The sequence below is a fragment of the Engystomops pustulosus genome, chromosome 5, assembly GCF_040894005.1.
Source record: "Engystomops pustulosus chromosome 5, aEngPut4.maternal, whole genome shotgun sequence".
Taxonomy (NCBI): Eukaryota; Metazoa; Chordata; class Amphibia; order Anura; family Leptodactylidae; genus Engystomops; species Engystomops pustulosus.
In genome coordinates, this window is record NC_092415.1 from 145134131 (window position 1) to 145206219 (window position 72089).

Consider the following 72089-nt stretch of genomic DNA (forward strand, 5'->3'; position numbering starts at 1 on the left):
ATTCCCAATCAGAGGTAGCTTCCCTCCCAGTGCACGTAGCCTTAGAGTGTGGTCACAAGTACTGCTAGCGCTGCATATACAAACAGAGCACTACAGTATGGGGGCAGGCTTTGGCACGATCCAGATGCATTTCTATGGAAACGCATGCAATCAGTAACCAGAACATGGTGTCGTTCATTAAAACAATGCATTACATACGCAATCACAGGCCAAAGCCTGCCCCCATGCTCTAGTGCTGCGTTTGTAAATGCGGCTCTGGTGGTATTTGTGACCACACACTTACTAAAGACTGTTGTAGTTCCCTGAAGCACAGTGCTGTGTAAAATTTTACAGTGTTACTTAAACAGGACTGTCTGACATTTATGGTAGGAAGAGGCAGCAGTCCTATCTTCTTACATAGGACTGGTGCTTTTTCCTACACATAAGGAGATAGTCCTGTGTAAGCAAGTATGATAGGGTAGTGTTTTACACAGGACTGTCTGAGCTCGGATTCCAGCAGTCCTATACACACTGAAACGCCACTTTTACACCATTTTACATCACATAAAAGAGTAATAAAAAGTTATCAAAAGGTCACGCAGTCCTCAAAATGGTAGCAATGAAAACAACGGCTCATTAAGCAAAAAAATCACACCTCCCCAGCTCCGTGCACTAAAGTTATTAGCGTCACAAGATGGCAAAACTATTTTCTTTTTCGTAAACTGTTTTAATTATTGAAAAAGTATTAAAACACAATAAAACCTATGAATCTGGTATCACTGTGATCGCATCGGACCAAAGAATAAAGGAGACAAATGATTTGGAGCGCACAGCGAAAATATTAAAATCTAAGCCCACAAGACAGTGATGCAAAAAGTTTTTTCTGCCATTTTCACCATTTTTTTCCAGCTTCCCAGTACACGACATGGAATAATAAATAACTGAGAAGTAAAATATGTTACGCCCTCACACCGCTATATATAAATGCACATATAAATATATAATGTTATATGTATATACATAAATACATACATAGAAATGCATATGTTACTTGCTCTTTGGTTGACCAAGGTGGCGGCTGTGCTGGCGGGCAGAAGTTCAGGTGTCTGTTGTTCCAGGGGGGGTGGGGTCGGTAGGGTAGATGCGCAGAGGGTGGGTGGTCAGAGTTAGGGCTGGGGGGGGGGTGATGCGGCACCTGGAGTTCTGGGCAGTGGGTTTATGAGGCATGAGTTCCAGGGGAGGGGATGATGGGGGGGCAGTGACCGGAGCTCCGGCGGGCGAATTGCAGTAGTAGGCGGAGTTCGGGCGGGTGGGGGTAGCGGGCAGAGTGGGTTGCGGTAGCGGGCGAGGTTTGGGCAGAGGTGGGGTTTGTGGTAGCGGGCAGAATTCCGCCGGGCTGGGGTTCGGGTGGTGGTGGGGCTTATGGTAGCGGGCAGAGTTTGTGCTGTCAGTTTCGGGCCGGTAGCGGGCAGAGTTTTAGGGGAGGGGTGGAAGCGGGCAGGAAATCAGGAAATATGCCCTGAATAAAAAATATAAAAATAAACTCACCTCAGACTTCTTCTATTCTGCACACAGAGTAAGGTGCCCAGCGCTGGCAGCATAATGACGTCATTACGCTGCCAGCGCTGGGACGCTTACCGTCCTGTGCGCTGCAGTGATCAGTGTGACAGAGCAGGCAGTGTCAGCGCCCTGCTTTGTCAAGGCTTTTAGCTGAGGTCATTTCAAAGGACCCGCGCGCCGATCTACGAATGACAGGGGGGCCCGGGCCGCGACAGTGTTCAGTCATCACTGACACATTGCCTGTCCGCACCTGGCAGTGGTTGGGAGGATGGGGCGCGTGCCAGAAGTGAGGGCTCTGCGACCCCTCTCTGGCACTCGTGCCGTAGGTTCGCCACCGCTGCCCTAGGGCATCTGAAAAATAGTAAAAGTAAAAAAACCCTAAAAATTCAAATCACCCCCCTTTCACTAGAACTGCTATAAATATAAATAAACAGTAAAAATCATAACACTTTAAGTATCGCCAAAATCCAAAAATGCCCGATCTATCAAAATATGATAACGGTTTTTCACTACACTAACCCCGTTATGGAAAATAGCACCCAAAGTCAAAAATGGCACTTTTTTGCCATTTTAAAAAATATTAAAAATTCAATAAAAAGTGACCACAAGGTCGTACAATCCTAAAAATGGTAGCATTGAAAACGTCATCAAAAGTTGCACAAAATGACACCACCCACAGCTCCATAAGTTGTGGGTGAAAAGGTTATTAATGCCAGAAGAAAAAAAATGTTTTGTCAGGAGGTTTTAATTTTTGTAAATATATGAAAATATATGAAAACATTATTAAATCTATACAAATTTGGTATCCCCGTGATCGTAACGACCCAAAGAATAGAGTAGATATGTCTTTTGGGCGCACAGTAAAAGCCGTAAAATCCAAGCCCACAAGAAAACTGCGCAAATGCCATTTTGACTGCATTTGAAATTTTTTTCCCACTTCCCAGTACACGGCATGATTATTCAATACCAACACTATGAAGTTCAATTTGTTACGCAAAAAAAAAGCCATCACAAGGCTATTTATGCGTAAAAATAAAAAAGATATTTGAAGGTGGTGAGTGAAAAATGGAAATGAAAAAACAAAAAAGGGCCAAGTTGTTAAGGGGTTAAGGACTGGAGTAACCTGGAGGCACCATTTCAACTGGTCAGCGATGCATCCCGTACTGCAAAGCAACTGGCCGGAGGCCAGGGGGAGATGACTAGAAGGGCAGTGCCCGTCCGTCATGGGATCTGGAACTATTAATTCAGTGCCCTGCCAAATGCCCATACAATAGTTGTGGTACTGCCATACTCAGTAGAAAGTACATAGACTATGGGGTGCATTTTCTCATTTAACCCTTTGCAGATGTGCAAAGTTTAGGACCAAACGAATGTTTTTAATAAATTGCTTTTTTTATGTTTCCCCTCAAATTATTTTTACTCCCTGAAAAATGTAAAGGGTTAACTAACTTCATATAAGATTTAAAGATTTTGAGAGGTTCTTTTTCTAAAATGGGGTCATTTTTTAGGGTTGTAATCATAATAATTTGTTTTTATGGCTTGAGTTGTTAGAGCTATTGTTCTTGTGTGCCTAGGAAATTTCTTGCACCGGCCCTGGGAGCAAAAGATTAATTTCTAGCTGTAGATTTGGACTAATGTTATCAATTGTATACTCTTTGGGGCGTTGTTTAAAATGGTTTCTCTGTGAAAGTCAGAAAGTTGTTAAATCCAAAACATGGATCCAGACTATAAAGTGACTCACTACTATCTTTGACAACATCAGCAGGGTGGAAGAATGCAGTAACATGATTATCTTCATGAGATATTGTTATTACACATGAGTGGTATGAATCCTTGTATAAACAGAATGGAAATATTCTTATCTCTGAATATTTCTAACATTGCTAGTATCTAAGATAACAATCTTTTACCACTTACCTAGGTATGGACATTCCTTATACATACCATAGACTGAAAACTCAGAACAAAATGGTAAACAATGTTTTTGAACACTTTTTTCAGGTTATCTACTAAGTTATGTAGATGAGGGTTATGACCAAGGTCGGGGCAGAGTTATGATGTAGTATTGACCTGACCTGTTGCCTGCAGTCTATTCTGATGAGTCCTACAGAGCTGTATGAGAACAGTCTATTACATTGAGCAGCTATATTCTCAAAGAAACTTTGTGGATCCTTCATTGCAATAATTGGGTCTATCATTTAGTTGCATGATATGAGGATCAAAGGCAGAGAGTTTGTGGGCACAGCCAGCACCAGGTTCAGATAAGGCAGCATAATGGAGAGGACAGGGGGTGTGTAGGCATACGACTACACCGTGGCGGTGCTCAATCCCGAAGACAACAACAGTCCAATGGGTAAAAACAGAAGGCAAGATGGCACTCACCGGTGGTGAAAAGTCTTATTTATTTGTGCAGAAACATATATAGGGAGGCACACAGTGCCGCTAAGCCGACGGGTCGTTTTCGCGTCGCTCGGTGCTTTCTCCAGGCAGTGACAATGCATGCGCGCCTCTCAGTAGAAATAGGGGGAAGACGGAAGCACACACGCGTTGTCATAGTGACAACAAAACAATCTAACGGTGCGGAACGCTCCGCCCACACCTGTAGTGAAAAGGAGAACCAACACATCGCTAAATACAGCGTACGGGTGGCAAAAAGCACTACACCCATATGGGGGGAGAACTACAGGAGGGGGTGGGCGGAACGCACAGGTAAGTGCAAAGTTAAAGACGCAGTAAGCGACACTTACAATATAATATCACACTTAAAGGGGCACATACACATCATGGAAAGCTGAACCATGTACCAGATGTAATAATGGCTATAAGACAACCTTCATATCGTTACAGTCATTAAGACCCAGGGCACCCATAGCTTCGAACTTCATAATGCACCTGCTTTCCCGAAGTAATAAGTTTAAAGAACGATCCCCCCCTTCCGGGGTACACTCAACCCTCTCTATACCCGCAAACCTAAGGACGTCTGCGTCCCCGTTATGTTGCTGTCTAACATGTTCGATAAGGCGTGGGCAGCCGACTCCTGTAGTAATGGACCTTCTATGTTCCCTTAATGTGGTGAACAGGCTTCTAATTGTTTTACCAATATAGTATTTTTGACATGGGCAAAACACTACGTAAACAACAAAAGTCGTCCTGCACGAGATAAACGTATTTACTACTTGGGTGACCCCTCCAAACGTAATGTGTTTAGCCTGGCTATTAAAGTCACAATAACGGCAAGATCCACACTTGTAGTTCCCCTTGGGAGCACCTTTTAAAAGCCAGGTACCCCGGGGGGGGGGGGGGGGGGAAGAATATCTACTGCGGACCAGCCTATCCCGCAGTGTAGTGCACCTCCTGAAGGCTACCGTAGGCCTCTGTGTGGTAAGCTGACTCAGTTGTGGGTCCTGCTTAAGGATGTGCCAATGTTTATTGATGGCCGTCCTAATAGCTGTTTCGCGTGGGCCATAATCAAAGGTGAAAACAAAGCGTCTATCCCCTTCTACTTCTCTATTCCTACGTGTTCCCTTCTTCGCCCTTAACAGCCTCTCTTGTGGTACCTCTTCTGCCTTTCGTAGGGCCCTGTCTATTAGGCGTCTGGGATAACCACGCTCTATGAGTCTAGACCTTAGCTGTTCCGCCTGTATGCGGAAGCCTACATCCTCACTATTCAATCTCCTAAGACGCAGGAACTGGCTATAAGGCAAGCCTTCCTTGGTATGGAGGAGTGAGTTTGTGGCCGTAGTTTTTCTATGGGCCATAGTACACAAATTACCATCTTTTTCAAACACCCTTACGTCCAAGAACTCAAGCTCAGTTCCGCCAAACACTGCAGTAAACTTCATGTTCATCTGATTCGTCTGGTTCAAATAGGCTACAAAATCCAGGAAGGACTGTTCATCACCCTCCCATACAATAAAAATATCGTCCACATATCTGTGGAAGGCCTTTAGCTTTGTGGCATATGGGTTGTCCAGAGAAAAAATGTAGCGGCCCTCAAGGCAAGCCAGAAAAATATTGGCGAGGGTGCAAGCCACCAGGGTGCCCATGGCCGTCCCCGTATTCTGGACGAACCACTTGCCATCGAAGGTGAAGGAATTATGAGATAGTATTAAAAGAAGTCCTTCACACACAAAATCAATATAGGTATTGCTTTGCCCGGCATTAATCAAGACGTCCCTTACACTGTCTACTCCTAAATTTTGTGGAATGCGAGTATACAAACTCTCGACGTCAATTGATGCCAGTTGATAACCATCCTGCCAGTGTATGTCTTGAATTACCTCCAGGAAGGCATTAGTATCTTTTAGGAAAGATGGAATTTCGGGGAGGAGGGGGCGTAACAGCCAATCCAAAAATTGGGACAGGGGCTTGAAAAGTGAGCCGATGCCTGCAACTATTGGACGACCGGAAGGATTACGAAGGGTCTTGTGCACCTTCGGTAGAAAGTACCAGCATGGGTATTAGGAATTAGTAATTTCTCTGCTGTAGATTCTGACAATATATGACTACTAACACTCCCCCTAAGGAAATCACGCAGTCGTGTCTGAAACTTTAAGGTAGGATTATGGTCAAGGGGAGTATAGGTGGACCTGTCCCCCAACTGCTGCATAGCTTACCTCACATAGTAGTGTCTGGTCATGAGGACCACGTTGCCCCCCTTGTCAGCCGGCTTCATTAATATGTCAGTGCGGGTCTTCAGCCAGTTGAGGGCATGCAATTCGCCCTGGGTTAAATTTTTGGGGGCTTCTGGGTATACCAGGGATTTGACGTCCTCAATAACAATCTGGCAAAAGGTCTCAATAAGGGAACCGGCTGGCATGGGGGGACAAAACGTGGAGTTTACACCTCCTCTAAAAGGCGCGACCTCCAAGGAAGGATCTGCCCCCTCAGAATGACTAGGGGAATCCCCCTCGAGGTCGAGGTCCAACAGTAGTTGTATATCCGCACCTCGTACAGGGGCTGCTGCGTTCGGGGGGATGAAACCTAAGGGGCCTACAGTACAGGGGACCTCTCCTTCGTACTGCTTTTGGATGGTCACGGATTTGCCTTGGAAAAACTTGTGCAAAAAAAGCTTGCGAGTAGCTTTAAACATGTCAATTTCAAACTCTACGGGATCAAAGGCATCACCCACAGCAAAACTGAGACCCTTAGACAGGAGAGACAAACAATCTTTTGTTAATACAACGTCCGTTAGGTTAATAACATTAGTAGCCTTATTGGGACAACTGTCGATGGTATTGCTAGTAATGTTGGTATGTGTAATGTCCGGATTAGTAGGATTAGCATCCAGATAAGATAGATGGTGTAGGAGAGGGCGAGGGCGAGGGGGCAGGGGGAAATTGGAAGAACAAAATAGAGTACACGAGGATTCAGGAGACACGCTCGTACCTCTTAACGCCAGGACACCTGCTTCCTCTTGTAACTGGCTGGGCGTCCCCCTCTTCTTCCTCTGCCCACCTCTCCCTCTCCTAATCGGTCTTCTAAAGGGACTGGCTGTGATGATACTGATGGAGCAACCCCCTGGGGTGCTCTAGGTTGATCTCCAGTGGGGTCTGCAGCCTTGCCACCTTGGTCGTCCGATGCACTGGAATTGGACTCCGTAGTCCAAAAGTCCGTTGACTTTGTTTTATTCCTTGCACCTTGGGGTCTCCTTCGGTTTGGCCTCTTGGAGGATGTGGCATTCCAATCAAAGACGGATCCTGAGTCAAAGTCCGCCTTGTCCCATAGAAACCTTTTCACTACAGGTGTGGGCGGAGCGTTCCGCACCGTTAGATTGTTTTGTTGTCACTATGACAACGCGTGCGTGCTTCCTTCCCCCTATTTCCGGTGAGAGGTGCGCATGCGTTGTCACTGCCTGGAGAAAGCGCCGAGCAGCGTGAAACGGCCCGTCGGCTTAGTGGCACTGCGTGCCTCCCTGTATATGTTTCTGCACAAATAAAGAAGACTTTTCACCACCGGTGAGTGCCATCTTGCCTTCTGTTTTTACCCATTTAGTTGCATGTTCCTCTATAGCAGCGCCAACCTCTCTCATATCCAGCATTCTGGCTGCCACTCACATGACGCACCTATGGCTCACATTTATCAAAAACAGTGCAAACTGCACTATTAGAAATACATATGAAAGCAGTTTGCAAGTTCTTTCTAGTGCAAAGTCAGAAAACTGGTGCAAACACTTTAATAAATGCGGGCCTATGTCTTTCCAATCTCTCCTAACTGTAAAGCACTGACTTATTTGGGTAGAAATGTAATTAACATCCAGACATTTGAAGCTCTGCATTATAATTTACTGCAGTACAAGTAACATATCACTTACATGGCTTATTTAACTAAGGGTCCGCAGATTGCATTTCCGTCAACATTTTGGGATTTGCGTCACCAGGACAGGTATTTGGAAGGGGATTGTGTAGCACACGATCGGATTAATGTCGCAGCGGCGTCGCCTTTCATGCGACAGAAATGGGGGGGGGGGCGGTCCGTCGGTTGGTCGAGCGCGGGATTTAACATTAAAATTTTTGCACATACAATGCACTTACATACACCGGGAATAAAAAGGTGAACTCCGGCAGACCTGAACGGGGAAGCAACAGATGCAGGATATAGGGCGCACCTTAGTTGAATAGTGGCACAGTGCATTGTTGTCGGATAATGCACTTTCGGGAACTCCGAGGGATCGGGTAAGTAAACGTGCCCCATTGTGTAGCAGTGTGGATGTTGTAGGGGTGGTTAGGAGGAATCAAATCAGTGACTAGATTATATTGCCTACTTTATGTGTGTCGGGCTTATAGCAGGTCCATTACCTCCTGTCATCTGCCAATGTTAATGTGGTTGCTTGCTATAATCTTTGATCACAGACCATTAATGCTTAACATGCCATGATCTAAGATTGCCACAATAAGATCTTTTCTAAAAATTAAGTATTGTAACAGTTTTCAGATTGTCTATATCTGCTGAAGATGGTAGTATTGTAGTACGTTGTACAAGAAATCTAATGATTGTGCAACATCCCCCACCAGGCCCTAGCCTTTTCTTGGGGGCCTGGAGGCAGCCGGGGCCCAGAATACCGGAGTGGCTGGCTAGTGCGGCCTTGGGAATGCTGTGGTCACGGTGGTATGGGGTCCTATGGGCTGACCTACAGCCTGGCAAGTCTCCAGTAGGTGGTGAGTGCAAGAATTAAGGAGGGAGAGGCTGATGCAATGGTATCTCCCTGGGGCAACCCCTAATGTGTCTGTAGGATGAATCCATGGGTGATGGATGGGGAAGCCCGTGGTGGTAATCAGCCTGGATTCAGGGATTAGATGGAGGCAACATTGTGCAAATCAACTTACAGTTCTTTATTGAACAGTAGGCAATGGCCAAATGATTGACAGCAGATTCTCAAGCTGGAAGAGTAATGGAGAGCTGGTCCACAGGAAGGTTACACGAAACCTGTTAGGTAGGTTCAGGCTGGGCTGGTGCAGATGGTGGAGATCAGTTCTGGGATTAAAGGCGTTTTCCCACGAAGACAAGTTAGGCCCTATTCACAGGATAGGGCCTAACTTGCTGATCAGTGGGGGTCTCAGTGCTGAGACCCCCGCAGATTGCGAAAACGAGGGGTCCGACCGACTCCTCGTCGCTCCGTAAGAGTAACACATAACCGTTCTGTTACATTAATCTCTATGGAGCTGACAGAAATTGCCGAGCGCCGGCCTCCAGCCACCTGTTGTGGCAATAGCCCAAGCACATGGCTCCCGCAGTATATAGATTTAGTTTAGTATTAAATCTAGCCATCCGAGGTGCTGTGAATCAAACACAGGCATACTTCTTTCTATTTATTGGTCACTGGTGAGTCCTTCAGCATAACATGTTTTATGAATTGTAGTATAAAATATGTCATTTATCTCATTCACTAGTGGATTATCATATAGGCAGTTTGCACTATCTGCTTCAAAAGTATAGAATTAAGAACTTGAGAAATGGAGAATCTTTCAAAAATTTTGCCAAATTTTATTTTTTTCATATTTAAAGAGGACATGTCACCAGATTTTGACCATGCTATCTAACAATGCCTGATGATAAAGGGTTACAAATCCTCCCCATATCACCTTAAATTAGCTGCCAGTGAAGCACTGTACCTTAATTACAGATGGTTTTCTGATATGCAAATTAGCTTTTGTGACTCATGTCTGGTGTTTGTGACTCTTCTCTCTCCCAGGCTGGCAGTGAACCATGCAAATGTAAAAAATTTCCACTTTATTCAAAATAACACATACAGTATACACCCAACGGCCACTTTATTAGGTACACCATGCTAGTAACGGGTTGGACCCCCTTTTGCCTTCAGAACTGCCTCAATTCTTTGTGGCATAGATTCAACAAGGTGCTGGAAGCATTCCTCAGAGATTTTGGTCCATATTGACATGATGGCATCACACAGTTGCCGCAGATTTGTCGGCTGCACATCCATGATGCGAATCTCCCGTTCCACCACATCCCAAAGATGCTCTATTGGATTGAGATCTGGTGACTGTGGAGGCCATTTGAGTACAGTGAACTCATTGTCATGTTCAAGAAACCAGTCTGAGATGATTCCAGCTTTATGACATGGCGCATTATCCTGCTGAAAGTAGCCATCAGATGTTGGGTACATTGTTGTCATAAAGGGATGGACATGGTCAGCAACAATACTCAGGTAGGCTGTGGCGTTGCAACGATGCTCAATTGGTACCAAGGGGCCCAAAGAGTGCCAAGAAAATATTCCCCACACCATGACACCACCACCACCAGCCTGAAGTGTTGATACAAGGCAGGATGGATCCATGCTTTCATGCCAAATTCTGACCCTACCAACCGAATGTCGCAGCAGAAATCGAGACTCATCAGACCAGGCAACGTTTTTCCAATCTTCTACTGTCCAATTTCGATGAGCTTGTGCAAATTGTAGCCTCAGTTTCCTGTTCTTAGCTGAAAGGAGTGGCACCCGGTGTGGTCTTCTGCGGCTGTAGCCCATCTGCCTCAAAGTTCGACGTACTGTGCATTCAGAGATGCTCTTCTGCCTACCTTGGTTGTAATGGGTGGCGATTTGAGTCACTGTTGCCTTTCTATCAGCTCGTACCAGTCTGCCCAGTCTCCTCTGACCTCTGGCATCAACAAGGCATTACTGCCCACAGAACTGCCGCTCACTGGATGTTTTTTCTTTTTCGGACCGTTCTCTGTAAACCCTAGAGATGGTTGTGCGTGAAAATCCCAGTAGATCAGCAGTTTCTGAAATACTCAGACCAGCCCTTCTGGCACCAACAACCATGCCACGTTCAAAGCCACTCAAATCACCTTTCTTCCCCATACTGATGCTCCGTTTGAACTGCAGGAGATTGTCTTGACCATGTCTACATGCCTAAATGCACTGAGTTGCCGCCATGTGATTGGCTGATTAGAAATTAAGTGTTAATGAGCAGTTGGACAGGTGTACCTAATAAAGTGGCCGGTTTCAGAAGAGATTCCTGAAAGTCGGAAGTATAGGGGGAACAAAACAATGTCCCAGATGGATATGGGACTGACACAAAGAACCTATGGCCCCCCTACCCTGTTAATGCCTCAGGAATTGTGCCGTAAAAGTGCGAAACGCGTGTCGGGGTGTTCCTGTTGGCCCTCACTCTGACTGCCTCTGTGCCATTTGTACAATGCCTTTAGTAAGTGTGGCCTGCCTTTTGATTTTGTTTTCTGACTTTGTCTATTAATACCGGATGGTACCTCCGGTTGATTGTACTGTCAATTATAGCATATAGGTCCACTGCCTCCCAATACTAGTCCTACTTTTGGACATAATACATTTTCTGATATACCTTTTTCGGCACAATTCCTGAGGCATTAACAGGGTAGGGGGGCCATAGGTTCTTTGTGTCAGTCCCATATCCATCTGGGACATTGTTTTGTTCCCCCTATACTTCCGACTTTCAGGAATCTCTTCTGAAAGTGGTGTACATATACTGTATGTGTTATTTTGAATAAAGTGGAAATTTTTTACATTTTCAAGCTCTTTTGTTTTTTGGTCTTTGTTGGTTTTGGATGTTGGAGGGCGGTTTAGATTGAATATGGGGCCTTTTTGGTGTTTCATGGCAGTGAACCATGCCCCATTATTCTGAATGACAGCTCTGTGTCTCTTCAAACCACTGCTCTGCCTCCTTGTACTGAGGGATATTCAACTACAGACATATAAAGCTCTATGTACAGATGGGAGATATTGTGTACATTTTTTACACTGTGCAGGTCCTTTAGACTTCTAAGAATAGCAAACTGTACACCACGTGTGTGATTACATGAAATCACAGCAGCCTCCATGGAGGAAGGAGAGGAGTAGAAGTCCCTGTAGGCTGCTATGACTTCATGTGGATAAAGGACCTGAGATGATGTCCCCCTGGTCACATGACATGAACTGTGATAAGTAAAGAGGCATAAGGCATGGGGTGGATTAGATTGGAGAGGCCGGCTGAGCAGGACACGCCCCTATGATTTCAGGTAATATAACATAAAAGGTGATTTAGGTCGATGTAAGCAAAATAATTTTTAGCTAAAAGAAGGGGGTCAGTCAGTGAATAGGAACCTGTCTCTGGCTGTATATGTGAAAATGTGGTGACAGGTTCCCTTTAAACACAAAAGATATCATCCAAAATTTTTAAACTAATTTGAAAAATCAATTTCGAAATCCCAGCTTTATGGGAATTTTATCCACAATGCGACAAAAAGCGCTTGTATTATAATTCTCCTTTTTTTGTATTTATTTTCCTAGTTCCAGACCAGCGATTTGGATTTCCTGCACCCATCCTCGCATTTGACTTATTTGATCTGGTACTTCTTCTTCTACGGTGAGGTAATTTTTTTTCTACCTAAGGAGGCGCTAGGTCTTATTTTCAGGGGATGTCTTATTTTTCCATGTTTACTAAATTAACTTTTAGTAACCCCGTTTCACACCACTGTATTGTAATGAATGTGTTAAAATGAGACAGACTTGGGTCTTCTTATCACCCAAGGCTGTCAAAGCAACTGGTCGCAGCCCCCCTGATGACCTCACAGGAGGCAGTGATCAAATCCACATGTCGCCGGGATTTAAATGATGGCTTTGCAGGCATTTGCAGGGTTAACACCCGCGATTGGTGCCAAAATCACGCGCGTGAAAAAACGCACCATACAAGTCTATGGAGACGCATCAAAAACGCATTGCACTCTGAGACACACGCAAGTGCAATGCGTTTTTCACGCATCAATTGCCATAGAAAAGATAGAGCTCAGTCCTGAGTCCATTTCACGCGCATTTTCTGCACGTGAAAAACGCATTGATATTACATTGAAAACACGCGTGAAAAACTGAGACACTGAACAAACTCTGACTGAAAACTGATTGCACTCTGATGCAAAATGCGTGTTTTTCACTGACCAAACTCTGATCGCTCTCTGATCAGACTCTGAAGTGATCTGCAACGCAAGTGTGGAAGGGGCCTTACTTCCTGACCCTAGTCAAAAGCCTCTCACTCAGCCAAACCTGTTGCCTACACTGTACTGAAGAGATGTAAACACATTGAAACAGTGCTGTGTTCAGTTGGGAACCTGTTCCTTCTGGAATAGATATATTTGGTTTTAATGTCATTAGGTTTCCTGAAAGTCATGCTTGATGTACAAGGTGTTGCGGATTGCAGGTACACCCGTGCTCCGCTGTATGCCTGTCCCCGTCCTACTGTCTGATCTTCAGCATTCTAATGGAACTTCCAAGTGCTTCCTCAGCTTCCAAGCTCCACTCAGGTTTTCCAAGAACAACTCCAGCCGGCCGCCACGCTTCAACTGCTTCCACGTTCTCCAGAGTCTCCGGCTTTCCCAGAAGCCTCTCTAGAGTCCCCGGCTTTCCCAGAAGCCACTCCAGCCTCCGGCATTCCAGAGACGCTCCGGCCTCCGGCCGTACTACTTCCCAGTGCTGCTCCGTACAGCTTCCCAGGGTTGCACCGGCTTCCCAAGAGCCACTTCAGCCTCCGGCCGTACTGCTTGCAGAGGAGTCTATGCAAGTTAGCAGAGTACGTCTCTCGGCCAAAGGACACTCCAGACGTCTCGAGGATATCCTCAGCTTGTTCTGTTTCTGCTTTCCTCCTCAGGTGTCCCGTCACCAAGATGAATTGGAGGCAAAAGAAGAGGCTGAAGAAGAAGAGAAGAGGGTCCCTAAATTGGGGTTTACTGTCATGGGTGGTCCCGCGATCCATGTCGCAGATTGTGGGTACACCCGTGCTCCGCTGTATGCCTGTCCCCGTCCCCCTGCCCGGACTTATCTCTCCTCGCTCCTGGCTCTCTGGATTTAAAGGGCCAACGTCCTCCTGATTGGCGCTGGCTAATCCGGCTCAGCCTTTATAATCCGGCACCTCCCTTCTTTCCTGGCCGGATCTTCAGCATTCTAATGGAACTTCCAAGGTTTCCGCATCTCGCTTCCCACAGCGATTCCTGTTGAAGTGAATTCCCACCAGCGTTCCCAGACGCTCCTGTCTTCCAGCGTATCCAGACGCCTCTGTGTTCTTCCAGTGTTTCCAGACGCCTCCGTGTCTCCTGTCTCCAGCATTCCTGTACGCTTCAGGTGTCTCCTGTCACCAGCGTTTCCAGACGCCTCGGTGTCTCCTGTCTCCAGCGTTCCCATACACTTCCTGCTGTGCCTTCCAGGGTTCCAGTCCAGCGGTGTCTTCAGTCCGTGCCAGCGTCACCAGTGTTCCACCATGTTCCTGCTGTCATCCCAGGCTTGGACTGTTTCCTGCATAACCTGTACCTTGGCTGCCACCGCGAGCCTCATACCATCTCCCGCGGTGGTCCAGATGATCCTCTGGTCCACCGACTCCTCTTTCCGGACTCTTCCCATAGAGACTTTCAGTTCTGTTGTCTGTGTGACACATGTACACATGTGAGTGTGGCTATCTGAATCAGGCAGAGCTGTGAGGCTCACAGGGCAGAGCCGGCTCCTCTCTTGGTGCCAGCTCGTTCACGAACGACCTATTACTATTGGTTTTCCTTATCCAATCCTGAAAAATGTATTTGCCTCTTTCCCATTTATCTCATTACGCATTCCTCCTTGCCTCTGGTCACATAGTAACTAAAATATTGGACTTGTTTTGTGGGTCAGTTTATTTGACTGACTGTGACAGTTTGATGTCTGTCTTTGGAGTTCTGCTGCAGTCAGGTAGATGAAAGTGGCTTTGGCCCTTGATAAATCCGCTTATTAATATTAGTTAATTCCTTTATTTATATAGCGCACACAGGGGCTCACAATCTAATCAACCTGCCAGTATGTTTGGAGTGTGGGAGGAAACCGTAGGACGAGGCGGAAACTCCCGTGGAGAGAACATACAAACTCTTTGCAGATGTTCACCCTGGGACTTGAACCCAGCTTATGTGCGTTGTTCACTACTGTCACATGAAAAGTTGCAGAAAAAAAACTTAAAGAGTAGAAACATAGAGCAGGGTGGGAAATAGTCAAAATTTGCGCCGTAACTTGCGTCTGAACAGGAATTCTAAAATATTACAATATTTTACAATATTACTAATATTACAATATTAGTCTATGTAGATTATGAATTTGGCGCAAAGTCAAAGTGACTTTGTACCGTACCGTTCTATGTTCATTTGACGCAATGGAAAATCACCAAATAGCATTTGTACCAGAACTGCACAAAAACAACACCAAACATAGACAGAAAACCCCCAATGATAAATTCCCCTCTAGTTTTCTTTCATCAGTCCTACACCTCACTGGCATTTATGGTTTTACCCGAGTTGGTGAATGACGTGCTTCTGCCGCCCTCTAGTGCTCACTTTCTGCACAGCACACGCCTGCTCTATATACTGCGGCCAATCACACAAGCCGTGAGCGCCAGGAGGAGTACTCTCCCCATCCTCCTCAGCCCGTACAGCGATAGTGGGCGGAGTCTTTGACGTAGTTCCGTTAGACTCCCGTCACTCAGTCCTTCCTTGTTTGTGCTGCTGTGTCCGGGGGAAGGGACCCTCAGCTGACACAGGGACTGGAAGTAGGAGGTGTCTGGGAGACGGTGTCAGGAGACAACAAGACAGGTAATGGTGTCCCTGTAGTCAGCAGTGTTCCAGGCAGACAATAACAATACACAGCCCTAGCCCATAGCTAGTATCCAAAATGTATCCATGTCGTATCCAAAATGATGGATCTAAAATATCCCCCTTCCACCCATGTACATAGGACATAACAGCAGAAGGACCTCAGAGGAAACTAGTGTTCGGTATAATTGTGCTGACCCCATAGCATTGCACAGACATTGCACTGGTTGGTTTTTAATGCAAATAATTTACTATAAGTTTTTTCTGCTATTATCATCCTGCCCATGGCCTGTCCATGACATATTCCTAAAATAGGAGCCTGTGACTGATACAATGCAGGAGCACTTGTGGAGAAATAGTCTGATTTTCATTCTTTTTTTTTAGTACCAAACATCTCCTGATGTAAAATCTTGGACCTCCCATACACATGAGTGTCAGGCTGAAGGCTATCTCCCCCATACACAAGCACAATGGCCCGGCTCATTGATTATATGTAGTGGATAATAGTGACATATCTCCCAAGAAGAAAAGGATCAGGCAGTTGAATTTCATCTGCCCGATCACAGTCTCCCTGTGTAGTGTGCAGAGAGGGTGTAGTATCACACTGCTGTCTGCCTAGGTGTAAGATGCGGTGCTGACCCTGGTGCTGAGCTTCAGTAATACCCTAGAGCAGTGATGGTGAACCTTTTAGCGGCCGAGTGCCCAAACTGAACCCAAAACCCCCCTTATTTATCACGAGGTGCCAACTAAAAATTAAAGCAGTAACTTGTTGCTCCCTGTTGTTCAACAACTTTCAATCATATTGGCCTCCTGAGGACAGCAACACAGTAGAAAGATGGAAAATTTACATCACTTCTTTCCAGTGTCCCTCTGTGCAGAGAATCATAGGGCCAGAAAGAGGTCCACCAATTATAATTTGGCCCTGTTTACTCCCTCTTCCTACAGTCCCAAGTAGCGAAGTAAGTATCGAAATATGACTGAAAGCAGCATCTTTTAAGTTGCTTGGAACTTCAGGAAGATTCTTTGAATCCTGTCTGGTGTGCTGGGGAGATAGCCCGGGTGCCCACAGAAAGGGCTCTGAGTGCCGCCTCTGGCACCCGTGCCATAGGTTCGCCATCACTGCCCTAGAGCTAGGTGCACACAGCAATAGTGAGTCCGTGAATCACATTGGGGCTCATTTACTAAGGGTGGGACTGTGCACATTTTTTGGGGATTACACAGCTTGCACAGGTATTTAAGAAGTGTCTGCGCTGGGACTTTGGCACACGCAATAGTTTGGTGGTGCAGCTGCACTGGCTTCCATGCGACACAATCAGGGGTCGTGAATTTTTCTTTCTAGCCCCCACCATCATGGCCCCGGGGCAGGCCTCTGTCCAATCACATATGCATTTACATGCAAGACACTGGGTATTGGTTACCAACTGCATGCTTTTCCATGAAAACACATATTCGATTGCGCCCCCGGATGCTGGCGTTGTGTTTGTAAACGCGAGCACCACATGTGACCGCTCCCTAAAGGGCTGCTAACTGTTTCTAACTGCTTGCTGTATCAACTATGGATTTTTCTTTTGAGTAGAATTGAATTCGTTATTTCAGAAAAATGAATGCATTTTGTTATTTTTTTTGTTTTAGTTACTGAATAGGCGCAACTTAACCCTATAAAGAGGGGCATTATCTGTGTTCGGACCAACACAAGTTTGAATTGGTACCACAGCGGATATCTGAGGCTTGGTATTGGTTATCTGCCACAAATTCTACAGCTGCATAACCAGCTGAAAACAAATCCTTTAACCTCCCTGCACCCAAAATTTGTTTTCTTTGCCCAAAAAACCATCTCTTGTCCGTTTTTTGTAGACAGAATGTCTTCAGTATCATTAAAGTTCTTGAGCCATAGACCCACAAAATATGTCTGCTTGTCATCTGTTTTTGCTGATCAAAAAAAAAAAAGGTAGGCAAGCCAATCATTTCAGTATCATGTCCCAACCCCTTGGAGTGCCGCATGATTGTATTGCCTAGCAACTGGCCCGCAAATATGGGCAGCACATTGATGACAATTTTGTGTCATCTGTATTTTAATTTTCCAATAGATTTCTATGGGAAGTCATAACAGCAAACACAGGCAAGAATAGGAACTTCTGTGAGTTTTGTGGCTCGGGCAGTGGAATCCATAGCTGTGTGGATGAGCCCTTAGAAATACATGGAGGACATGTGCTAGCCAAAACAAAGAATAGCACGCGTCCAAAACCACATTCATGTGCATAATGGCATAATGGGGTTATCTAAGAGTTATATTTTTTATATATGGCTGGGGGAAGCATAAAAATTAAAAAAAAGAACTTGTACTCTCTCCCTGCTCCTGTTAAGCTGCCCATCACTGCTGACCTATGTTCGTATACAGAGGATGGCTGTGCCTTCCGGTCCATTGCCGTGTGCCTGATACAGCATCAGTTTCAGGATGTAACAGGTGCACAGCTGTGGTCAGGAAGGCACCAATGTCCTCTGTAAATATAGACCCGGCACTGACAACAGTTTAACAGGAACAAGGGATAGGTGACTACAGGCGGTCCCCTACTTAAAAACACCTGACTTACAGACGACCCCTAGGTAAAGACGGACCCCTCTGCCCACTGTGACCTCTGGTGAAGCACTCTGCATGGTTTACTATAGTCCCAGAGTCAGCTGTGAGGTGTTTGTAATGAGGTTTTATTTATAATCTATAATTACAGCAAAAAAGTTTGAAACTACAATTGTCACTGGGACAAAAAATGTTTTTGTCTGGATCTACAATTATGAAATATACAGTTATGACTTGCACACAAATTCAACTTAAGAACAAACCTAAAGAACCTATCTTGTACGTAACCCAGGGACTGACTGACTATTAGTTCTTTTTTTTATATCCAGATATATATGAACAATTGTAATCCTGGACAAACCCTTTAAGGGGATTTCCAGGTATTTTATATATACTTTATTTTCCGAACACTGGATAGATAACATTGCTAAATAATAAACTAGTATATTCAGTTCAATGTGGTCTGTCAGGGAGGAAATTTAAAGATATCTTCAAGACTAAAAAAAACTTTCTGCTTTCTTCCAAAATGGTCTCACTCTGGTCCATGATGGTTTCTGTTAGGGTGCATACAGCCGTGCGCTGGAGAGGAGGAGGTGACTCCTACTCCCCTCCATGGGAAACAGTGGCGTATGGCCGCACACTCTAGCATGCATGTGTACGGCGCGGATTGGTGCCATACATGTGTGGCACCGGGCTTCCATTGCCATCTATGGCGATGTATATGTGGCCGCAAACACGTTCCCATAGACCGACGTCTGAATGTACCCTTATTGTAGCCCAGTTCCTTTACTGTGAATAGAACTGAGCTGCAATATCACACACAACCTATGGACAGGTGTGGTGCTATATGTGGTAAAAAGCAGCTGTACATTTTTAAATCCCAGACAACCCCTTTAAATTATACCCATTTTGTGATATTTTCTTTTTTGTTTTAATCCATAATTTACCATTTCATTTTGCCATGAATAATTGAATGTGTATCCCACTCTCTCTTTTTCTAGGTCTCCAAGGAAGGACAAACAGATTTTCAGCGTGTCTTAATGGGCATTATTACACTGCCCAGGTGCCGCTCGATAGCTCAGCGTGTCCTACATTTATTGGCTTTTATCACCATAACCTGTGAAAGTTACAGTGATGTGACAAAACACAGAGTGATTTACAATGTTTGTTGAGATACTGGGGATTTCCTAAAGGAGTAGCCTGGAAGGTTTTTTTTTTTTTACATTGTAATGGAACAAGCTGTGATGGATAATCCTGTGACTTTGGTGATTAAAGCTCCCAATCAGAAATATGATGACCAAACCATTAACTGCTTCCTAGACTGGACAGTAGAGAAACTGAAAACTCATCTCTCTAAGGTTTACCCCAGCAAACCAGTAAGTATTGATACGTCAGTGGTGTCCTAAAATCTGCTGCAGTGACTCAATTGCGGGGGTGTTGGTCTCAGGTCTATTTGTACCTTTTGGATCTACACATGTAATTTTAATGTGTTTTTAATTATTATAAGTTGTACTAAATAAAAATTTGCATATATTTTTCATTTTTTTTCATATTTTGTTGGGACGTTTATATATTCACCTGTCTTTTCTTGTGTTTTTGCAATATGTTTTTACTTGGTTTCTGCAGGTTAGGAGCTGTCAGAACCCTCTAGTAAGTTTCTAGCACTGAGAGATTATGTAATAGCAGCTGTAGCCTCTGCCTGGAAAGGCAATTTATTAAATGTGTAAGACGTTATCCAATGATGTGGCTGTATTGTAAACTGCAGTGTGATTGGAGAGGTGCTACCACCTGACCAGGGGGAGTATAAAACCCCTGTGCTGGGAGAGTACATGGTCCAGTCTTTGCCTGTCAGCAGTCTGATCTTATGGTCTGATTCCAAGGAGAGAGATAGTGTGTTCAGCACACCTTTAGTGCTGCCACAGAAACCAATCCCAGGAACTGGGTCAGGAGTCTCTAACCCAGAGCTGCAACTTCCACAGTTTGGATACAGCTCCATCTCCATTATCCCAGCCTGCATATACTATCAGGCTGGTGCACTATTCCTGCGGTCCACTACCACTCCAGTACGAGAATCCGAATCTGTTGTTTCGCTGTTTAGGCCCATTGCCTGCTGTTGTGTAATAAAGAACCGTGAGTTGATTTGCACACCATTACCTCCTTCTGATCCCTGGATACGGCTGTTTACCACCACGGGCTTCCCCATCCATTACCCAGGGACTTTTCTAAAGGACACTCAGGGGTTACCCCAGGGAGAACCAGTACATCAGCCTCTTGCACACACCACCAGCTGGAGACCTGCGGTCCCCATACCGAGTACCGTAACATGAGCGTGCCCTAGGCCGCAGTCACCAGTCAGTCCGGTATTCTGGGCCCCGGCTGCTTGTAGACCTGAAGAAAAGGCTAGGCCTCGGTGCGGGATGTTGCGCTTCCATTTTAGAAATTTATTACAGTCTGGAAATTGGGCTTGCCTTAGTTGTTGGGTCGCACCGCAGCCGCTGTTTCTCCTTTCTAGCAATGATGCACTGTGCAAAATACAGATTAGTTGCGTGCACCTTCAAATTTCCTGTAACTTTTCATAATCGGTGTGTATAGTTTAACTGAATATAAAGCATGTAATTTATAATTTACGTGTAATTTGGATTGTGGAAGGGACTTTTCCAAAAGAAGAATTGTGTCAAAATTCTATGAATGAGCTATGCGCCATCAGACATCATAGCACAATTGTATAAATATATAAAAACTAATGACAGCTTTAGGTCAGTGCTAGGAGTAAAACTGCAGCTAGGCATGTATATGTAAAGGGCACAAATCATATTACTTCTATGTGCTTTAATCAAATGCTTTAAACAAAATACAGACGGACCCCTACTTAAGAACACTCGACTTACATACGACCCCTAGTTACAAACGGACCTCTGGATATTGGTAATTTATTGTGCTTTAGTCCTAGGCTACAATGATCAGCTGTAACAGTTATCAAAGGTGTCTGTAATGGAGCTTTAGTGTTAATATTGACTCTTATGACAACCCAACATTTTTCAAATCCAATTTTCACAAAGACCAAAAAAGTTCTGTCTGGGATTACAATGATAAAATATACAGTTCCGACTTACATACAAATTCATCTTAAGAACAAACCTACAGACCCTATCTTGTATGTAACCTGGGGACTGCCTGTAGTGAAATTATGTTGTATTAACATAGTGCAATGTATGTTGAAATCAAATCATTCCCACTTACTGTACCATACCATATTCATCATCTCCCGCTTGGACTACTGCAACATTCTTCTCAGTGTTCACTGAATTTCTGAATTGTTTCTGTTCTCAATAGTTAACCAAGGATCAAAGACTTGTATATTCCGGCAAACTCCTCCTTGATCATTTGTGTCTGAAAGATGTTCTCAGGAAAGTAAGTAATCAGAATTTTAATAAGTGTATATAAAAGCATTGTTTGCAATGTTTATGCCCCAGATGTTACCTTCAAGTGAAATATCATTTTTAGCTTGTAACATGTTCTGATATCTTATGCTATGCTGATTTTAAAAATGCCTATTTCAGCATTCTGGATCATTTCAGTGCTTTATGAAACTTTATTTCACCTCCAGTCAGCACCGTGTGATGTGTGTCTGTTCAGTCTCTTCCTGCATTCTTCCTCTCAACTACACCACCCTCTGCTTGCTCAATGCTCATAACTGGAAGAGGGGAGAGGTGATGGAGCTCGTAGAGGGTGGAGTAGAGACAGATTTCTTTGAGGAGACTGAGACACAGCCTGATGCAGCTACCCACACGCTGCCGGCAGGAAACCAGGTAATGTGAAATAAAGTTTTATAAAGTACTGAAATGATTAGGAATGCTGAAAAAGGTGTTTTTAAAATCGGCATAGCATATGCTATTGGAACCTGACGCCAGCTAAAAATGACAGTCCTGGTGACGGGTCTGCTTTAAAGAGGACCTGTCGCAGAGAAATTTGGCACTAGGAGCTGATTACTAAAGTAGTGCTAAAACAAACGCTGTAGTGTTAGAATGATAGTGTTATCAGAAACCTCCAATAACGCTATCTAACACTGTGGCAGAGTACAATGTAAACGCTGGACCACTCTCAAAGCTGTCCGATGTATTCATGAGGGGGCGGGATTGTGGGTGGTAACTGCCGCATGACGCGCGGGAATCACCGGCGGCCTATGGAGCGAGCAGGGCGGTCTGGGGAAGAGGCAGCGCCTTGGACCGCCCCCTCAGGAATACACTAGACAGCTTTGAGAGCGCAGTGTTAGCGTTATCGGAGGCTTCTGATAACTCTATCATTCTAGCACTGCAGCATTTGTTTTAGCACTTAGTGACATTTAATGCAATTGACTGCTTGGGACTCCTGAAATCCGGAGGTCCACATGCAATGCATTCCCGGCTCATTAGACAGGGTTATTGCAAAGGCAAGCAGCTGATTCTTCGTGGCATAGATTCAACAAGGTGCTGGAAGCATTCCTCAGAGATTTTGTTCCATATTGACATGATGGCATCACACAGTTGCCGCAGATTTGTCGGATGCAAATCTATGATGCGAATCTCCCGTTCCACCACATCCCAAAGATGCTCTATTGGATTGAGATCTGGTGACTGTGGAGGCCATTTGAGTACAGTGAACTCATTGTCATGTTCAAGAAACCAGTCTGAGATGATTCCAGCTTTATGACATGGCGCATTATCCTGCTGAAAGTAGCCATCAGATGTTGGGTACATTGTGGTCTTAAAGGGATGGACATGGTCAGCAACAATACTCAGGTAGGCTGTGGCGTTGCAACGATGCTCAATTGGTACCAAGGGGCCCAAAGAGTGCCAAGAATATTCCCCACACCATGACACCACCACCACCTGCCTGAACCGTTGATACAAGGCAGGATGGATCCACGCTTTCATGTTGTTGACGCCAAATTCTGACCCTACCATCCGAATGTGGCAGCAGAAATCGAGACTCATCAGACCAGGCAACGTTTTTCCAATCTTCTACTGTCCAATTTCGATGAGCTTGTGCAAATTGTAGCCTCTGTTTCCTGTTCTTAGCTGAAAGGAGTGGCACCCGGTGTGGTCTTCTGCGGCTGTAGCCCATCTGCCTCAAAGTTCGACGTACTGTGCGTTCAGAGATGCTCTTCTGCCTACCTTGGTTGTATGGGTGGCGATTTGAGTCACTGTTGCCTTTCTATCAGCTCGAACCAGTCTGCCCATTCTCCTCTGGCATCAACAAGGCATTTCCGCCCACAGAACTGCCGCTCACTGGATGTATTTTCTTTTTCAGACCATTTTCTGTAAACCCTAGAGATGGTTGTGCGTGAAAATCCCAGTAGATCAGCAGTTTCTGAAATACTCAGACCAGCCCTTCTGGCACCAACAACCAGGCACTCAAATTATCTTTCTTCCCCATACTGATGCTCGGTTTGAACTGCAGGAGATTGTCTTGACCATGTCTACATGCCTAAATGCATGCCATGTGATTGGCTGATTAGAAATTAAGTGTTAACGAGCAGTTGGACAGGTGTACCTAATAAAGTGGCCGGTGAGTGTAAATAGCAGTGCAGTATATGTGGTATGTACCCCTACAGTGGGGCAGGGCACTAAAAAAATTGTAGTTCGTTTAGCTAACTATGTAACGTACACTACTGTGTGAGCTACACTTTAGTGTATTTAATGTAGTATTGTGATTCATGATAAAATAATAATAATTTGCAAAAAAATAAATAAAAGTACTGTTGTTGAAGCTAAAAATGTTTATTGAAAAAAAATATCTGAATATGTCAAATATGTGTAAGTAGGTGCTGTTGCTCTACAGCCGATCTGTGGGATTGACGCACCAATACCAATTACTGACCTATGCTTCGCCCCTTAACCCCTTAAAGGGGTTGTCCGAGTGCTTTAAAAAAAGCTAAAAGTGGCCGGGACAGGGCTGCTTAAAAAAAATAAAGATGTACTTTCCTCCCGGTGCCCTCCCGTATCCAGCGCTGCTGTCGCTCCGGTCTGGGCGCCATGTAAACAAACATGGCCGCCGGAGCAGCGCTGGATTCAGCTTCCGGCCGGCCGTGGCCGGGCACGCCTATCCGTCCCTATACACAGCATTGTGTATGGGGGCCGGAAGGTTGTCGGGTCCGGCCGGAACTGAGTCCAGCGCTGCTCCGGCGGCCAAGAATCGGGACTCCGGCGGCCAAGAATCGGGACTCTCTCTCTGGTTGCAGGATGGTTGGGAGGTTTGGGTGTGCAATACATTATACTGTACATATGAGATGTAGATATGTTTATAAAGAAACTTTGATAGATTGCACAATTTTGCAAAGAAAAATGGGGTGGTCTGCTCAAAGGGGGTGGTTACCTTGGTGTATAATGGGGGGAAAAATTGGTCAAGCGGTGGACTGAGTAAGGAATATTAATGTAATTACTCTGAATTAGAATGTTTGTTTTTGTTTTTTTTCAGCAAGATGAATATCACATGGTTCATTTAGTTTGTGCCTCCAGGACCCCACCAAATTCCCCTAAACCAAGCACCAGCAGAGAGAACGCTGCAACTGACAACACCAGCAGCAGATCAGTAAGTTGATGCATAGGCTTGGAAATCTGACATTGTTCATACTCCTGAGCTATAAGTCTACCTGCACATGAGTATTGTGTACTCTTTGCTTGTGGACCTCACGCATCTATGACGCAGCACAGACTTGTGTATTAGCCCATAGAAGTAGATGGGGATTCAGGCTACTTGTTAAAATAATGACTAGCATTCATCCAAAAACAATGTTTGTGTGCATTTACGCTGAATGTAGCAATTGTGGTGATGGCCCGTTTGGATTTTTATTCATTTATATTCTTTTGCATTATGCTGGATATTTAGCATTATATTGGATGTGTGTTACTTGATGACACTTATCAAACAGGGAGACTAAGGTTTGTGAAGAATGCTAAACAGCTTGTAATATAGTCAACCTTACTAACATTTATGATGTTGCTGCTGTACCGCATTAGCTGATCTATAGCAGTGATGTTTAATAACTTCCTTGTAACAAAGGGTTAAACAAACTCATGTAAATAGTAAAAAAATGAATTGCCTTATATGAAAAAAGTGCTTTTGTGGCTGAAAGATATCACTTGCTAACAATTTTTCATCCATGCTGGACAGCCCCTTCCTGAAACAAAGTAAAAATAATGCAAACTTGCCTTAAAGAGAACATGATTATCTATGATTATCCCTATTATGAACTACGATTATCCCTAAATGGTTCCTTTCCACGGCTGCAATGTTAAAAAAGCTATTTGTAAACTTGTATTCAACTTGCCTGTTGTGAGTCCAATGAAGCCCTGCATATTCAGTGGTTACTTGCATTGTCCTGCCTCCTTGCTCCTTGGGGTGGGTAGTAGAAGCCCATGGAGGCATGCTGTGATAGGGTCCTTGGGTTTGTACTTAAGTTGAATTTGTATGTAAGTCGGGATTGTATATTTTATCATTGTGGCTCCAGACAAAATTCTTCAGCCAGTGATGTCTCTACCGACGGGTGGGACCAGTCAGCAATTGGCTTATGCACTCCTCTGCTGTGTTATCAGCTGCTGGAGCCTCCATCTCATTTGCATTATTCCCTAAACTCATTTTGGATAGATTTGTGCCATTCTAGGATATAATATAAATGGCTCCATCCCCTAATAGACATATTGGGGGAGATTTATCAAGTCTCTATGGCAACCAATCAGAGCTTAGTTTTCACTTTCACGCAGCTGTTTATAAAGTTAAAGCTGAGCTCTGACTGGTTTCCATGGGCAACTAGAACAGTTTTACCTCAGAAACCTGATGATAAATATCCCCCGATGAGCAAGTGAGTTAGAGCAGTCTAGCGGCAGTAAATCTGATGGTGAATGTCCTTTAAGATGTCAAGTCTCACATAAAACAATAATGAAATTATATATTGACCAGTTAACAAGCCCTTCAGTAAAAGGAAAGGGTTCTTGTCCAAGCCACCGGATGCAACGTTCACAAGTTCCACGGTCCTAGAAGTTTATAGTATACAGGCGTTCCCCTTCTTAAGAACACCCGACTTACAGATGACCCCTAGTAACTGAGTTCCGGATGATGGTAATTTACTGTACTTTAGCTGATGATTGTAGCCTAGGGCTATAACAGTTATTAATGGTGTTTGCAATTAACTTTATTGTTAATCCTGGTTATTATGACAATCCAGCATTTTTGAAATCCAATTGTCACAGAGACCAAAAAAAATTTGGCTGAAGTTACAATTATAAAATATTCAGTTCTGACTTGCATACAAATTCAACTGGAGAACAAACATACAGAACCTATCCTGTACATAACCCAGGGAACTGCCTGGTATATTGTAAGAGTAATTGTGTGATAAATCCCACTGCAGTGGCATATTGTAATGGAGATGGTTTACATGTTGATCTCTTTGTAGTTAACCTTTAACCCTTTTACTTGATGTCAATTGTAACATACATGTACATCCATATTACTGTATATACCCATAATTGTGCTTTAGAATCATTGTACATGCATTTATTTTGTACCTGGGAAAAGTTCAATAAAATTTAGGTCCTAAAAAATATTTAAGAAAGTTCCTAGGTTACTTTTGAAAATAGATATTTTACTGTATGGGTACTAGATTGCTAAATATTTTATCTAATCCGCAAAACTACACGGTTTGCCATATTTCAGCTCAAGAAGATGTAAATGAATGCAAATTTTTATTTCAGAATTCAGAACACTCAGGATCATCTCTCCCTCCATCCACAAGCCGGGATATGCCATCCACACAGTCAAGCCCTAGAACTGAGGAAAACTTGAGATATCGCCATCCTCACACATATACAGATGCCATGCACTCTTTTCCATACAACGGACAGCCGTAAGTCTAAGTTAATGATGTGCATTTTATATGTATATATTTATTTTTTACTTGGATGTTATATTCATAGTAAATTTTTTATTCCCTGTAGATCTGTAGGGAATCTCCCTGCACAAGCGGCACCAGCTGGATTTCCTGTTTATTCGGTCTTCACCCCTTTACAGATGATGTGGTGGCAACAGATATATGCACGACAGTACTACATGCAGTAGTGAGCGAATGTTTTATTTTTATAGTAGCTTGTATAAAAGGATACATTCTGCCTTTATCCGCTGCCTGAAGAGTAGCTATTTTCCTGATCATTGCGTATCCTTCCATTTCCTAAACTTTTCAGATGGACACCCCCTCCCTTTAAAGCCTAACTGTATAAAAACCTTTGCCTGGCTCTGCACTAAGCCAAAATAATCAATTCTCTAATTTACACTCATTAGCTTTCTACAGCCGTTTATCAGTTAACAGGCAGGAAGCTAGCAGTACCTTATCTCTCTGGCTGTTTTTAGGTTGGTTGCCATGTGATTCTGTAGCTAGACGGAGGAGAGGAGGGTAGGTGGGTGTTGCTTGGAGTGGTCATAGCACATGGCACACACCTTACCAGTAACAGCTCCCGGCAGCTTTAGGACCTTCCGCGATGTTATTAGCATGTGACTAATCACATACTTCAGGTCATCCAATTACACACCAGGGATGGTATTTAGCAGTGCTGTTTGTGTTTGAAAGTCTGTATAGTAGAAATGTGTATGTATGAAAGTTTGAGGGCAAAAATAAGAGCTCGGGCTCCCCATCAGTTCTAATGAATGGATCAGAACCTGCACACACAGCACAGTGTATTTAAAGGGCAACCCCTATGAGCAGATCTCTTTGCACAGGAAAGGGGTGTCTGCAGATAGGGGGCAGCTTCCATGGAGTATAATGGCAAAAAAATTAATAAAAAAGCTGTTCACATACTGTGAAGTGGCCATATGTTAATGTTTTTATTCCTGTGTAGGTGGACATTTTTTAGGGTGCGTTCACATGTGGCAGTAACGCATGCATTTAAGAACAGCTTTAGAACTGATTACATAGCTGTTAACATTGTTTTAACACATACATATGTTAACACTTGTTTGCTATTACACTGTTAACACTATGTTGACATATGTGATAGCATTGTGGTAACATATGCATTTTGAAAACAGTGTTAACAGCTATGTAATCGGGCAACTCTCCTCTTCTCAGCTGTTCTGATGCGTTTGAAAATGCAATGTGTTACTGCATGTGTGAACGCACTCTTAATAAATCTTTTTATTTGTGATATAGTAGATAACTGTATGATGCAGAGCTCCAGTGCTTTGTGTCTCCCCTGCCTTGCTCTTCACTAGATCTCTGTACAAGCAGTAACACTGATTCTGTTTCCTGATTGGCTGAGTGTTTGTGCATGTTCATGTGAATGGCCTGTGTGCTATTGGCATCATTGCCCTTAGCTGATGTCACAACCAGGAATCCCGCCCACTTCAGGAAAAGCTTAGAGTGTGTTACACATAACCTCATATATCTATTAGTCATATATCTCCGGCTAGGAAGAAGCCAGCAGCATGATACAAGTATTGTTGGAATTGTTGTCAAAGGCTCTCCCTAGCTGTGCCAAAACTATTTTTTGTCAAGCAACTTTACAGTTCCGCTTTAAATTTGAGAGGAAATCTAGGATGTTATGATCTGTTAGTAACGATAAAGAAAGTGAATCCTCATATTTCTAAAATACCCCACAAGTGAAAAGAAGCATAGTGTAGGACTCATTGTAAGCTTTCCAGCCATGCGTTTCCCAGCAAATTTTCATCTTATTTTAATGCCAAGGGAATCACTAGGGTGAACTAGGGGCATGGCTTTACCTGCTTGTGCATTGATTTTTCTCTATGGGATGGCACTTAATGGGGCAGATTTATCAAGCTGTCTAAAAGTCAGAATATTTCTAGTTGCCCATGGCAACCAATCACAGCTCAGCTTTCATTTTACAAGTGCTCATGAATTTTTTAAAAGGGAGCTGTGATTGGTTGCCATGGGCAACTAGAAATATTCTGACTTTCAGACAGCTTGATAAATCTGCCCCACTGTGTAAAGGGGGGTTACTTGGTGGCATAGAAGAAGAAAACTTCTTTGGCCAAAGGAGGTGCACACGTCAGCTTTTACCGCACTTAACTAGACACCCTGGGGTTGGGTATGAAATATTTTTTGTAGAATGTCACAATAGTGCCGAACCTCCGTGATCCCCCACCACTGTTTGACAAAATCTTGTAGCATCATTGTGTATGATACACACTGCTGCCACAAGAATTCTCATACAGAGGCCAACGGGAGGGGTAGCGCCAAGGGAGTAGGGAGGTGGTCACAAATGCTTCAAGTGTAAGAGCTCTGGAACCTATAGGGCTCTTGTAATGCCCCCCCTTACCCTAAAACATGTGTGCTTGTATAAAGTTAATTTTATAAGTAATATATCTTGGCATTTTTAATAATCATATGCCCATATTCACGCTGCTGATTAATAAATTTAAAATCCTCTCGTAAATTTCCTTTAAAGGTCTGAAACATTGGGATTGGTTTTATATCCTTTAAGCAACCCTGACATTTTTACCTGTAGAGCTCTTGCAAGTTTAGGTTTTTTTTTTAAATTATATAACATGTTGGTTTTTCTATTTGTCTTTAAGGTGTTTTTTACTGCATTCTACTTTAATTGCATAACGTGTTGTCTCTTCCTTCATTTTGCAGTCAAGCAGCTACATCTGGCCAAGGTACACCTGGTATTGCAGTAGCACAGCCCCTTTCTGCTCCTATCATAAATTCTGATCGACCTCCACCCAACCCTCCAAGGGCTCCACCAAACATTGCTCCTGAAGTGGCAAATCAGAATGTTCAAATGAATGCGCAAGGCGGCCCTGTAATGAATGAAGAAGACATTAACCGCGATTGGCTTGACTGGATGTACACAGTATCCAGAGCAGCTATACTTCTCAGTATAGTGTACTTCTATTCTTCATTTAGCCGCTTTGTCATGGTTATGGGAGCTATGATACTTGTGTACATGTGAGTATAGATTCTCATGAGCCTAGCATTTAATAGATTTAAATAATGTCTAGAACACCCAAGAAAATACATTGTTGTCTTGTGTGTGTTTTTTTTTTAAAGAAGTGATTAATCTGTACTTGCCGGGGGCGGGGGGTGTAGGGGGTCTAACACTCAACACAGCCGATGTTTGGCTGCTTAAAATAGTCACAGAGCACTATTTTGCATCAAGTGATCTCCTGTACATCCGCCTTGAAGCCTGTGTGCAGCTCAATAGTGGAAAGTAAAGACAGCGAAACTTTCATCTGAGCCCTGCAGTCTCTACGTTTATCCCAGAAAACCCCTATAAATCTTTAAGGTACTTGTAAACAATTGACTAGGTTTGGCAAGTCCTCAATACACCACTAGTTCGTTTAGCAGTACTTATTAATCCCTTAACGCCAAGGCACTTTTTTGTATACTTATGGGCTTGGATTTTACGTCTTTCACTGTACGCCCCAAATGACTTGTCTACTTCATTCTTTGGGTTGGTGCGATCATGGGGATACCAAATTTGTATAGGTTTTCTAATGTTTTTATACGTTTATAAAAATTGAAACCTCCTCTACAAAAAAAATGTCATTTTGCCATCTTCTAGTGCTAATAACTTTTTCATACTTTGGTGTACGGCGCTGTGGGTGGTGTCATTTTTGCGACTTTTGATAATGTTTTCAATTATACCATTTTTAGCACTGTACGGCCTTATGATCACTTTTAATCGAATTTTTTGTATATTTCAATATTTTCCATTACAGGGTTAAACCCCGGGAATAGATCAGACATTTTGGGACGTGGCAATACCTAACATGTTTATTTTTACTGTTTAATTTATATTGTTATCAGTTCTAGGGAAAGAAAGTGATTTGACTTTTTAGTTTTTTTTTTTAATGGAAAAAAACTCCAAATGTTAAAATGGTGAAATAAGGCATTTGTGCCGTTTTCTTGGGGGCTTAGATTTTACAGCTTTCACTGTGTGCTCCAAATGACATCTCTCCTTTTTTCTTTGGGTTGGTGTGATCATGGGGATAACAAATTTGTATAGGTTTTATAATGTTTTGATATATTTACAAAAATTAAAACCACCTGTGCAAAAAAGTTTGGGGTATTTTGCCATTTTCTGGCACTAATAACTTTTTTTTATACATTGGTGTATGGAGCTATGCGTGTCGTAATTTTTTGCGACTTTTGATCAATTTTTTTAGAATTTTGAAATTATTTTTCAAAAAGGCAAAAAAGTGCCATTTTCATCTTTGGGCACTATTTTTCGTTACACAGTTAAATGCAGATATTATACCTTTATTATATTTTGACCGAGCATTTTCGGATGCGGCGATACCTAATGTGTTCATGATTTTTACAGTTCTTTTTATATTAGTTCTAGGTTGTCTGATTGATCCTACCATATACTGCCATACTAACCGCCCATATGATATAATACTCCCGATGCTGACGACGCTATGTGCTTCCTGGTGCTGTGCCCCCTGCAGCCTGTGTGAATGAGATACTCCTATACACATGACTGACAGGCTGTATAATGAAGTGACACTCCTGGTGCTGGCTCTAAGCCTCTATGTGCTTTCTGGTGCTGGTGGCTCCCTGAAGCCTGTGTGTATGAGAGAGGCATACAACTGCTACAGGATGCAGCCATGTGAAGTAACAGCCTGACATGCTGATACTCCTATACACTAATTGTGTAGCTGATGTCGATGTCATGTGTACAGGAGAAGACAGCATGTCAGCAGATAAAGCACAGACACTGGCAATGGTTTATTATACATTGCACACAGACATGAGCAGAGGGGAGGGGTAACAGGGGTGGCATCACTTTCTCCCTCCATGTGCCCAACCTTATTTACATAATAAAGAAAATATGATTTTAGAATGATTAATGTATGAATTAACTAGGCAAAGGCTGAGATGGAATCCTTGTGAGCTGTTCCAACAGGTAGTGGTGACAAATTTATTTACAGAGACCTGCTGACAGTTGTTCTTTAAAGCAGTGTTCCCCAACCTTTTTGTATCTGGGGACCGGTTGCAACCAAAATTTTTTTACCAGGGACCGGGCTGTCTTGATAAGTAGGGGACATTATAAAACCCCTTTTTCTATAGCAACCCCCACAAACCTATAATGTCACCTTGTCTTTGGGATTTTTACTGTGAGGAAAAAAATATACATAACACGGTGTAAACCGAGATACCTAATTTTACCACAAAAAAACCTGAAAAAACATTTACCTCGAGAATAGGCCTAGGGTGAGAAATGCTGCTGCTACTGTTTAATAAAATGCCCCAGCAGCAACCTCCACTTGCCAATAAAATGTACAGTAGCGCCTCCCCTAACTAATAACATGTCCATTAGGGACTTCCCTTCACTAATAAAATGTACAGCAGTTGCCTCCCCACCATTAATGACATATCCGCCACAGCCTCCCCACCATTAATGACATATCCGCCACAGCCTCCCCACCATTAATGAAATATCCTTAGCAGCCTCTCCATCTTTAATGATATATGTACAGCGGCCTCCCCACCATTAATGAAATATCTGAAGCTGCCTCCCCACCATTCATGAAATATGTCAGCAGCAGCCTCCCCACCATTCATGAAATATGTCAGCAGCAGCCTCCCAACCAGTAATGAAATATCAGCAGCAGCCTCCCAACCATTAATGAAATATCAGCAGCGGCCTCCCCACCATTATTGAAATATCTGCAGCGGCCTCCCCACCATTAATGAAATATCTGCAGCGGCCTCCCCACCATTAATGAAATATCCGCAGCGGCCTCCCCACCATTAATGAAATATCCGCAGCGGCCTCCCCACCATTAATGAAATATCTGAAGCTGCCTCCCCACCATTCATGAAATATGTCAGCAGCAGCCTCCCCACCATTAATGAAATATGTCAGCAGCAGCCTCCCAACCATTAATGAAATATCAGCAGCGGCCTCCCCACCATTAATGAAATATCTGCAGCGGCCTCCCCACCATTAATTAAATATCTGCAGCGGCCTCCCCACCATTAATGAAATATCCGCAGCGGCCTCCCCACCATTAATGAAATATCTGCAGCGGCCTCCCCACCATTAATGAAATATCTGCAGCGGCCTCCCCACCATTAATGAAATATCCGCAGCGGCCTCCCCACCATTAATGAAATATCCGCAGCGGCCTCCCCACCATTAATGAAATATCTGAAGCTGCCTCCCCACCATTCATGAAATATGTCAGCAGCAGCCTCCCCACCATTAATGAAATATGTCAGCAGCAGCCTCCCAACCATTAATGAAATATCAGCAGCGGCCTCCCCACCATTAATGAAATATCTGCAGCGGCCTCCCCACCATTAATGAAATATCCGCAGCGGCCTCCCCACCATTAATGAAATATCCGCAGCGGCCTCCCCACCATTAATGAAATATCCGCAGCGGCCTCCCCACCATTAATGAAATATCTGCAGCGGCCTCCCCACCATTAATTAAATATCTGCAGCGGCCTCCCCACCATTAATGAAATATCCGCAGCGGCCTCCCCACCATTAATGAAATATCTGCAGCGGCCTCCCCACCATTAATGAAATATCCGCAGCGGCCTCCCCACCATTAATGAAATATCCGCAGCGGCCTCCCCACCATTAATGAAATATCCGCAGCGGCCTCCCCACCATTAATGAAATATCTGCAGCGGCCTCCCCACCATTAATGAAATATCTGCAGCGGCCTCCCCACCATTAATGAAATATCCGCAGCGGCCTCCCCACCATTAATGAAATATCCGCAGCGGCCTCCCCACCATTAATGAAATATCCGCAGCGGCCTCCCCACCATTAATGAAATATCCGCAGCGGCCTCCCCACCATTAATGAAATATCCGCAGCGGCCTCCCCACCATTAATGAAATATCCGCAGCGGCCTCCCCACCATTAATGAAATATCCGCAGCGGCCTCCCCACCATTAATGAAATATCCGCAGCGGCCTCCCCACCATTAATGAAATATCTGCAGCGGCCTCCCCACCATTAATGAAATATCCGCAGCGGCCTCCCCACCATTAATGAAATATCCGCAGCGGCCTCCCCACCATTAATGAAATATCCGCAGCGGCCTCCCCACCATTAATGAAATATCTGCAGCGGCCTCCCCACCATTAATGAAATATCCGCAGCGGCCTCCCCACCATTAATGAAATATCCGCAGCGGCCTCCCCACCATTAATGAAATATCCGCAGCGGCCTCCCCACCATTAATGAAATATCCGCAGCGGCCTCCCCACCATTAATGAAATATCCGCAGCGGCCTCCCCACCATTAATGAAATATCCGCAGCGGCCTCCCAACCATTAATGAAATATCCGCAGCGGCCTCCCCACCATTAATGAAATATTCGCAGCGGCCTCCCCACCAATTAATGAAACATTCGCAGCGGTCTTCGCGCCATTAATGTAATGTCCGCAGCAGAGCCCCCCCCACCCCAATGAAATGTCCACAACAAAGCTCTGCAAAGAAATGCCCCCAGCAGTGTCCCCCCCCCTTATGAAATGCCCCCAGCAGTGTGGCACTGATGAAGATTGGCAAGTGCAGTGCTCAGCAATCTGTCCTTGTCAAGGAGAAAATGTTTGAGAAAAGCCACCAGGATCAAGGATTGTAAATCAAGCACACTAACATACTGGTCTGTGCCCCCTGGTCAGCAACTGGTCTTCTTTTAGCTTCTTATGCCTTGAATTTTACAAAAAGTTTTTAAAATTCGCCAAATGAACCTGAGGAGCTTTATAGGTGTTAATGTAGCCTGGAGCCCTTCAGGCTCATTTTCATAATTTTAAAGCCTTTTTTTCTTAAAAACAAGGGCATAGGAAGCTTAAAGAAGAGCAGTTCCTACCAGCACACACCAAGTGTGCTTGGTTTACAATCCTTCATCCTTAAATACTTAAACTGCATCAACAGTTTAATTTCTTTTTTTGGGGTGGTTATGTGCATGAAGTGATGTTAATGGTCTCCTATAATTTCTTCAATTTAAAGCTGTATTTTGCATGGAGAGTGTAAGAATTACATCCTCTTTTTATAGGCACCAGGCTGGCTGGTTTCCATTCAGACAAGAGGATGGACAAGCCAGAGAAGATGAAGTCAATCAAGATCGTGAAAACAACAATGATCTACTGGAGATGGTATGTAGCCTTTTCAATCTCAGCAGTTTAAGCTTTCGAATATAATATTAAATAGTTGTAAAGATCCTTAATTCTGCTTTGAATGAAGTTCTCATAGGCCTTGAAACTGAACTGACCTCAACTGAAATGCTTTTGCAAAGAATTATAGAAGTGAGGTTTAAGAAACCCTCAGGCAAATGGTAGACTATGATGGCCAGATAAACTATGGTTATGCATTCTAATATACTTTATTAAAGGGGCTCTCCAGGCATAGGAATTTGGGCCTAATTTGCTGATTACTGGGGGATCAGCATCTTGACAAAGGGGGTCCGTTGTACTCTTGTTGTGCGGGAGCGGCCAGTTGCACATGCGTCGGCTATTCCGTTCGTATCTTTGACACAGACGGAGATCTCCAATCTTCGACAGACATGAATAGAGTAGCTGACACATGCGTACAATGGATCCACGTTTTCGAGATTTGCAGGGGTCCCATTACTGAGACCCCCACTAATCAGCAAGTTGGGCCTCTGTATAGGGCCTCTCTTGCTATGACTGGATAACCCCTTTAATTCCTCAGGGGTTTTCTCTGCTTGCTATTGTCCAATAGAATTGTTTACTTCAAGTGCATAAAAATCTGCCCTGCTCTTGTGATGTCACATGGCTATAAGAACAAAGATTTGCGCTATCATTCTAACCTGATTTTTAATCACTGAAACCAACCAATTAGTGATGCTTTCAATTGAATGACAGCAAGCAGCATTCTAGAAAACTGTAGGAAGTTGAGACAGAAATGATAATGTAAAGTTGTATATTTTCATGATAAAAAGTCACTTAACTCTGCAGTTTTATTTTAGAACTATGACATTCTCTTTAAACTAGAATGTAGTCTAACCTATGTTTATCTTCTAAAGGAGCGTCGCATGGATGATGGCATTCAAGAGGATGGAGTGGAAGAGAGGGTAATTGATGCCCCAGCAGTCGCACCCCCTGGACTTGTGGCATCAGCTTGGTCATTTATTACCACCTTCTTCACATCTCTCATACCCGAGGGCCCCCCACAAGTTGTTAACTAGGTCTTATACTTACTGCCATCCAGACATAAATGCAGGAAAGGGTAAACTGTTTTCAAAATAGTGCAGTCTGCAAAAGTGTATTTCTTTTATCCTGTGCGTCCTAGTCATTATGACTGGCTATTTTTTTTTTTTAGTTTAAGCACAATCACCTCTTACTTGGTTGTTTTTTTCTTTTTTTTTAATATAATGAAAATAACTATGTCTTCCTTTTTGTTGATTTGATTATTGAAATAATGTTAAATTCACGCCAATTTGCACTTGGGACCCACATTGCTTTCTAGTTATAACAAATGGACCTCTGTGTGACGCAACTATTGTAGTGAGCCTAAGGCTTCAGTGAGAAATTTTGAGTGAAGACGCATGCAACAATATGGATAAATCCTGCTCCCTCAGGACCCACATGATCGTGATAACATACTTACCTTGTATTATTAAGAGTATTAAAATTGTATTGGTTATTCCCACTGGACAACACTTAACCATACATATTAGTCCTTATAGTTTTTATACAGACAGTCCCCTACTTGGAAGAAAACATTAGCGCATTTAAAGCTTGACTGCCCACAATGTTACCACCTGGCCTATATTTCAGCTGGTTCAACACCTTTTACAAAGTAAGTTGCTAAACATATGAAAAGGATACTATGTGGTACACACTACTATCAATGCTAAAAAAAAAGTTTTAATCAGTAGTTATCATTGCGTTCTTGCCACTTTCTATAAGGCTGGTTTGTTTTAGTTTTGTTCTTACTTATGCTAAATTTGCATTAGTGCTTTCCTACCAAACATGTACGCAGATGTGTTTTTGCATAACTGATGGGGTTGAGTGCATCCTAACAATGGATTCCCCAATTTCTAGGTGATGCATTTCATAAGTTGGACATTGCATATTGAGAGTCTTATTCAATATGATTTCATATATTTCATATATGATTTAATACTGCAGGTACATAAGAATTCTTAAACTGCATCTTATCTTCAAGCTGATGCTGTATGTACATTATATGTTATATAATCTTGATCAGTGATGACTTTTCGCACATGTAAAATAGACTGTCAAAACTTGTAATTTGGTATATGCTCGAGAACGATATAAAATCAGATTATAATGCAATATTTTGACTGTTTTATAGTTAACAAAGAATATGTAATAGCATCTTGAAATTCAGTATTATTTTTTTTTCTACAATTATCAGTTTCATAAACTTAAATTGTATGAACAAATTGTTTTGTATTTTGTGTACATATATAGACAACGTGGCCCTTTGCATGCTGTTTTTTTCTGGTTATCTCCCTTACCATGTACTTTTAACACGATTCATTTAAAATATTTGTTGGAGAGGCTTCTGGTTTCAAATGATTCAGAAGTGCTCAATTTCACTCTTTACTATTGTGCTACTCCCTTTTTCTCTGGATGGAGATTTCAAGGGGGAGCAGATAACTATACATCATCGGAGGTATAATTTAAAGGCACAATATTTTTATAAATGTTGAAATAGTTTTAACATGTTATTTACGTTGCTCTTGATAAACCAAAGTACAAGCAGAAACAGTTTCTGTATGCAAGTCAATGCATCATATTCTGCAGCGGACCTGCAGCTTTTTGGAAATGTGGCACACACTATTCTGTAATTCTAAATCTATGAACATTCTGTGCACATCACAAAATTTGCATTGTAATGCAATGTCAGTCAGTGTTCTTTTAAACTTCTGCTAAACTATTATTCTAATGGACCCTAAAATATATATCCATCAAAGGAAGTAGAGTAAATACATAGTTACCCGTGCCATAGGTTTGCCATCACTGGATTATACCATTGTATATTGCAAGACAAGAGACACCAACTGGTATAAGACATTTAAGTTGAAAACGCCACCGGGTACCAATAGCCATCTATGGGAACGGAAATACTTCCCCATTTGGCATGTATGAAAAGGACTGAGGATACATGACTCCCATTGAGTCAGTCTTCCCAACTTTTTAGGCCCATACATCTTAAATATCAAACAGCATATAAACAGTGAGTGGGAATTAAGTGAGGACAAGGGTTGTGGCATTGAGGAGAAGATAACTCATGCCATTTGACCTGCCCCTCCTACCCTCACCACACACTGCTGGCAGGGAGCCAAGTAGTGTTAAGAAAATCAAAATGCACTGGAATTATTTAGACGAAAGCAATTTTTAAATCAACATCGCAAAGGCTATTGGTGTCTGTCCCCATATAAAAATACATTTCTCATGACAGATTCCCTTTAAATATAATAAGAAAAAAATTAAAGTTGCACAAACACAAAAATAGAATAATTCTGCCTAGTAGAGGTCTTCCATCATTGTATTCCCACTTTCTCTTTTGTGCTGTATACTGGTTTGGGCATTTTATGCCTACAACAATGAAACAGGCTTACACCAAGTTTTTTAAATTATTGCTTCCCTTTTTATGGCTTACTGGAATAAATAAACCAAGGTATGATTCTGATGTAAGCAGAGTGCAGCATTGATGCTATTCAGACCTTGATGGAGGATTACATGTTATTTGGACGGAAACGTTTGTGTAGGTTGAAACTAGTTCCTCAAACAGTGAGCGGAAATCCGTATGTTGTTTTTTTAAAGCAAATATTGGAATTATCCATTAAGAAACTTTTAGTGTTATCTTGCCATTCAGCACCCAACTTCATTGCAAAAAATATAGGGCATATATTTTTGTTCATTTTTTATTTTTTTTTTAATTAAATTTGCGTCTGCAGCATATACAACCATTTTACATTTTTTTACATATTCTGTATTGGTATTAATTGTTCAGGAAACCTCACAAATATCTACAGATTTCTTCGGTTGAGTTTAAATAAATTAAACCTATTTACAAAAGTACAGTAAAAAGTGACTTGCAGATCATTACATTTTTACAACAGTTAAAACATAAATTTGTCTTTAAAGGAAATCTACCACTCTCGAGTGCTCACCTGCCCTCCTCTTGACTTGCAAGGATTACCTGAAAAAAAGAGTACTAAAAAGCAGACAGGACCGTAAGGACGTGACGTCCAGCACTCCAGCCTGCTAATTATTCATGTCCTCGCGTGAGGTCAACTCTCTCTCTCTCCAACATGATGGAGGGAAGTATCTATCGCGCAAGAGGAGTGAATTTGCGCCTCTTGCGTGACGTCACCATGTGAATAATTAGCAGTCCGGCCTGCTTTTTATAACATTCTTTTTTGCAGGAGATACTGACATGTCAAGATTCCAGAAGACAAGCGCCGGGATCGGGTTGAAGAGGAGGACAGGCGAGTATGTGTAGTTTTTTTTTTTTTTTTTACTTTTGGGAATCTCATTTACTTTAACAGTGTCTACTCTTGATACCGCTGCCCTAGAGATGTTCTGTGCCATTTGCACTATTTTATGGACAAAGAGAAGATCATGTGAAAAGTTTAGTCTGGGGGTCCTGTGTAGATGGTAGGATCTGAAATGCATGTCTATCCAGTTGTCTCTGCTCGCACCCTTAACATGAGACATATACTTCAATCCCTTCTGCATTGCATAAAGGATGTGGGGGCTATATACAGGTGGGGACATCCCTTCCACTTAATCGTCCACCATAAGGATGGTTCCTATTTTCTGAGTAGATCAGAGTGTCCGCTTGAACTCTTCCACTTTCTGGATAAGATTTTGCTGGAGATGCCTTATTGGCTATCAGTGGACCTACCCCAATCTTCATTACAGAAAAGCAGACAGGGTAGCATTCCAATGGGTCCGAACTTGTCGGCAGAACTCCAATCATTGAGAGATGCATTGCTTTTACTGTACCTTTTACCTTAATTTGTTCCTTCATGCTTGTACAAGCAGTTCAGTTATCTTTGTATCTAACTTATGGGTCAGCTACTCATTTTATTGTCTTTTGCCTAACATACTCCTTAAAATTAACATTTGAGTCTGCCTCTTGCGACACATTTGCTTAATCCAGTTTTTACTGCTATTTCTCCTACATTTCCCAACATAGTGGATACAGTCCACTCGGCTACTTAAATGAGATGTGCTTGCTCTTTTTTGATGTCTAGACTGGAACATACAGTGCTTAAAAAATAAAGGGAACACTCAAATAACACATCCTAAATATATTCTCACTGAATACTTTGTTTTGTACAAAGTTTAATGTGCTTACAACAAAATCATCAATGGAAATCATATTTATTAATCAATGGAGGCCTGGATTTGGAGTCCCCCACAAAATTAAAGTGGAAAAACATACTACAGGCTGATCCAACTTTGATCTCATGTCCTTAAAACATGTCAAAATAAGGCTCATTATTGTGTGTGGCCTCCTGTGTGCCTGTATGACCTCCCTCCAACACCTTGACATTCTCCTGATGAAGTTGTGGATGGTCTCCAGAGGGATCTTCTCCCAGATATGGACTAAAATGTCTGCCAACTCCTTGAGTCTGTGGTGCAATGTGATGTTGATGGATGGAGCGTGACATGTTGTCCCAGATGTGCTCAATTGGATTCCGGTCTAGGGAGTGAGCAGGCCAGTCAATAGCTTCAATGCCTTCATCTTGCAGGAATTGCTGACACACTCCAATCATGGAAGATCTAGCATTATCCTGCATTAGGAGGAACCCAGGGCTAAACGCATCAGCATATCATCTCACAAGAGGTCTGAGGATCTCATCTCAGCACCTAATGGCAGTCAGGCTACCTTTGGAGAGCACATGGAAGGCTGTATGGTCCTCCAAAGAAATGACACCCACACCATTACTGACCCACTGCCAAACCGGTCATGTTGAAGAATGTTGCAATCTGGCAAATGCCAAGCTGTGAGCACAACCACCATCTGTAAATGGAGGGCCCTCATACCATCCTCAGGGAATCATTTGTACTTACATGCACATTTGTGGCCCGCTTGAGGTCATTTTGCAGGGCTCTGGAAGTGCTACTCCTGTTCCTCCTTGCAAAAGGCAGAGGTAGCGGTCCTGTTGCTGGGTTGTTGCACTCCAATGGTCTTCCTCCTGGTAGCACCTCCAGACACTACAGTCATGGCCATAGGTTTTGAGAATGACACAAATATTATATTTTCACATGATCTGTTGCCCTCTGGTTTTTGTGTTTGTCAGATGTTTTTATCACAATCTGAAATACAAGTACAATCATATTATGATTAACAAAAGCTTTTATTGACAGAATGAGTTAATGCAGCAAGTCAATATTTGCAGTGTTGACCCTTCTTCTTCAGGACCTCTGCAATTCTCCCTGGCAGCTCTCAATCAACTTCTGGACCAAATCCTGACTGATAGCAGTCCATTCTTGCACAATCAATGCTTGCATTTTGTCACAATTTATTGGTTTTTGTTTATCCACCCGTCTCTTGATGATTGACCACAAGTTCTCAATGGGATTAAGATCTGGGGAGTTTTCAGGCTATGGACCCAAAAGTTGTCCCAAAAGGACCCATTTAGTTATCACCTTTGCTTTATGGCAAGGGGCTCCATCATGCTGGAAAAGGCATTGTTGATCACCAAACTGCTCTTGGACGGTTGGGAGAAGTTGCTCTTGGAGGACATTCTGGTACCATTCTTTATTCATAGATGTGTTTTTAGGCAAGACTGTGAGAGAGCCGATTCCCTTGGCTGAGAAGCAACCCCACACATGCATGGATGCAGGATGCTTTACAGTTGACATGAGACGAGACTTGTGGTATTGCTCACCTTGTCTTCTCCAAACTAGCTATGTTTCAGACAATCGGAAAGGGGATTCATCAGAGAAAATTACTTTACCCCAGTCCTCAGCAATACACTCCCTGTACCTTTTGCAGAATATCCGTCTGTCCCTTATGTTCTGGATAGAAGTGGTTTCTTTGCTGCCCTCCTTGACACCAGGCCTTGCTCCAAGAGTCTCCTCCTCACAGTGCATGCAGATGCACTCACATCTGCCTGCTGCCATTCCTGAGCAAGCTCTACACTGCTGGTAGCCCGATCCTGAAGCTGAAACACTTTTAAGAGACGGTCCTGGCACTTGCTGGTCCTTCTTGGGCGCCCTGAAGCCTTTTTGGCAACAATGGAAGCTCTCTCCTTGAATTCCTTGATGATGCGATAGATTGTTGACTGAGGTGCAATCTTTCTAGCTGTGATACTCTTCCCTGTAAGGCCAGTTTTGTGCAGTGCAATGATGACTGCACATGTTTCTTTAGAGATGACCATGGATAACAGAAGAGAAACAATGATGCCAAGCACAGAAACAGACACAGAAAACCTTCTTGCTACAGCTCGCATTGATGTGTCATCCTGGATGAGCTGCCTGGTTGTATAACTTTGCCTGAAGGAGACACAATATGACAAGGCACCTGGCCCTGATTGATTCTCCCTTCCATACTATAAAAAGTTTGCATTGCTCCTAGAACCACATTGGATAAAAGGCTTTAATGCCATGGCTTTCGGTTCTCCTATGTCTAGAGACTCTCTAAGCCAGGGAGGGACACAACTCATGTTCCATATGTTACTCAATCTCCCTAATAAATCACTGGAACCAGACAGAGTTTATACCTGGCAGGGAAGTCCGAGAACACAAATGGAGGTACAAATCTGATTTACCGGGTAAAACACTCATGCTATTATCTAGTGATGCAGAGAAGGCTTTTTATAGTTAGTCGGCCTTTTATTGCTGAGGTTCTACGCTGGAAAATAACATGCTTAAAGGCTAACTGTAAAGGTTTTTTTTCCCACAAATCAATAGGTCTTGGCAACAACTTTGCCTATTATCTTTGTTATCTAAATCCAGCAGTTTCTTTGTTATAGTCCTCAGATTATCTGAGTGCTGTATTGATGATGGGTCGTTCACAAACGAGCTGGCACAAAGAGCCAGCTGTTGTTCGTGAACGAACTGAACCGGCTCTCGTCAGTCAACCGCGCCCCCAACCGACTCACCACACCCTCTTTAACCCGATAAAATCAGGTTAAAAATGGTGTAGTGTCCGGTGACTGACTGGCCTGCAGCTCCCTATTATATTTTTAATAGGAAGCCGTTCAGGAGCCAGAAGAGCCGTCTCTTCTTAGTGAGCGGAGCCTAACATCCTCTGCCTGTGCTGACAAACTCTGGAATCCGTAGGCTACTGGATCTACTCACAGAGAAGGAGGTCATGTGTCAGAGCTCTCTGTATGTAGCAGGGCTGGATGTGTTCATAACTGTGGATACAGATGTCTCCACCACAGAATAGTGAATCTCCCCTGAGCCCTATCTGTCCCTCCACCCAGTCTGTGATTCTACAGAAAGTTCTTTCTCTCTCTGTACCTCATGCTGCTTCCCTCCACCACCTTGTACTCAGCACTTTGTGCACTGTGCAGATAAGCCATTAACCCTTACTGCTCACACTGCACAGGCTATAGACTTCATGTAACTGGTTTACTTATGATTTCTTCAACAAAAACAAAAAAGCTCTATAGCGTGTGACTCCTAGTGTGTACACCGGTCTAAAGATAAGGGCTCTCATAACCCATTTAACAAGCATTTAAAGACATATGACCGGAGTCAGCAATATAAATCAATCTTTCTTTATATCCAAATGTGAAAAGACATAAAACACCAGTACATCACCAAATCTTCGGCAAACAGTGTCAATTTTCCATAAAATTGTAGCACGCTAGGAGATCATGGCTTTTCACTGAGAAGCCGACGCCCGTATGGTCTCGTGTGACGTTTCGGTGGTGTGTCCTCCTTCCTCAGACATGTCACGAGATATCCACCTCTTCCTCATTGGTATAATGGGCGCTACATACAAAATACGCTGAAAACATGTTCTCCTTAACTAACCCCTACATTCCAAGGTTGCATGAGAGAGTAGAATTTCCGCTCTATGGGTTGTATATAGACCTTTCAGGGCTTCCACAAAGGGTCCACGCAGTCCAAAGGGGGCAAGTGTTTTAAACATATAAATTGACAAGTCAGGTGGTCAAAGACCTTCTCGGCATCCAGGCTCAGAAGCAAGGCCTCTGACTTACCGTATTTTTCGCCCTATAAGGCGCACCGGACTATAAGGCGCATTAGTCCGATGCGCCTTATATATGTAATAATTCCATATATAAGGCGCATCGGACTATAAGGCGCGGGGTCCGGGGGCGTGGCGGAGGTCCGGTGGCGGAGTGGAGACGCGACGGGACGCGACGCCAAGATGCGACGGGGAACGCGGGGAAGGTGAGGGGGAGGTGGAGGAGGGCAACGGACCATACTTACATAGGTCCCCGCTACCGGAGACAGCAGATCTCCAGCGGGAACTGCAGACCACGCGGCAGAAGTTGTTCGTGCCGCGTGGTCTGCAGTTCCCGCTGGAGATCTGCTGTCTCCGGTCTCCGGTAGCGGGGACCTATGTAAGTATGGTCCGCTGCCCAGCGCCATACATAGGGCGCACCGGACTATAAGGCGCACTTTGGATTTCCACGGAAATCCAAGGCTTTTAAGTGCGCCTTATAGTCCGGAAAATACGGTAGTTTTCTGTATTAAGCTTATTAAGTCAATGGTACGTCATTGTCTCCTGCTTGCCAATATCTAACAAATCCCACTTGATAGGTATAGCCGTCAGGGCCTGGGGCCTTACCTCTTGGTAAGCTTTTCACCGTATCCTCAACCTCTTCAATTGTTATTTCTTGGTTTAAATGGGCCAAGGCCTCTGAAGGGAGTTGAGGTGGGTATAGGGGAGGGAGTAAAGGGCTGAGTAGGAAGAATGGAGCCTGTTCTCTTTCAATAAAATGTGTAGCAAGGGAAACCTTTCATTGGTTCCTGTGCTTCACATGTTAAGGAATGAGAGCTTTCCCTCACTGCAGAGGAGCCTCTTTCATAGAGAGACAACCGATTGTCTGCCTCTGTGATTTGCTGTGTCTCTCTCCAGCCACAATTAGCAGCTGTGTAAAGTGCAGTTAGTGCAACCTTGCTTTAAAGACTTTAACTGTAGTAAGAGTTCTAAACCATTAAGACTCAGTACAGATTGTTTGTTTGAATTTTTTAAAAATAATTTCCAATTCCATTAGTCTGGATTCATGTATTGTAAGTTGTAACCACTGGATGTCACTGTGGGCATGGACAGCAGTGAAAGAAGCTTGCTTTTTGTCCAAGTCTGTCTTTATGTATAGTATATCTAACATGTCTGGAAAAGTTTATGAATTGTGTATTAAAAAGGTGATTTGTAGCTTCTTGATTGTTCATGCAGTACCATACATATGAAGATAGTTTTATCTTGAAATTAAAGGGGTTATCCGGGTTTAAACATTTTTTTATGGCCGGGCTGGGGAGGGCTATTTAAACATAATAAACATGGACTTACCTCCTCCGGTGCTGCCGATGTCCCGCGTCGCGGCCCGTCTTCTCTGTTACACCGGCGCACAGGGAGCTTCCGGCCGGCCGGATGCTCCCATGCGCACCATCTCCCAGCGCTTACAACGCTGAGAGATAGGGACGGATGGGAGGAGCAGTCCACAACATGGACCGGAAGCTCCCTGTGCGCGGTTTCCGTGCCCCTGTTTGTTTACAGGGGCACGGATCGAAGTGACCGCGGCGCGGGACATCGCCGCCGCCGGAGGAGGTAAGTCCATGTTTATTATGTTTAACTATCCCTCCCCAGCCCGGCCATAAAAAGATTTTTAAACCCGGATAACCCCTTTAAGCTACTGGAGGGAATACTGTACCTCTTTGAACAGGGTTTGACTGCATTTTTTATGCTGTCATATTTCTACAAAATCCAAATCAAAACCAATTGCAAGCCATTTTATGAAATAAAGAGCAGATGAACCTCAATCATAGCACAGTAATCCCGGTGTGCAAAAAAATTGGATAAATACAGGGGGATTCGCCCCTGGGTCAGGTAACCCAGGCCTTAAAAGTCTAATACACATATTTGTGCCTCAGTGTGGTGGGAGACCCAGGTGTGACCTCAGTGAGGTTCCTTGGTGCCTTATGCATAAAAAGAAGGAGAACCTATGGTTGTACAGTCCCCAGACACTGTACACTGTCCACAGACACTGTGTGATGCTAAACAGAGCCCCCTAGGAGCTGTGTACTAATTCCCTTGTAGTTTTATGGGGAAATGCGTCTGCTGCATGATGCCAGTCCGTGTTTCTGCCCCACTTCTGGCGGGTACCAGAAGTGGAGAAGCTAAGTAGTTAAGTCACGTGATTGGGCTGCCTGGCAAAAAATTTAAAATCTAGCTGTTGATTGGCAAGTTGTCTGCACGCTCAGCTGACTACAGGACTGTTTCTCATCACTACTGCTGCGGTAACACACTTGCAGAATAGTTTCTGCTTGTATAATGTGCCTACATCCCATTGTTCCGGACCCGACGGACGTTTACTGGGAGTCTTTTCGTCCGACTACTATGAGTTCAGAGGATGCGGAGAAGAAGGATCCTGTGAGATCTGCTGGGGAAGAGGCTATGCGGGAAAAAGTGGCTCCTAGTAGGAAAACCTCAAAGAAACTTAAGAATAAAATTTTTAGAATCTGTGGAGATAGATGCCCCATCACATGATAAAAACACTTCTGAAACACTTGTTTGTATCCAGCAAATTGTGGTGCAGGAATCATCAGCAATTTTTAACTCCATGCATTCCTTCATTCAAGATGAGGTCAGAAATTCAGTTAAGAAGGATTTTAAAATGACCAGCCAAAGGGTTTGGGGGTCCCGGAACTCTCTAGCGTTTATCTCAGATTCCAAACTTGAGAAATTTTGGTTCAATTCAGACAAAGAATCAAACTCGGGTTCAGGAGAAGGACACGGAACACCTTATCAAACTGGTCCGATTTACCATGGAAATAGAGGAGCATAAGCATCAGCGCACTATAGAAGACTTATTCCTGTATAATGTTTCAGGGATCCTTTCTTATGTGGCTGTCTCAACTAGAAGAAAAAGTAAAAAATAGTACACCATGGAGTGCCCTATTAACGGACATTACTTCTGCCCAAGTTCCTGGCTGATGCGTCAATCAATGCTCTTAGGCTCTCAGCAAGGTCATCCGCCCTTTCTAACTCAGCACAGAGAGCTGAAGGGCTGGAACAGTGATGTAGTCTCAAAAAATTGTCTTTGTGCTATTCCATGTGAAGGTGAATACCTATTCGTTTCCACGTTAAATAACATTTTAGAGAGGGGATCCCATAGAAAACAAGGATTTCCTAGTGCTGAGATTTCACAACGGATCCTTTCATCTGCAACAAAAGCCAGCATTAACCAAAGGCCACAATATAAAATGGTGAGGTGCTGGAAATCCTCAAGGAAGCCTAGGGGTTTTTCGTTTAATCGGCCCTCAGATGCCAATAAGAGACCCTCTCAACAATGATGCCAGGATCCCTGTGGGGGGGGCAGACTTTCTCATTTCTATCCAAGTTGGGAAAAGATCTCCAGCAGCATATGGCTATTAGGAATCATCCAAGTGGAGCTGAAGATACAGTTTTCTCTCTCTCCTCCCCCACAGAGATTTAAGGTCACAGTGATGTAAATTTTCAACGCTCAGTAAAGCCTTGGAATCTAAAGTGGAGACTTTGCTTCTGAAATCATGTCCCTATACACCCAGGGGTGTCCCTATACACCGAGGATAGAGGTGTTTCTAAAGAATTGCCTAGTCCACTTACAATTCAGAGCAATGCTCTTAGCCATAGTCCCAAGAGTTTTTATGAAACTTATACCCGAGATGTCATCCTATATACAGAGTCCAGACAGCTTCATTCCCTATTTTTCTTCTAGTATGCCAATTTCTCAGAGTACAACAGATCCTAGATCAATTGGGCTGGTTAGTGAATCCCAAAAGATCCTCTCTCGTTCCATCAAAAGCCAAGATATTTTTAGGAAAAAAATTATTAGATTCCAGATCTCAGAAATCTTTTCTGCCCGAAGAGAAGGTTCAGAAGATCCATAAATGCTGTTTTAAGCCTGTCAGCGAACCATCTTCCCTCTTTAAGGATGATTCGAGCTTTCCTTTCTAAAGTTGCGTCCCAATTCCATGAAACACAGGAGGTAATACTTCCTTCTTTTTGTGAAAATCCCTCATCTGACAAAGAAAAGGAATTCAATTTCTTAGATGTTAGGTGAGTTATCATAGAGTATCTAAAGATGACTAGTCCTATTAGGAAATTAGGCTTTTAATACTATTTGGAAGGAAAAACAAAGGGAGGAAAGCCTCTTCAAACTCTTATAGATCGATGGATCAGTCAGGCCATAGCATAAACCGCGGCTGGTTTATGTGTACCCGAAGGATTGAGGGCACATTCCACCATGACAGTATTTACTTCCTGGGCAGAATTAGGGGAGGTTTCCATAAATCATATCTGTAGGGCTGCCACTTGTTCCTCTCCTCACACCTTCTTTAGACATTCTCATCTGGATATAGTGGGTGCTCAGGAGCTTTCCTTCAGTTGCAGGGTCCTTTCTTCTATTGCTAGGCAGTGTCCTCTATGCTATTCTCTCCGGTGGTGCTCTCATGGTTAGGGGATAATCGGTAATTACTCACCCTTAATTTTTTTCCCAGAACCATAAGTTTCTTCCCTTCATCTTTATGAGATTCTCTTTCTTCATGTGTAGCAAAAAATAAATAAAGTGAATTGGATAGATTACTTCCTGTCACTAGCTGTTATGTTGCTGGGAAAAATAAATGTTGTAAGTCTCATACAGGATTGTTGAAACACACTGAGGCACAAATATGTGGACTGGATTGTTAAGGCTTGGGTTTCCAGTCCTTAGGGCGGATCCCCCTCTCTGGTGGTGGTGTTATGGTTCAGGGAAAAAAAATTAACAGTGAGTAATTAACAATTTTCCTCAGTTCTCATAGATATGCTAGAGGTATAAATGCATTTTTGTGCATTTTATTAAGGGAAACTTCTCACTGGCCATAATTCCCCAAAACACCACACAGTACCACATAGTTTTGTAAATATGTTTTCCATTGGTGGCTTTACAGGAGCACCAAGCATATGCTAAGACAGCACACATATTGGTAGAACTCATCAAATAGCCAGCCATGCTCTGCATGTGTACATCATGGATGAGCACTACTGCCTGGCCTATGGGTGCTCTTGCTTTGTGTCTTAGTGCATGTGCAGTACACCTGTAAAGCCAGCTGGGGACGTGCAGAGCGAATGCTGACCTCAGAGGCACCAAAAGTGGATGATGTCATGAAGGGGGCTGAGTTAGGAGTGTGAGTGGACTAGAGGTGAGAAGTCGGAGCTCTCCAGCCTCCTTGAGCAGAATGGTGGCATCAAATTGCTGCATGCATTGCTAATAAAAAACATATAAGCTGAGCTATATTTTATTGTATTGGGGGTTTTGTGGGGTATGGCTTGTGACAGGGTCCTTTTTAAGTTATAAAAATAGAGACCCACCACTGACAGTCGGTGTCGCAGCTGAATGGGATTGCGTAGAAAGGTAATTATATGCTTATTATTTTTAAAGCCCTCCTCCCAGCCATGTATAAAAATAAAATGGAGATACCTGGACAAGTACTCCTGTCATAAATATCATAAATCATGTCATTCATCATCTTAAAATATTCATTTGGCTTTGCTTCCTTACAATACAAGGAAGTACATGGCTCTGTCATGGTATATTACAATAGTGAAGGTCACAGACAGAAACAACGACAAAATACAAGACATAAAGCACTACCACTAAGCACGACCACTAAGTTGTATCCATTGTAGAATTCAGTTGCTTTCGATTAAAAGGAGTTCTGGAACCTCATCGTCCAACAGCTGATCGGCCGATACCAATCACTTCTTTGTTGGAGTAGTATTTGATGCATCAGGTGCCTGGGATCAATGAAGTTTGCTGTCAGGGGAACTTAGTCTTTCTCCGACAATCCTATGTGACCTTCTTGTGATTTTGGCCAGCCTGTTATGCGCCGTTTCTTTTATTGATCCTGCCCAGCAGACAATGGCAAAACATATAATGTTCTCCATGGTTGATTCGTAAAACATCCTTAGGATTTTGTTCCCATCTCACAAAATGCAATGTTGGGTAAAGAAATTCACAGCAAGAACGAATAAGAGAGGACGAGAATGTTTATAATATACTGCTGAATCATGGGGGGAAAATCTCTTTAATCTAATGAGGATAGATTTTGTGTGGAAGATGGTACAAGTGCAATTAATTATGCATGTCATCCACATCATTAAGATTTCATTTCGTTTAAAGGTCTCTAAGTGAGTAAGGAAATTGGTTTAAGTCAAAGAGGAGCCTTTTGCGGAAAAGAAAAGCTTTTTATTATATTGGTTTTGTATAATATTTTCCAGATAAATATGAATAGTAGAAGAACAAATCTATCTGTATCTAAGAATGTCTCCTGGAAGTTATGGACACCACTTTGCACTTAAAGCTTTATGTGGTATAAATGGATCAACTAACTAAATTAATAGTTAAAGTGCACAGGACAATGGCCTTTGTTGCCTATTCATGGATTACATCACATAAACTACTAGAATGAGCAGGAGGGACTTTCTTTTTGCCAAGATTTTTTTAAAATCTCCTGACATAATTGGATTTTTATTTTCTGGCTAGAGGAGCATTCAAGGATTCACATTTTTTAACTGACAATATTGTAAAAAGATGTAATTATATCTATCTAAAGAAGGCCCTGAATAAAAAGAAGAGTTCCTATGATACAGTAATTCACATTTAGGCTTTACAGTTTGATGAATAAAAACCGATTTATAAAAAGTGTCCAAAGATCTAGACTAGACAGTTTAATTCTGCACATGATTCATATAATAATTTTTATGATTCATAAAAATGATTCATAGTTTGAGACTAGACTAATCATACTTTGCACCTCCTATTAGTTGGCTTACTTCACCAGATAACTAGGACAAAATTTTATGTGTCTACAGTCATATTAGAGGTAATATTATGTGTAGCTTTCTAACAACATTTTTCTGTTTGAATTCAGTAACTTGTCACTTATAAAATGTCACTTTTCAGGTTGAACCTCCATATCTATATCTTTATGGCTGATCCTTAGATTGTCTTTTCTATATGTGCGGAAATTTAAGAAAATATTTACCTCAGCATAGAGGAAAAATAAGGGAATGTCACATGACTTGGAGGAAGTTTATAAAGAGGATTTTTGTAAAAAATCTTTTTATTGAGAAACAATTTATGATAATGCAAAGGTACCATCCTATAGAACGCCCATGGCCATGCCATGCAGTAACTTTGAGCTAGCAACCTCACAAATTGTTTCAACATTACTCCATTTGATTCAATGCGTGGAATCCAAATATATGAGTTCACTGTGTGAGCTGACTGAGTAGTAGTCTAGCATTCAAAAGGCACCCCCAAAGGTAAAAGAAAACTTTATTGTTAATCCATTAAAATTATACATGTACATACAGACATGAATGATAGGTGTAGTTCTTACACGTATAACACATATATGCTGGTCAAACAGAGAAACTTTATCCTGGATCCAATCAACTACATTCTCTCCCACAATGTCTTCATGTTCCAAAATAAAATCTATAGACACGAGGGACAGCCATGGTAACAAGATTCGCTCTCACTTTTGTTAACTTCTGCATAGGGGAATTCGAGAAAAAACTGAACATATTCAGGGTGATCAACAATGGGCTACTAACATTATCATACATAAAAGATATTTCGATTATCTACTCTTTATCTGGGATGGTACTGAGAAGGATATCCTCTCCATTGTCACTACTATTAACTCCAACAATTGGGGGCTGACATTCACCCTTAACACGTTAAGCACAAATATCAAATTCCTAAACTTACACCTTCAAAATAAGAACAACTACATTCCCACAAAGACCTTTTTTAAGAAAAAATGGACAGTAACAGTTTTCTACAAATGGGAGAAAAATATCCCATTTTTGCAAATTGCTCAGACACTACTACTTTTCTAGAACAGAGCCAGATTCTCACTAAAAGGTCCCTAGATAAAGGATTTCCTAAGGAGATGGTACATTCAACTCTAGAACGTACCAAGAAACTCACACAAAGTGATTGTCTTTTTCCCTCTAGAAAACACCATTTAACACAGAATATGAATAACTCTCAAAAGAAATTCACCAGTAATTTTATTACAACCTATAACAGCAACCATAACCAAGTAAGAACTTAAATACTGCCACGTTTTTCTTAATAACTCTTATCTTATCGGGCCATATCCGGGCCATTATTTTTAGAAGATCCCGTACACTAAAAAAATATTTTGGCCACAAGAAAACTATGTCCCCAGAAAAACTGTAAACTACCCAAGGTCTCTGTTCTACCAAAACTGATAGGAAGTTATAAACGTGGCCAATCCAGTTGTAAATGCTGTCTCAATATTTGTAACAAACAGAAGACTTTCAAGAGCAACACCATGGGGGAAGTTTTTCACAGCAAACCTTCAAGAGGTAGATGATGTAGGTGGATGAACAGTTCATGGAGTGCACCAACCAAAAAAAATTAACAACCATCGCACCTATACAAACAACAAATATGTCAAACGCAGTGTATAAAGACATGGACACACCCATCACAATAGAGATTTTATGGCATATTCCATACTCAGGATAAAACGGTGATCGCTTTAACTCCTTGCGCCAAAGAGAAATGTTTTGGAATTTTAAAATGAATAGCCACATCCCAAATGGTCTCAATGAATCCTTGGAGAACAATTTCTAATCCTCAAATTTATATCCCCTTGTTTCCCTTACTTCCCTTCTCCCTATCATCACAAAATATCCTTTATAAATGTCTTATCCCAGTTTTATCTAGTATATCTGACAATTATAATTGTTACACAAAATCCATCATTTGTTTTCATCATAAAATTCACCTCCAACTAATCTAGCTAAGTCATTAATGCCTTATCCCATGTTATGTAGCACACCTTACAACTGAGAATGTAACACAAAATTCCTTTTTTCATCATAAAATTCATTTTCATATAATGGTTACCATAATAATATTTTTCATAAACATCTATAGAGGCTTTTAATCCAGTTTACCATTAAATCAAGATCCAACACATATTTCATCATTCACTCAGCATCCCTGTCTTTTTAATTACAACTGAACAAACATTAAACTACATCATATACATTAACATATGTATCTTCATTCCAATATCTCATTTTGATTAGTTACTCCCACTCCCAGACATTAAATATTACATACTACACACTGTTTCTTCCCCACATTTTCCGAACAAGAGCAGGCGGCTCCGTATCCATTACACACTAACTTCTAGTGTGCACACAGCAGACATACTGCTGGTGGGTTACTAACTACAACGAACATGCCTGCCTGAGAATCTAGTGTGAGCCGCTCCCCTCAAGATGTATATTTAAAGAACACTACCGCATATGTAAATAGCTTTTGGCAAACTACTCATCGCCCACAGCAAAAACTAGCACAGCTTGATCTAGTGAGCCTCTTTTCAATCCCTATTAGCACAAGTTACAATTAACTACACAAATTACTACTCTATAAGCGCTCTATCTCCTCCTTTTGCCTTTCTATCTTCTATGAATATGTACCACACATGTATGTATGTGGCTTTTAACCCCTTAATGAACATTTTTTGCTCCCCACCTTCAAAACTCCATAATTGCAGAGCTGTAAGAGGGTGTTAAGGAGGTCGCACTGGTTTCAGACGCCATCTTGACTACTGTCCGCCATCTTAGATACAGCGGCCACCTTGGGGGGGGGGGGGTATGCTTCCCTTTTAGAAGCTATAGAGTTAAATGTTTTAATTCAGCTATTTTTCTCATTTAAACTGATGTTTGCCTTTTCACAATATCCTTGGCATTTCTTACCGTCCTTCGGGCCTCTGTATTCTTGTTATTTATTTTGGTTATGAAGAAGCTTCTAGGAGCCATTGTGTAGATAAGCATGGCTGTAAACAAGGCCTAGTCATTTTTCCCAGAATGTGCTGGTAAAAAAACATAATGGCCAATAGAATCTAAGTGCCTTATCAACACCCCAAATGCTGATTTCTATGTGCTAAAATATAGCTGTATCTGTTTGAAATAAACAGTTTGATTTGAGTGCATCGGAAGACCAACTGTGTCTTGCATTTACTCTGTCAGCTCGCCGCTGGCAGCTATCTCATCCTCCCTCAAAGGGTTAATTAGGACTCACCTTACAAAAGTCAAGAGGGCTGTTGGGGCCCTGCATAAAAAATCCCTAACAAGGGCTTGTTTTCGGTGTAACAAATTGTAATTTCTAGTGACACTATTTAATATTTCATGCTCTGTGGTGGGAAGTGGGAAAAAATGTACATATGTGCCTTTTTCTTGTGGGCTCCTTATTTATTCATAATTTCCTCTTTACTCCTTAGTTGGGTAAGATCACAGGGATACAAAATTTATATAGGCATTCATTTGTTTTAATAGATTTTTTAATAGATTAAAACCTTTACTGCAGAAAAAAAATCTTTAATTGCCCATTATCCGACGCTAATAACTTTTTTTTATACTACACAGTCCAGATCTGTGTTAGTCTAATTTTTTCCAGGATGAGATGATGTTTTCATTGCTACCATTTTATGTACTATACAACCTTCTGATCACATTTTATACCAATTTTTATGAGGCCTAGGTATAAAAAGATCTTTGGAGTGATCCGTGTACTGTCCATTCAGGTATTTGTACATTATAATGAGGTCTTCCCTCAGCCTTCTTTTTTCTAAACTGAATAATCCCAAATTTTGTAATCTATCATTGTATTCTAGTCCCCCCATTCCCCTAATAATCTTGGTTGCTCTCCTCTGTATACGTTCCAGTTCTACTATGTCGTTTTTATACTCTGGTGCCCAAAACTGACTTCTCTCACACAAAGTAAGGATTTATATTAAAACCATTACATTTTAAGGTCTATTTGAATTACACTAAGACTTGAGATACCTTGGTAAAGCTTACAAATGTCTCAGATGTCATGTGGGTTCCTAATCATAGGATTAGAGGAAATAACTAAAAGGTACAAAAGGTAAAGGTTCACCAATGAACAAATTATGATAAAATCGATAGACTTATCTGAAGGTCTTTTCATTGTCTCAAGCTCAGCGTAAAATCTAGAGGGAATTATGTGCCATCCCACCTGTACAGTCTAGTCAAAACAATGTTACACAGCCTTGATAAAATAAGAAGATAAGCAGAAGGAAACATAATAAAAACCATTTCATATGTGTTGAATTAAGAGTAACTGATTGGTGAAGATAACAAAAGTGGCAGCAGTCATTTAATCTCTTTTTAATTACTATTACTATTTAACAAAACCAAGAATCCAAATTGATGAAAATCACATTTTAAATCTTGAAGAGTAACTGTCATTTAAAAAAATGTTTGATATGTTGTAGGACATGCGATTTAACGCCCTGCTGCAATTGGATTAGTTGGTTGAATCTTGCTCCTTGCTCTTACCTCAGTCTTACCCCTGCTATCAGCCTCTGTCGGTCCTTGGCTAATTTATTTATGGAAAGGTGCCTAAACCCTTATCTCTCCCTATAAACCCACAACTTTCCCTACACCACTATATAAAGCAATAATTCAGCAGATAGAAGCTTTATCTGTCTATAAGAAGATTCCCCCCCAACTTCACCTCATTCTCGGTTACAGGGTGAAATGGCAAACAGGAGAGGGAGAGCAGTGATAATCTAAATTGATTATCTTAGTTAAAGGTTCTGCTCCGCTTTATTGATATGTAAGGTGAAGCCTCCTGTCTTTTTACCTCCTTAGCCAGACATTCATGTCCATAAAATGGCTGCAGATGGAGGGTCATGTGATCTCTGACTGCGAGTTGTCATGGACAGTTAGAGATCACACGATCCTCCATTTGCGGCCATTTTATTGACAGGAATGTCTGGTTGATGAGGTTACCGGACTCTTCATTGTACATTTCAAAAAAGCTAGATTGGTAAATTACCTAACAAGCAAGTGGAGTAGCACAGTAGTATATCGATTTGTCAACAGGAAAATGGTGCCAGCTTCAGCTCACCTGACCTCACAGGGAAAGCAAAGATAACCTCCAGAAAAAAACATTGAGGCAGCACATCCATTTGAAGGAAAGAGGTGTTTATTCACCCAAGGTGCAGGTGCAATATTTCAGCCCCTCCATTGAGCTATTTTCAAGCATGTTTCAAGCACCTCTTTTCTTCAGACGGATGTGCTGCCTCAGTCATTTTTTTTTTTTTTGGGGGGGGGGGGGGGGGGAGTAAATTGCCTAATATCCTGCCCCCCACACTTACATATGCATTACAAAAATATGAGGTAATGTGGCCAACCCCTTTAATACCTATTACTTTCTGCTTACCTTGCTCTACTGAGAACCTTGTGAAACATACAGGATGTCCCATAGTTTAAAATTGAATACATCTATAGCCGATACCTTTCATTTTCTTCTCTGTAAAGATTTAAATTGTATTATTTATTTATAGAGCACCATTTATTCCACGGTGATGTACAGTCAGTAAGGGGTTCACATACATTACATTAAGACAAGAACTAATGCAAGTACAACATTAAAAATTACAGAGATCTGAAACAAGTGGCAGGAGGACCCTACCCATGAGGGCTCACAATCTACATCTTGCATTCATATCCTTTTTAGTATCTGACAATTTCTCTGACAACCGCATCAACCGCTCTGACAATTAACTCTAATACTTAACTCTAATACTCTGTCATCTAATTAACTGTTTTTGTTTAAGCCACGGATACAGTTGAGGAGGGTAGAATTTATAGCTGAGTGTCTACTTTTTACAACAACTTCCAGTAAATGGAATAAATCTGCCTGTTTATTAAGTTTATATTTTATTGCTTTTCCATTATATTCTGGAAACTAGTTTGCAATTACTCTTGCAATGTGGTTACCTAATCATAATGTATAACATTATTAAATAAACTTTACCCTTCCAATACCCTACTTTTCCGCCTGATGCAACGTAGTACTGGTGAAAAGGAAAACAAACATCAAAGAAAAACATGAATACTGTATAATACTATTTCATACTAATCTATTTACTCTAATGACAAACTGTATTTTGCCTTTTGTAACTTATCCTACATATGAAAAATCCTATATTGTATCATAATACAAAATCAAGGACTCAATCCACTAATACCGAAAACTATTTCTCTTTTTCCCATACTGTGCACAAATGATTGTCCGCATAAAAGTTGTGGTTTCATTAAGAAACTTTAAGTTATAAAGGTGTTCAGTGAGGGTCTGATTGCTGGGACCCCCACTGATGACATGCACAGGAATCCCAGCAATACGAAGAACAGATTCTCAAAAATGGGTGGAGTGGCAGGACGAGCATGCTCGACACTTTGTGACCACTCCCATAGGTAATTAATTTCAAAAAGCCATTTGGTTAAAAGATCATTTGCATGTGGTAAAATGCATATGTTATGGATATGACTTTATTTCTACAATACGTAAAAAGTAAATTAGTTCAATAATAAATTAGAGGATCTTTGCTCGATACCAAGAGTGTCTTTATGCATGCATAACTTTATAATTATTTTATTAGAAGCAGAAATCAATACAAGTGACACACAGATTTTAGTGTGCAATCCAAGGCAGTTGATGCACAATGTGGGGCCAGGGTGAAAGTCAAGGATTGTACAGCCAAAGGCTACATGCACACTGCCATTGCCCACCGTACCGTAGCACCGGGCACACAGCAGCGTGCGGGGAGAGGAGGAGGTGAGCGCTGCTCACCCCCACCCCTCTCCATAGGAACATATGGCGTGCGGTGCCATAAAACGGGAAAAGATAGGACATGTCCTATCTTTTCCCGGGATATGGAGCAGTAAGGTGCCACACACGTACCACTCCCGTAGGGTGCTGTGAGCCGATAGAAGTGTATGGGTGGTCCAAAAAGTACCCATGTTTGGCAACAGAGGGCTTTCCTGTGGGAAGTTGGTGTTATCATCGTGTGCTGCCATCTATCAAACGGTGGCAAAACAAATTGCAGACTGATTAGTAGATTAGTTTGGATTTGGCAGCCATTTGAGTAAGACGTGTTTCGTGATTTTCGCTAAGATGGAAAAACAGCAGTATGGTTCGGTAATTCGCTTTTTGTATTTGGATGGGAAAAAATGCGAGGAGATAACAGCAAAGTTGGATGCTGTTTATGGGGACACTTTGCCATCTATGACCACAGTTAGATATTGGTTCAACAAATTTAAACGTGGGCAAACATCCTTTTTTAATGAGGAGAGACCGGCACGGCCGGCAGGCGTGCTTACCAAGGAAATCATTCAAAAAGTCCACGACATGATACTCGCTGATCGACTAACAAAAGTGCGCAAAGTAGCAGAGGCCATAGGTGTGTCAACTGGAACGGCAATTAATATTTTACATGATCAGTTGGCGATGAAAAAATTGTGGTCCCGATGGGTGCCGCGATTGCTCACAGTTGACAACAAGCAGATATGGCTGTTAACTTCGATGCAGTGTTTGGAGCAATTTAAGCGAGATCCGAAGGAGTTTTTGCGTTGAATTGTCACCGTTGATGAAACCTGGATTCATGATTACACAACAGAAGCTAAGCAACAATCAAAACAATGTATTTCTCCCGGTAAATCTGCTCCAAAGAAGGTGAAGATGGCCCCATGGGCCAGAAAGGTCATGGCGTGGATTTTTTGGGATGCGAACGGCATCCTCCTCATGGATTTTTTTGAAAAAGGAAGAATGATCACTGGACAATACTAAAGTGCGTTATTAAACCGCTCTGACAAAAATTTGAAGGAGACATGGCCGCATTTGGTGAAAAAGAAGGTGCTGTTTAAACATAATAACGCACCAGCACATTCATCCGGAGTTGTCGCCACCAAACTGCATGAATTCTGTTATGAATTGCTGCCGCACCCCCCATATTCACCCGATCTCTGCTTCCTGCAACTTTTTCTTGTTTCCTAACATGAAGAAATGGCTCGCAGGAAAAAAAAAATTTGATCAAACGAGGAAGTCATCCCCAAGACAGAGGCATATTTTGGAGAGCTCAAGAAATCCTATTTTTGGAGGGGTTAAAAAGTGGCAGGAACGTGGGGAGAAGTGTACCTTTCTAAAAGGGGGCTATGTTGAGACACTTTGCGATAACACTCATATTTAAGTCACATGCTGTCCATTTACTTCTGATTCTCTTTAACCCCTTAAGGACGCAGGGTTTTTCGGCTCATTTCTCGATCTCCAACTTCAAAAATCCATAACTTTTTCATTTTTATGTGTACAGACCTGTGTGAGGGCTTATTTTGTGCATAACAAATTTTACTTTCCCGTAATGTTATTTATTTTAACATGCCGTGTACTGCGAAGCTGAAAAAAAATTCCAAATGTGGAAAAATTTAAATAAAAAACGCCCACGTTCTTGTGGGCTCAGTTTTTACGACTTTCACTCTTCGCTCCAAATAACACGCCTACTTTATTCTTTGGTTCGGTGCAATTGCGGTGATACCAAATTTATGTAGGTTTTATTGTGTTTTACATTTTCAAAAATTAAACGAATGTGTACAAAAAGAAAAAAATTTTTTTGCCATCTTCTGACGCTAATAACTTTTTCATACTTTGGCGCACGGAAATGAGGGGTCATTTTTTGCGAAATGAGGCGACGTTTTCATTGCTATCATTTTGAGGTCTGTGCGACATTTTGATCATTTTTTATTTAATTTTTTATGTTATGTAAAAAGGTGTAAAAGTCGCATTTCTGACATTTGGGCGCCATTTCCTGCCTCGGAGGTCACCGCCGCCCATAACCGTTTTTATATTTTGATAGATCGGGCATTTTGGGACGCGGCGATACCTAATATGTTTGTGATTTTTTACTGTTTATTATGTTTTATATCTGTTCTAGGGAAAGGGGGTGATTTGAATTTTTAAAATTTATTTATTTTTTTTTATTTTTTAAACTTTTTTTTTCACTATTTTTTAGACCATCTAGGGCAGTGATTTTCAACCTGTGTGCCGCGGCACACTAGTGTGCCGCGACACAAGGTTGAGTGTGCCGCAGGGGAAAGTTGCCCGAACTAGGCTGCCCCGGTTTTCTGCCCCATACTTACCTCCAAGTCCCACGTCGGCGATCCGCCCGTCTTCTGTAGCTCCTGTACCGCGCGGCCCATGTCACGTGACTGACGCGACCTGACGTCAGGTTGCGTAAGTCACGTGACCAGAGGCGCGCGGTGCAGGAGCTACAGAAGGTGAGCGGATCGCCATTAGGAGTGAAGGTACGCGGAAGAAGACATCAAGGGTAAGTATATAGGGTTATTATTTGTATAAGGAAGGTAGCTAGGGTTTTTTTTTTATTAGTAAAGGTAGGCTGGGGCTTTTTATTTGTTAATGGGGGCCTCTAGGGCCTTTTAATTAGTAAAGGGGGGCCTCTAGGGCCTTTTAATTAGTAAAGGGGGGCCTCTAGGGCCTTTTAATTAGTAAAGGGAGGCCTCTAGGGCCTTTTAATTAGTAAAGGGGGGGCTCTAGGGCCTTTTAATTAGTAAAGGGGGGCTCTAGGGCCTTTTAAATAGTAAAGGGGGGCCTCTAGGGCCTATTAATTTGTAAAGGGAGGCCGCTACGGGCTCTTAATTTGTAATGGGAGACCGCTAGGGGCATTTTATTAGTAAAGGGAGGCAGCTAGGGCCTTTTTATTAGTAAAGGGAGGCTGCTAGGGGCTCTTGATTAGTAAAGGGAGGCCGCCAGGGGCTTTTTATTAGTAAAAGGAGGCATCTAGGGGCTTTTTATTAGTAAAGGGAGGCCGCCAGGGGCTTTTTATTAGTAAAGGGAGGCATCTAGGGGCTCTTGATTAGTAAAGGGAGGCCGCCAGGGGCTTTTTATTAGTAAAGGGAGGCAGCTAGGGGCTTTTTATTAGTAAAGGGAGGCCGCTAGGGCCTTTTTATTAGTAAAGGGAGGCAGCCAGGGGCTTTTTATTAGTAAAGGGAGGACGCTAGGGGCTTTTTATTAGTAAAGGGGGGCATCTAGGGGCTTTTTATTAGTAAAGGGAGGCATCTAGGGGCTTTTTATTAGTAAAGGGAGGCAGCTAGGGGCTTTTTATTAGTAAAGGGAGGCAGCTAGGGGCTTTTTATTAGTAAAGGGAGGCAGCTAGGGGCTTTTTATTAGTAAAGGGAGGCCGCCAGGGGCTTTTTATTAGTAAAGGGAGGCCGCCAGGGGCTTTTTATTAGTAAAGGGAGGCAGCTAGGGCCTTTTTATTAGTAAAGGGAGGCAGCCAGGGGCTTTTTATTAGTAAAGGGAGGCAGCCAGGGGCTTTTTATTAGTAAAGGGAGGCAGCTAGGGCCTTTTTATTAGTAAAGGGAGGCAGCCAGGGGCTTTTTATTAGTAAATGGAGGCCGCCAGGGGCTTTTTATTAGTAAAGGGAGGCAGCCAGGGCCTTTTTATTAGTAAAGGGAGGCAGCCAGGGCCTTTTTATTAGTAAAGGGAGGCAGCTAGGGCCTTTTTATTAGTAAAGGGAGGCATCTAGGGGCTTTTTATTAGTAAATGGAGGCAGCTAGGGCCTTTTTATTAGTAAAGGGAGGCCGCCAGGGGCTTTTTATTAGTAAAGGGAGGCCGCCAGGGGCTTTTTATTAGTAAAGGGAGGCCGCCAGGGGCTTTTTATTAGTAAAGGGAGGCCGCCAGGGGCTTTTTATTAGTAAAGGGAGGCCGCCAGGGGCTTTTTATTAGTAAAGGGAGGCCGCCAGGGGCTTTTTATTAGTAAAGGGAGGCCGCCAGGGGCTTTTTATTAGTAAAGGGAGGCAGCCAGGGCCTTTTTATTAGTAAAGGGAGGCCTTTTATGACTGTTTTAGTGTCATTTTGTGCTATTTTGGTTGGTGGTGTGCCCCAGGATTTTCTAAGTATAAAAAGTGTGCCGCGGCTCAAAAAAGGTTGAAAATCACTGATCTAGGGTACATTAACCCTAGATAGTCAGATCGCTCCTACCATATACTGCAATACTTCTGTATTGCAATATATGGCATTTTTGCAGCTCATTCATTACAATGAGCCACTGGCTCATTGTAACGAATCTGCAGATGCCAGATAGTCTCGAAGACCCGAGGCTACCATGGCAACCGATCGCCGCCCCCCAATGCCGGCGATCGACTTTGCAGGCGGCGTTGAAAGGGTTAATAGCTGCGATCGGTGCAAGCACCGACCGCGGTTATTAGCGGTGGGGGTTTGCTGCAATATGCAACAACCCCCACCTCTGTATGAAGAGGACTCAGCCCGTGAGCCCTCTTCATACATCCCTTAAACCTCTGCGCCGTAGAGCTACGGCGCAGAGCGTTAAGGGGTTAAGATAGTTCTACTCCTTCATTGGAGCCCAGCTATATTTATTTAAATTGATTGCACTTGATTGGGAAAAACACACACCTGTCTATATAAGACCTCACAGTTTACAGTGCATGTCAGAACATGAGAATCATGAGGTCCAGAGAGCTGTAAAAGGAATTTATAGACAGAATTGTGGAAAGGCACAGATCTGGCCATGGTCACAAAAGAATTTCTGCAGCACTCAAGGTTCCTAAGTGGCCTTCATAATCATTAAAAGGAAGAAGTTTGGGATGACCACAAATCTTCCTCGACCTGACTATCCAGCCAAACTGTGGGAGAAGAGCCTGGGTGAGAGAGGTAAAGAAGAACCCCAAGATCACTGTGGGTAAGCTGCAGAAATACAGTTGGGAGATGGGAGAAAGTTCCACAAAGTCAACTATCACTGCAGCCCTACACCAGTCAGGGCTTTATGGCAGAGTGTGCCAAAAATGGCTGTCCGTCTATGTTCACCATCCAACCTGTGGGAACTGGAGTGGATCTTTAAGGAAGTGTAAGGGCAGGACACAAACAAGGACAGTGAGCCCTGACACTGAGACCCCCAATCTGTCCCTACCTAATTATTGGGTCCCCCCTAAACGGAGGCCAATAACTGGGTGAACACGTAACAATACAGACAAACAAACACAATAAGGCGAGGAAAACAATCTGAGTCGGCAACAGCGGGAATATCAATAACCAAATCACAATCCAAATAGACTAGTCAATAAACAGGCAAGAATACAGAAAACAGGAGTCAGAAATACAAGAGAGCTAGAGAACACAGCAAGATAGCAGTTTGACCAGCAAGGAGTCAAAGCAACACTGGACACTTATAGGGAACCTAGGCCCTGCCACAGGTGGAAGGAGTAAGCAATTACAAATCACAGTGTTAACTCTTGCAAGACAGACTCAGTGAGGGGAGTGGCAGACATCAGGTCAGACAGCATAGGACCTAGTTCACACTGCAGAATAATGATAAACTCAGTGTCTCCTAATCCTACCAGCACGGTTAGGGGAGACAGCAGGCACAGACGTGAGAGGAAGAATCGCAGATTTCCTAATCCAGGTGTGAGAAACTTGTTGCATCATTCCCAAAAAGACTCATGGCTGTACTAGCTCAACAGGTGCTTCTACTCAATACTGAGCAAAGGGTATGAATACTTATGGCCATGTGATATTTCAGTTTTTCTTGTTTAATGAATTAGCAAAAATATCTACATTCCATTTTTTTATGTCTGATGGGGGTCAGAGTGTACATTAATGAGCAAAAAAAGAACTTTTTGATCTTACCAACTGGCTGCTGTGAAACACAGAGTGAAGATTTTAAAGGGGTCTGAATACTTTCTGTACCCGCTGTATAAAAAAAGAACTTTGAGTGCTGATTATAAATCACATGCTGACTTGACTGGCTTGACTAATGGCCCGTATGACAAGTCAATTAAGCCAGGTGAATACTTTTAAGTGTCTTTGTATACAGCATTCAAAGCTCTATTTTTGCATAATGTCATATCTCCTATAATACAGAAGGACATCAGGGTAACCCTGTTTGTTGGTCTAAATCCTTGTGCCAGGTTCCCGTTAATCAATCTTCATTTTGCTAAATATTTCACATTGAAGCCCCTTTCCAAAATTGATATTACCATTCTTTAATCATTGTGTGCTCACTACCACATAAAACAAAGTAATGATTTTACCCCTTAATGGCAAGGCCTACATTTTAGGACATAGGGGTTTAAGGGCCATAACTTCTTTTTCTTGTGCTACCTTGAAAACATTTGCAGCATTTAAAAATGAACAAATGTCAAAGGATTTTTCTTTTCACTTGAATTTTTCTGGGGCATTATGCAAATGAGCATAAGGGCTTGGGGTGTTACCAAAGCCCCTCCATGCTTCAGCTTCACAGGCTGTTATACTGTCTCACTCTCCCCCTCTGCACCCTCAGAAAATCCCCCCTTCCACTGCCTGATGTAAAGGAATGGACTTTTCAGCACACAATGGGAGGGGTGTGGAGTGTTCCCTGTAGCCCTTTAGGCTTATTTTAGAGTGAAGGAGACCATGTATAACATGGCACAGTGCCTGGGTCTATGGATAAGGGTTCCTGTTTTATCATGCATGTTTTGATGGTAGATTTCCTTTAACTTACCCCTGTGATTTTGAGAGTTTTTTTGTGACAAGTTGTATTTCAGGTTAGTGATAAATTTTGGTTAATATGCTTTGCGTTTATTTGTGGAAAAAGGGGTTTTTGGTAAAAAAAAGGTTCAAATATACTGTTTGGAAATTTAAAATATTCTAATTTGGGTAGGAAGATTGTTTGAAAAACCGTTAATAACTAACATGTACCTTATCTGCTTTGTGCTGCTGTCAAACTATTTTCAACAGCGCACAGGAAGCTTTTTAACCCTTTCTAAATTTTACTGAAATTTTTAAAAAAAATGGAAAATCCATTCGATTTTGAATATTTTAATTATTATGTTCATTTATCCCTAAAATCTAACCACTTTCACAGCATAAAAGGAGAAAATGCATCTAAGAATTTGCTTTGCATTTTCTCCATGTACGGAGACATCCCACATGTGGATGTAACATTTAGATGATTAACATTGGCCCGTGAAAAACTAAATTTTAGACTAAAAAACTAATCCCTACAGATTATTAGACAAGTATTCCTTAATACAAAAATACCCCATATGTGGATGTAATCAGCTGTTTCGGCACATGGAGAGGCACAGACCAATGAGGTTTTGTAGGGCAGATTTTGATGGAATAGCTTTTAAGTCCTTGTTTGAAGAGCTTCTGACAAAACTTCTCCTTCGGAGGGCAGATTTTTTGGACTAGATTTTGGGTCTATGTTGCATCTGCAGAGCAGCAAAGATACCAGAACAGTGGAAACCCCTCGCTCAGTGAATGACCCCGTATTGTAAATGTAACCCCTCGGGAAGTTTATCAAAGGGTATATAAACATTTTATATAAATATATCATATATATGATTTGTATGATATTGCAATGATTGTTATCCAGATTAAACATATATACATGCTTTACAGTATATGTGTGGAGGGTTATTCTAACGGGTCAATTCTGGTGTTTTTTCTTGTTACTGCTAAACTTGGAGTATTCCCTGAAGTAGTTTTGCAGGTCTCATACATTTATTTATAATTTTATATCCCTGTCCCAGGCACTATTCCCTTGAAGGACATTTTGTTTTTCATTGGTGCACTTTACCAGCTACAATTTTTTTATTTTATCGATAATATAATCATATAAGTTCATATTTTTTTGTATTGTATTTGTATTGTTGACATTTTGCTAACTTTTTCTCATGGGGATCCAAAAGAATTATCAATTTGGACATTTATTTTTTAATTTAATTTTTATTTTTCTCATAAGTTGCATGTTATCCTTATTGTATCAGTCAGTACAATTATGGCGATGACATATATATAAGTTTTTTTTCCCATTTTTTTTTTTTAATAAAAAATAATTTGGTGAAATATCTCAATGTCAATGTCAATATCAAATGTGCAACAACATTTTTGGGGAGACATCTACCTTTTGTTAACTGAGGGTCTAGAGATACAGCACTGTAGGTCACTGCTATTTTAGGCTTCAGTACTGATGGAAAAACCTGTCATCCTAACCTAAGGCCCTCCAACGGGTTAAAAATGTTTTACACCTTTTTAAACCATATTTATTAAAGTTTTTTCAGGGTCTGATCACTCATACAATATACTGCAATACACTTTTTTTAATTTCTAAAATGTTTTTTGTAAAGTTAATGATCATTTTGGTTTTGAATCTTTGTAAATGAGGCTCCATAGGTCACCATAAAATGCATAATTATGTTTGGAGTTAATTTATTGATTAAATAAACTTCCTATATTGTTTTACAAATATTCTGCGGTAATCGAATTTGCTAATGTCATAAATGGAAAAATATTACAGGGTTTTAAGTCATTTTGTATATAACTTCATCTAAACAGGAACTTTCCTCCAAACAGACTTTCTAAATTTGGGTGACTATTATTTGTTTGAAGAGATCCTGTCTTCACACTCGAGTCAGCATCAGACTAAGCATACTAATAGGTTCTTTCATCACCTCACCGCAGTGCCTGGTGTGGCAATCATTCAACAAGCCTTGAGTCTTTGCAAACAGCAGCACTGGACTCAACTTTCAATTATTGGTTTATTATTACAAGATGCTCAGGGGCCTAAGTGGTGAGTACAACATGCCAATGCAACTGTGAGCTTCTTGTGAAGTTGTAGTGGTGGAGACACGGAGGTCAATGAAATATGACTGTGAAACACTTTTGTGTTGACAAATGGTCTTTAACATAGGTCTAAATTGACCACCTCACTTGAGAACATGTGTTATTTTACTTCAGGAATTCATATGCCTGACAAGACGAGATTCTTAGTCAAGGTGAAAATTTGTGAAAATTACAGAGCATATTTTGGCTGCACGTTTTGAATATTAGGGTATGTTCACACACGAATATTGTGGTTAGGTTTATGCATCAGTATTTTTATGAAAAAACAAGAAATGGGTAATGTAGAGAGACTGTATAACATCAATATTTGCTAATCTTCTGGGTTTTGGACCTACTGCTGGGTTCCAAATACTGAGCAGGCTAGTGTCACACACAGCATTTTCTGGAAATATACTGAATGTTAGCTCCAGTTCCTGACTGCCCAGCTCTAATTCTTCCTGGCGGGTAATTTTGCATTGGTCCCAGCCTGCCCCCAGTATATAGCCAGCAAGTTCCCTGCCCCCCCAGTATATAGACTGCAGACCCTCATCCCAGTATACATTCTACAGCCTGCCCCCAGTATACAGCCTACAGCTTGTCCCCAGTAATACAGCTTGCCGCCCCTGATCCCAGTATACAGTCTACAGCCTGCCCCCCAGTATACAGCCTACAGCCTGCCCCCCAGTATACAGCTTGGCGCCCCTGCCCACCAGTATACAGCCAGCAGCCCCCTGTCACTAGTATACAGCCTGCAGTCCCCAGTATACAGCCCCTCACCCAGTATACAACCCCTGCCCAGCCTATAAGGAAAAAAAAATCATCGAAGGACAGAAGATCTTTTGGGGGAAAAGGGGGGCGTCGGAAAGTTTTAGTACACTTTTTTTTTTAAAGACTCGAGTATAAGCTGAGTTAGGGGTTTTCAGCACATTTTTTGTGCTGAAAAACTCGGCTTATACTGTAGTTATATACAGTAGTTAGATATATGTATGTAGCCAGAATAACAGAAAGTGGTACTAGCCTGTAATGCCTGTCGCTTTGTGGCCTAATTTTAAAACTTATTTGCATATTCTTTACCCAGAATCCCCAGCAAGCATTTTTGGCCATTTAGACTTTCTACAGCCATTGTGAAAGCCATTTTAAAACATTCAAACAGGGCTCCAAAATGGATAAAAAGAGATGGCAGCTTTTAAAAAAGTTACCAATTATTTGTACTATGCATTGGCTAGGTATATTCAAATTTTTGATTGGAGTGTTGCTTTAACTTTTTCACCAGAGGCGTAAAAACAGCTTGCAAAGTTCTGGTGCCTGTGGTGCACAGGCGAATCATTATCATGCGCTGGGCGGTGGTGCAACTTTATCACAGAGATACCTGGGTTCTACCCTGTTGATTAGCAGACACCCTGCAGAGAGCATAAGTAAACCAAGCCCTGCCCTGTTGATTACAGGCCCGGCAGGGAGGAGGAGGCGCCCAAGCTCTGCCCCAATAATTAGCAGGCCTGTCAGTGCTTCTCCGTAGAGGAGGGGTCATTGTGTTGGTGTATTGCTCATCCAACTCGTCCATCCTGTCTCTGCCCACCCCGCCCGCCTGCCGTCTCTGCCAACCCGTTTGCCTGCCATCTGGTAACGTGACCCGACCCGGCGTCGTGACATGTTCTGTGTACATGCTGTATGTGTGTGTGTATGTGTGCATATTATATGTATGTGTGTATGATTTCTTTATACTGTGTATGTGTATGTTCTGTCTGTATTTGCATATGATGTATAGTATGTATATACTGTATGTATGTGTACATTCACATGAATCTTGGCACCTGTAAGCACGCTGGACAGGAAGAGGGATAAGCGCTGCTCACCACCCCCTCTCTCCATAGAGCAGCGCAGGGCTGGCGCCGTTACATGATGAAATATAGGACATATCCCGATAGGCGTGGAGACTGATATCTGGGCGCAAATAATGCTGTCGGATATTGTTCCCCTTAAGTTCATCTGAATGTACCCTAAATAAGTATGTAGATTCAGTATGTGTGTATATGGTGTTTTTTTACTGTATGTATGTTTTGTTGGTTGTGTATATACTGTATATCTAAGTATATTATGTATATATACTAAATGTGTTTATAATGTTTATGTACTATAAAGAATGTGTGTATATATAATGTGGGACACATTTATTAACAGTCTTAACTAAAGACTGCATCACTAATGTGCAGAGTGATTATCGAAAACTGGTGCAAGGTCTTTAATAACCTGGCGCACCCTAAACATGCTGATTAAACTGAGCGCACCATTTTTTTCAGGTGCACTCAGATTAATGGGCATGCGCCACAATTATGTCAGACTTTCACCAGACCCAAACATTGAACAGAATAGACATCCTGAGTTCACTGCAGTGATTTTAGGTTCGGTCATGGCCAATGGACTCTACATTTTGTGGGGGGCACATTCCCAGCTTGTAAAAGCCATTTGTTACGGTTTCTAGGGGTAGTAAGAGAAGAATTGCCCAATGTAGAGAAATGATTTAATGGTTAGTTAATCATGAATATAAAACATTCCAGATAAGTAAAACATCTCTTTTTTCTCTTTCCATGAACAGAGCAATTCTTACACATTGATTTCTTTGTGTTTTATTGCATTTTTTTAAACCTATTTAATTTATGTAAAAGTGCAATGCATACAACATACAAAAATGGTACACTTTTACTAGCTAGAGACCCCCTCAGATTAAATTAATCATACATAGGGCTAGAAAGTCAGGAACTTCTCTTTGGCTCTCTGTCGCTCTGGTGTTCCCTTGTAAAGGAAATCTCTAAAATCAAACATGATAAATAGACACTATGACTTTGGAGATCTTATTATACTTCTTATCCATCACCCCCTTCCATCTAAAATAAACTAGCAAAATTATGCTAATGAGCCAGAAGGGCTATGGGTATATTACAGAAGCCCTCCGTGCTCTGGATTCATGGGCTGTTGTTACACTGCAGAAGCACTTCTCCCCTCATCCCTGTTATCTTGTTATTTTCTGTAATCTCAGCATCAGTGGAGGTTGAAGTGCCCCTTCAGAATTTAACAGCCTGTAACGTGCTCTGACTCTGACACAACCCAAAGTGTCAGCGAATTATGTTCAACTTGGTAGGATTGAGCATCATTTACCTAATGTTTTTTTTACCAATTCTACAGTCAAACCACTTTAACTTAATACCAAATAGCTTATTAATATTTTTATATCTTTCTGGTTTATTATTTGGATTATTTTATAAATGCTGCATGCAAGTTGTCTGAAGTAGTGTACTCTTTCATATAAGTATTTTCATGCAAGTGTTCTCCACATGCTTCTGACTTATGGAATTTGTATTGGACTTGTGAAACTCGCACACGCATGAAAAAGAGGGAAAAGGTAACAAACCGAACTGTGATCGTGCTCTGCAACACCTGTGTGAAAAGAGTTGTATGGCGCTGTCACACGTTAGCATCTTGTTTTGGTACAGAGTCAAATCGCACTCAGCGCATATGCGTTTGATGCAAGACACTGGGTGCTGATTGCCAATCGCATGCATTTGCATACAAACGCATGCATACAAGTGGGCCAAGTGCCTTCTGATTCCTTTACAAAATGGAATCAAAGCATGAACATGTGGCTGCACCCTTAGGGTTGGCAAAAGCTACTAAAAGTGTTTTTTATTGGCTCAAATCAAGCTCAAGTAACAAGCAAGTCAAAGAAGGAAAATAAAAACAAAGAAGGAAAAAAGGAAAACGACTTGGTGTATGACCAAATGATGTTGGTGCGTGATTTTGCACTCACCTGCTAACTCTAGTACACACTTTTGTGTAATGGATATCCCTTTGCAACTACATCCTGTTTCCTTTCCACAGGAGGTGGTAAAAAAGCCTTAAAGAGCTATGGACTTTTAGAGATGGCATTGGAATAATCCTTTAGGAATTCTGCTTTGTGAATAAATTTCCTCTAGCCATAAACTACATAGGTACATACGTGTAAAATAACACGAGTTATTCTATTGCCACTTCCCTTCCTTTTAAGGTTTAGGAAAGAAAAAGATATTTTGGAATTTCTGCATTCTGGCACTTTATAAGACTCCAAAAACTGTTATTATGCACGAATTCCAATTATGTCCCTAAATACCATTTACTCTTAAGTGGTGTTGAAAAAGTTGGCACCAATCCGATATTTAATCTCAAGAAGAGCTAAGATTATTTTACATAAATTAAATTAATTAAATTGCATGCCTTGGTTGTTTTCTTGCTAAATGTAATTTCCTGAAGCCTCCATCACATATCACTTTACGTTGCTTATCATTTTCAATGCAATTAAAATGCAATGACAATAATATAATCATCTAATTCACAGTGTCTTCCCAACTAAAATAAAAGAGGAACAATCCTTGTTTTAATTAGCTTAGAAATGGCTTGAGTCATAAAAATTACATCGAAACCCAGTCATATCATGATTGATGCTGTGATCTAGATATTTGTTTAGATGCGACCAGCAATAGAAATCTCAGCAAATGTGAAAATGTAAAGTCGGAGTTAATCTGCGGTTTAAATGACACTGTCTGGGCTTAGCTGATTCATTATAGACGTACATTCAATTTCTATAATTGCCTTGTCTTCTGGTCACTGATAAATTGTGAGTTCAGACCATGTTCAGACTGTCCTGTTTTCATAAACAGAAACCATAATTGAATGAAATTAGAGGTCCTACTTTTATTTTTTGCCTTTTGACTTTGTCCATACAGGTGTAAATAAAGCTGTAAATGTGAAAAGTGCAACTGAGTGCTAATATTCACATCTTACCTCTATAAAAGTCAATGAATTATAAAGTAGTTAGAGGGATACTCTATGGATATGTTTATACAATTGGAAATATTTTATTTGATAATAGGTAATTTGCCAACATAATCCATTAACAGTTCTGCACCGCCTTCTTGATATGTAAATTGAAGCCCTTTGTCTTCAGATGGATGATCTTTTGATCTTATCTGTCCATGAACAATTGCCCTGCCAGGACCTTGATCTTATATTCAAGAATACTATCAAAAGGTCCTGGTAGGGCGATTGCTCATGGACAGATAAGAGGCTTCACTTTCCTTATCAAGGAAGTGGTGGAGAACTTTTAACAGATGTATATTGGTAAATTACCTAATATCCTACCCCCACACTTACAGACACATTACTAACAACATGAGGTTGCCAACCCCTTTTAAGATTGTCTAGTTGTACTTTGC

General features: G+C 42.0%; 1 protein-coding gene across 2 annotated transcripts; it reads left to right on the plus strand.

Annotated features, from left to right (window-relative positions):
- The first annotated feature begins 12301 nt into the window (after positions 1-12301).
- On the plus strand, positions 12302-37054 carry HERPUD2 (HERPUD family member 2). 2 transcript variants are annotated; one of them, XM_072153319.1, is made up of 9 exons: positions 12302-12382; positions 19180-19554; positions 21512-21589; positions 24635-24748; positions 26911-27062; positions 27154-27273; positions 29802-30116; positions 35194-35293; positions 36184-37054. In XM_072153319.1, the coding sequence occupies exons 2-9, from the start codon at positions 19408-19410 to the stop codon at positions 36343-36345; spliced, it is 1188 nt and encodes a 395-aa protein (XP_072009420.1). In that variant the 5' UTR covers positions 12302-12382; positions 19180-19407; the 3' UTR covers positions 36346-37054. The 2 variants fall into 2 exon arrangements, with proteins under 2 accessions (XP_072009420.1, XP_072009419.1); XM_072153318.1 differs by lacking the exon at positions 12302-12382 and adding an exon at positions 15436-15603.
- Positions 37055-72089: the final 35035 nt, after the last annotated feature.

Bases quoted from the DNA above. Each gene is read 5' to 3' on its own strand.
- HERPUD2 (XM_072153319.1), top strand. From the start codon at position 19,408: ATGGAACAAGCTGTGATGGATAATCCTGTGACTTTGGTGATTAAAGCT. The intron at 27,274-29,801 runs GTGAGCGAATGT...TTCATTTTGCAG, and splicing joins CGACAGTACTACATGCAGTA to TCAAGCAGCTACATCTGGCC. The intron at 35,294-36,183 runs GTATGTAGCCTT...TATCTTCTAAAG, and splicing joins ACAATGATCTACTGGAGATG to GAGCGTCGCATGGATGATGG.